This window comes from Pinus tabuliformis, chromosome 2_1 (genome assembly GCF_031772625.1).
Source record: "Pinus tabuliformis cultivar Carrire ecotype Pingquan chromosome 2_1, CPIR1, whole genome shotgun sequence".
In the NCBI taxonomy this organism is placed as follows: domain Eukaryota; kingdom Viridiplantae; phylum Streptophyta; class Pinopsida; order Pinales; family Pinaceae; genus Pinus; species Pinus tabuliformis.
The window spans coordinates 380,334,549-380,406,637 of NC_142299.1; positions in this window are offsets into that span (position 1 = coordinate 380,334,549).

Genomic DNA, 72,089 nt, shown 5'->3' on the forward strand with positions numbered 1-72,089 from the left:
TTTGTAAGAAGAATGCACATCTAATTTCAGTGGATTAACACGAACATACCTTGCCAAGATCTCTCCATAAATGACCGAAGCTCAATTACCCCAAAAGGAAGGCACCATGAAAGTACAAAATGGCAGAATGTAAAGGATGTAAATATGATATTGAGAAGCTAGATGGTGGAATTTTGTCTCAGGATTTTAATTCTTTCCCTAGTATCAGTTGAATAGGCACCAACAAGAAATGATGACAAAGCATCGTGTGATTCTACCATACACCAACGACAAAGGATAGGAATTCCATAGAATTAATGAAATCTAGCCATTAATTTAAGTTTCTCTCAGAAGTCTGATTTAGCACTTGGAAAGTGAGTAATTGGTCCCTCCAAATGTAGTGGTTACAAGATTGAAGAAAAGGATATGAGATCCCATCCTTCTGTAGTTATTCTACTTCAAAGGAAGCTTGGACCTGGTTGAGCAAAATTTGTGGAAAACCATGCCTTTAGATATGGTATATACTAAGTCACTTTGGAAAGATGAAATATTAAAGAAAGTATGGTATATGTCTCACCGAGTCACCAGGTTTTGTCTTTTGGTTTCTATAGAAAGCAAGGAATAGCCATGCCTTTAGGTTGGTTTTGTAGATGTTTTTAGAAAATATACTAAGCCACTTTGGAAAGATGAAACATTAAAGAAGATATGGTATATCTCACCAGATTATTTTTTGTTTTTTATGGAGAGCAAGGAATAACAAGATTTTGACAAAAATCATGCCACTACAGAGAAGATTTGGGGAAATATGTGAACAAGCCAACCTAGAGATGGATAAATCTAGATGTAAATAGAAAAGGTTCAGTCATAAATCATTCAGAAAAGGTTGTCATCCTTTAAATGGGTTGCCCCTTTGATTCCTCTTCAAGATAAAGGGGGTTCAGAAAGTTTTCTTGCACTCAGACTTGGGACCCAACTCCTAGGACTCGATCAAATACAACTTTGACAGAACCTCGAAAGGTAATCCAGGCCTAGTTCGAGCTGGAAGGGGTTTTACAAATGACTGAAAGCACAACCTAGGGATCCTCATGAACTTCCTAAACACCAACACTAATAACCAAGATGAAGGTGATGCCCTGAGGATGGAAATAGCAGAATCTCTTGATAAAAGTACCAAAAATATGAATTTTGAAGAGGATTCCAAACTTGTTCGGATGATTGCTAATGGAAACATATATTGTCAATTTGGGACCTGAACAAAAAAATGTATTGCTTGATTCAGGAAAAGGATTGTTTTGAAGTGTGGGACTTCATTTATGTAAGAACATCTACAAATAAGATAGTTGACCAATTAGCCAATCAAGTTGTCCACCAGGCAACAAATCTTTCACATTCCCCTTCATTCCTAACCAAAGAAAGTTTTCTTTATCTGATGAGCCAAGGGTAGGATGAGCCTTTTCCCACCATTCCTCCATCATAATGAGAATCTCATGTAGAAAAGGAAGGATGATGAGAAAGCATCTCCTATTTATGAAGAGGAAATGGTACAACCGACACCTAGGTTCTCCTGGTGGAGTACTATGCAATACATCTTAAATTAAATGATCACAGAGAAATCAACATCCTCCTACCAACTCCAAATTCCATCTAGTTAGTGACATGAGTGTCAGTGTAGAAAATAGCATACAAAATTCTGTCATAAACTAGGTTTCCTTTTTACAGTTTGAGACTCACAAATGGCAGAAGGCAGTTGTATCTACTCAAGAGCTAGGTTATGAGTACTTATATGCCTGTTATCTGATTATGCTCCCTACAATTTGGTCTTATTTTTCAGAATTTTTCTTTACAGGCTGCACAATCTTATGCATATGGTTTAAGGAACATAGTCTTTGGATGGATTTGTAGTAACAATAGTATGAGGCTCTGAACCATTTCACTATCTTGACAAATAAAGGCAGTCCTAAAGTAGGCTCATGAAGTTTATCATGGTTCCAAGATGCATAATCTATAATTGTGTGGATGTATTTGACTACTCTTACTTTGGGAATAAAGCTTTATATACAATAAACACAGTTTTCCATAAAAAATGAATTATACACTATAATTTGTAACATGTTTGTTGGAAGACCTAATCAAGGTGTGCAACAAGGTCACTGCTTCCTTGCTCTAGAGCCACTAATTGAGTATCTAATGGGATGGTTAATATTGGGATTTCCAATTGTTCATTTTTTATCAATCCTAATTTATGACTTCCAATACTAGGCCTTTTGTTGGTTAAAAATTACTACCTTCTAAGTTAATGTCATTCACAATGCTTTCATAATTTTGAATATATATACATTGTTGACAACTATATTGTCTCAAACAACGATTAATATAGGGATATATAAAAGGTATCTTGGTAAAATATTAACATCCATAGAAAGGAATGTAGATACAATATAGATAACAATAACTATCCATTAACGAGCCAATCATAGAAATTTCATATTGTTATCCTCCATTCTTATTGCAAACTTTAGAACATCCATTTCACCCTCATCATCCATCAAAACAAATTCAACCCTTTATTATCTTTGAGACAGATATGGAATAAATTGTATGTCTATAACATGACCTTGGTCTCTTTTATTTGAACAACAACATACCAAATATGATCCAGTAAGACATTTTACAAGTTATATAGCTACATAGAATTGTCAAACCTAAATTTAGATGATTTTCTCCAAAGAAGAAAAACTGAAAACAATAAAACAACTAATGCTCAATGAAAGAGAATCATGCCCAGGCTCAGTCAATTTTATCAATCTTTCTAACATAACTTTTATAAGAAAGAGCACTGCTTAAACAATCATGACAATGAACTGACAATATTCAAAGAACACAAACTAGCCACTAATCGACAACTTTTTGTTCTCTACATATAACAAGAAGATGTGATATACCCTGTTGTATCTACTACAAGAATATGATATCAAAATACTCACACCAATAATCTAAGTTTAGAAAGTATTTAGTAACTTCATCTTAGACCAATTTGTTCTTATGTTATAACGTGATGATAGCAACACCAACAATAGAAACTATTACATTATACATGACAAAAGAACCAATGGGTTTCTTATAGTAGTAACAGTGCTAATTTCCTATCAGAGGATAGAATTTCAAATTCCAAGGAGTTATTCCACCATAAGAGACAACAAAGGCACTTCACGTGTTTTTTCTAAGGCATAAAATTGTTAATCAGATATGTCATTTCTAGAGAGTTTTTACTCTCAACAAGGGAACTTGTAATGATTAAGACCTCAAAATAACAATCACGAAAGGAAATATAGAGGTGTAACTGAATTGTGCTCTTTACACACCAAACATCAGGCTTGAGAACTACAATTTGGGAGTCATATGGATGTGACGACCACAACTATTGCCTTATAACCTCTATGCTACCATTGTGTTTTGATAACAATACACAACATCTATTTCTCTAGTAGACCTATCAGTCTTCCCATTACAATACGTGAGTCTCCTAGGTTGGAAACATAAAGTTTCTTCTCGTACACAAGACCAACTAAACAACAAGAACCAACTGCTGCAAGTTGTGGTTTTGTGGGCCAAGTATTTGTCATAAGGGACATAAATCCATTCTTATCAGACATTCCCCACTGCTCTAATGCAAATTATGTGAAAACACAATGGCTCCTTAGTTGGAAAGCCTACAATTAATTTGATCTATGAGATATTGGAGTACTTCAAAGTTCATACTTCCAATTAGTAGAAACTCCTAACAAACATTTTTATCCAATGGCAACAACATATAATAGAAGCCTTAGGAGTTACCCCCTACAATGGTAGATGTATGAGCAAAACAAATTAGCAATTAAATGAGTGCTAAATTTGAGCTACCATGTTTTTAATGATTGCATGATGCCAACTACTTTCTCTAATGTGGACGAAGAAAGAGAAAATAAGGGACCCAAATAATCAAATATCTAGGTTTGATATAATGCCCACCTACCTCAAAGCACTTAAGGAGTGCATACTGTAGCATCCAGTAGGGCAGCTGCAACTACCATGGGTAGGGAAATTCACATGATTTCACTGCTCATGGATGTCATTTTTTCTGGAGCAACTGAGGTGATTCACATCATTTCACATCATTTCACTACATATGGTTTGTTTATCATACATATTGGAATTTAATCCAACGCTTACTAGGTTTACATTAAAAAGAATACAAGAGAAGTTTATCAACATGATCGTTACACAGGTTAATATTTTTTGTTTGTTTTTAATTAATGTCAGAAAATGAAGAGACAAAGCAAAGATTACAACAGAGTTAATTTTCAAAGCTTGGCCTATGTGCAGATATAAAAGGAAGAAAAATACATAACATTCCACATACCTTGTACTGATCATTCAACATTTGGAGATTATATTGCTAATCAGAACAAAGCTCCTAAAAAAGTGATGTATTATGTAGAAAACTAATTAGTGGTGTAGTCATTTCTTCCAAAGACTTCAGCGTTGCAACTACTTCAAGAATCAACATGCATGTCTATCATTTCTGCAAAATATGAAAAAGTAAGCAATGGATGTAAGTGAGAACCATAGTAGAAACATTAAGATACACATGAAATTTAATGGAAATAAATCATAACCCCAAAACACTACAGATTGAGTAAAGAAATAAACAATATAATGATGAAAAAAGAAAGTGGTAGAGAACATCTGAAAATATCAGTTTAAAAATAGGCAGTAATTGCAATTGCTTCATGACACTCAACCTGTTAATTTTCATCAAGTGAGAATTTCCAGTCTCACTTGGCATGTTAGCTAGGTGGGAGTAAAATTGGCCATTTCGAGGCCCATTTCTCTTTAATTTTTTCATTAGTTCACCCATGAAGGTTGTCCATGTGTTCTCTTCCCTCCCTAACTTTTATCTCTGCTGTAAGAGATAAATCTCCCTTACAGGACAAAAAAAGGAAGAAGAGGGAGGCGTACCTAATATTGGGCATGTAACTTGTTATAGATATGACCTGAAAATATATGATAAATAACAAATATACCCAAGAAATAACCAAATCTAAATATAGATAGAATTGCTTCTTTATTAATATCAAACCCTTAAGGTAGGGAAACACAATACATTCACTCCTTAAGGAAGGAGAACACTCTACAAGCCATATGCTTTTTCATACAATATTCCTTGACATCTCTCAATGGGGAGTCTCTAGCCTCTATATAGGCCTCATACATATAATACCATGGGTCATTACCATGGTTCCCTCAATACCATCTATATAATACCATGGGCTTATTACATTATTGCTAACTACTTGTGGTCCCTTACATGATACAGGTTAACCACCTTATTTATTACTATGGCTCATCCCATTATTACATTATTCCCTTGCGTACCTCCCTCTGTACCCAATATTATCCCCCCATTATACTACATTCCATCCCCCTTAACATGTTTCGTCCCAGAAACACACGAAGAATAAAAATAATAATATCTACTCAAAAGACTAGTCCATTGGTACCATGCACGTGCATCTAGCCATCCAAGAGAAAGGTGAACCCTCGATCTAGCTGGTGCCTCGCTCGCTTGAGATGGAAGTTGACCTTGGTGGCTCTTTTGTATTGATGTGTAGTAGGTGGATCGTCGCTCCTCTCTATCTGTCATGCGGGGGTTGTTGTCCTTCTGGCTAATTCGTTGCCATCTTATTGGTTGTTTTCTTGCGGGATGATGTGGGTGGTGATATGCTGAAGTGTTAACCAAAGGTGTATCTTTCTTTGATTCACCACCTAATCGAGGCTGATTGGTATTTGGTAGATGTTGTGGTGCCTGCTATTGTTTCTTATCTTCCAATATTACTTCAACCGCTAAGTCTCATCTGATGTATTAGTACCTGTAACCTTTTCTGCTTTAGCCTCCTTGGACACTACCTGTTTTTCTGGTACCTGGTTTGATGTTTGTGTTTGATTGTCGACCATCAAAGGCTCATCATTTGATGTGTAAGTGTCAATAGAGCTTTGTGCTTCTACCTCCATAGTCTCTGCGTGGGTCTTAATAGAAATATCCTGCAATGTTATTTTCTTCTTTTTATACCAGAGTTTCATGAATTTCTTCTACACATTAATATTGACAGTACCCACAGATTCCATCCAAGGATATCCCAAAACAACATCCATGTTATCCATATCTGAAATATAAAAATCACAATGCAACACATACTTATCCATAGAAAGCTTCAAATCCTTATAAATTTGAACATCCTCATCATCAACCTGTGTGTTTTCAATGTGTTTTGCTGGAACTTGCAATTTTTTTGCCAAATTAACATTGATAAAATTATGCTTGCAGCTAGGATTTATAGACACAATGATCTTCTCCTTCTGAATACATCCATGAACCTGCAATAAGGAGATACCAGCAGAAAATAACCCTTTAGGTTTCTTGGTTTCCTTCTTTCCTGTAAAAATAAAATCTTTGCTAGGTTGTGTGCCTGTCTGTCTGAGCTTAGTAAGAGGACCCAAAATATTAGATTTAGGGACAAAGCAGTCACAAATGGATTTTGCTAACATCTGCCAATTAATTGTCCTTGGATAACATTTTTGGTGACACTGCCACCATTGCCATCTTTCTTAGTCAAAGTAAATGGCTGCCACACTTAGTTTAGTTTCATCATCTATGATGTGATTCAAAGTGAAATATTGTTCCATTTGTGCTACCCATATTGCTGGTTCAGAGCCATCAAATTTGTACATCTTCATCAAATTCTGATCTAGGCACTGGAATTTCAGATTCACGCTTCAGATGTCCCACTGTCACAAAAATTTCTGAAAAATGAGCTGATTTTAAATCAGCTAGATCTCCCTCATCCGGACTCTGATTCGATTGATTTTTTTTTGAAATTGGGTATTTTTTTGTAAAGAACCCAGATCTACAATTAGATTCTACAAATGTTGCCACCAAACATACAGATCTGATCTGCAAACTCAGCGCCCCAAAAAATCTCTGCAACACAGTTGATTTTTAAATCAACAATATCTCCTTCATCCAGACTCTGATTCGGCCGATTTTTTTTTGCAAATTGAGTATTTTTTTGCGAAGAACCTAGATCTACAATTGGATTCTGTAAATGTTGCCCCAAAATGTATAGATCTGATCTGCAAACTCGTCGTCCTGAAAAATGTCTTTAACACAGCTGATTTTTAAATCAACGATATCTCCTTCATTCGGACTCCGATTTGGACGATTTTTTTCTTTTCAAATTGGGTATTTTTTCATAAGAAACCCAGATATGCAATTAGATTCTACATATTTTTCACTAGAATGTACAGATCTGATCTGAAAACTCTCCGCTCCAAAAAGTTCCTTCAAAAAAAAAATAAAAAATTCTCCACTTTGCCCAAGAAAGTGCTCTGATAGCACTTGTTATAGATCTGACCGGAAAATATATGATAAATAACAAATATACCCAAGAAATAACCAGATCTGAATATAGATAGAATTTCTTCTTTATTAATATCAAACCCTTAAGGTAGGGCAACACCATACATTCACTCCTTAAGGAAGGAGAACACTCCACAAGCCATATGCTTGTTCATACAATATTCCTTGACATCTCTCAATGGGGAGTCTCTAGCCTCTATATAGGCCTCATACATACAATACCATGGATCATTACCATGGTTCCCTCAATACCATCTATCTAATACCATGGGCTTATTACATTATTGCTAACTACTTGTGGTCCCTTACATGATACGAGTTAACCACCTTATTTATTACTATGGCCTATCCCATTATTACATTATTCCCTTGGGTACCTCCCTCTGTACCCGATATTATCCCCCCTAGGTATACTACATAACTATTCTTTTATATCACTTCAATGCCCACCAATGCCATTTCCCTATTATGTTCAGATATTATTTCAACATTGATGCCTACATTGCAAATTGTAGATAGTTGTCTGAAATCACTATTAGTTTTGGAGGCAACAACGCTAGTGCTTATATCAAGACAATGATTTATGCAATTTTATGACAATGAGAAATGCTCTAGCAAGACTATCATAAAACTTTCCCTTTTACATGACTCTTTTTCATCATACTAGAATCATTTTTACAAAATCCCGCAACGATGCAAAATCTAGAATATAAAATGATGAGGAGAAGAAGAATAATGATGATGAAGTCTGGAACTTTGATTGATCTGATGATGTTGGAATGCTCTGAATTGTACTTTGACCATGGAGTCTCTGACAAGTCTTCAAGTGCAACTTGAGTGGTTAACACATCTTAAAGAGGAGTTGAATTGGTTGAGGTTGATGGAAAACAGATAGGATGATAGGTCATTTGACAAAAGTTAAAAGACTTGGTAAAGGCCTTTCTAGTATCAACTTCTGCACAAAGTTGATATTGTTTCTTGATTGCAGACAATGCTAAATATATTTACAACTTCAATTGAGAGTGGTGAAGGCTTGTTTATGCCTAGATCTCCATCTAATAATGGACCAAAAAGTGTTTTCCAAGCTTCTAGATGATAGACACAATCTTCCTTTTTAGAGAGGGTCTAGAGATATCCATTATACCCATAAAGGCTACTTGTTTTAGAACCTTTACAACAGGAAATAGAGAATCATTCTAACTTTGCATATAGAAAATTATCAACCAAAAGAGAATCATTTGCCTGCAATTTTAAGGAAATGATTTAGCTTAAGTCTATAAGGTTGAGGAAACATTATAAAAGAGTGCATTCGAACTGAAGATTTATATTTTTTTTCCAAGGGAGGATTTATATTTTTTGTATTTCAAATTTCAAGCAGAAATTTAAATACATTAATATTCATCTCTAGGGCATATTCAAAAATCTTATCAAACCTGCCTATCAAAAAGCTACTAAGGCATCATTGCCTACTTCACAGGACATCCAAAAAGAAACACTCCATCAGATATGTTTACCTTATGATGGTTATAGGGCCAAAGAGTGCTTTTGTCTCATTCCAGACTGCTCTGGTGAAAGGACTACAAACCAAAAGGTTGTTGATGGTCTTTTCTACAGGTTTGCACAAAACACATCTGCCTGGGCCCTGCCAGGTTCTTTGTTGCAATGTGTCCCAAGTTAATAATTTTTTTCCTCAGGTCTAATTAGTGGAATAATTTTGATTTGAGATGTGCTTTGATTTTCCATACACTTTTCCACCATGAGCTGGTTCCCCTTGCACATATTTAGTAAACATTGCTCATCTTTGGTTTTGTACCTCAATTTTTGGACAGAATTTTGTGTCGTCATCTCTGATTTTGTTGAACTTAGATTGTACTCTTCTGACATAGTCATTCCATCTATCCTTTGAAGGCTAATAATGATCTTGTTGTTTTTTCCAACACTGTTTACAAATGGTGGTTGTTGGGATTTGCAACATCTGAAAGAGGGAAAATACCATTGTTGTGAAGAAATTCAGTAGTTGGATCAGACATCCTATGGATTCCTTCAGACCTTACTCGGGAGTCCTCACCTATCCTAAGTTTCTCATCATTTTCTATCCTTTACGTAAAGTCAATTACCCAGAAGAGAGAAAGATGAAGAAGAGCATTTCACATGACAATTGAAATAGGGTTAACTGGGAGACTAATCCATATCTCAAATGATAGAGGATCCATACAGACCATCACCTTTTATTACTCTCTACAAACTCTTGGTAGCTAGGGCCTTCCCAAAGGAATGTATATTAACCCCCAGCCTCCATCTTCATTTGGTTTGGCAATTCCTTTCCACTTTATGAAAGGGAACCCCCCTTTTTCTTTGTTGTCAGAGAATAGAAATTTAATCCATTCAAAAAGCTTAAATTTCTAAACTTGTAATTTAAGCCATTCTTTCAAGCATGCCTTTAGGAATGTGTGCCAGAGTATGCCAACAGACAGGGATAGTAATTAATATTGATTTCACCATAATCAACCTACCCCCTTAGGTCAGCTATTGATAATTAGTGCTATGAATTAGAGTTGAATGCCCCCAACATCTTCCTTGAAACTCTTAACTCTTCTACCACTAAGATTAATCATTAAATATAATCCTATAAAATATTCTATACTCCAACCATCAGAGCCTGGGTTTTTGTTAATTTGGAATGAATACAATACGATTTTAGCTCCTTTTTTAATACCTCTACCATTATTTTCATTGGCTTCATCATTTATGAACATGGTGAAGAAGGAAGTCATTCTGGTTATCTCTTCTATGTGGGTTGTTGGGAACTCTTGTAAAGTTTTTGGAGATGTACAACACTTAGATCCGTCAGGCCTTGTATTTTATCATTTGGCTTCCATCTTCCTTGTTTATTTCCATATTCTTTCAGTTCTTTGCATATGCATGAAAAAAATAGTATTTGTATCTCCTTCATTCATCTAGGTTTCCTTGCTTTTATTTTACCATTAATTTCTTCCCATCCCAACAAGTTCTTCTTTCTTGCCTTTGAATTGATAAGTTTGTTTTTATTCATCTTTGTAAATACCTCAGTAAATTTCTAGTGTAACAATAAGGATATTTTTGTTCTTAGTCAAAGTGTCTTGCCAAGAGTTCTTGAATTTGTGGTTAGCTCAATTTACAGTTTCCATTTTGAATTTTTTGAGATTCTCATAGAATTGAAACATGATGGAGCCTTTAGTATCAACATTGTAAGGTCTCCAGTCTTCTGTGATTAGAGATATAAACTCATCTTCTAACCACTCATGATTGAATTTAAAAGGGCCAGGAGGTCTATTTCACCCTTTTCCATTTGTAGAAGGATTGGGAGGTGGTTAGAAGCTTTAAGTTTGAAATTCACTAATTTTCAGGTTTGTCTGAACATGTTTGTCGAATCTCAAGAAATATTTCAGCTTGAACTTCAAGATGCACCGATTCAGCAATCAAATTCATTTGAGTTCATATGAAGTTGAATAGATTTAGGTGAAGTTTGTGGGGTTCTTCTTAAAAAATAGTTGAAAATCTTAAAATAATCGCAATGTTTTCTTTCCTATCTTGTGTTCCCTTCCAATAATTATATTCTCTTGATTTAGTAAACATTGATTGAAGAAGCCTTCCCAGATGGAGTGTCTATTCTTATATGAATTATGTAGGTTTATGACTGAAATATCTTTACCTATTTCCAAGGAATTTGTATCTGCATCAAGCTCAAAGGAAGCAACTAGATTGAAGGAATGGTTCCAGCCTGGAACATGTCTCCTTGATTTTCCATTTGAATCCAGTGACAAGATAATTTCCACTTTTAATTCATCCCCAAAGTTTCTTGAAATAAAATTAATTCTTGCTTGTAGATATGAATTATCTACCAACCATATTTAATTTATGGCTTGCCCTACTTGAATGACCCTTTTAATTGATTTGTTTTATTGTAATATAACCTCTTACTTTTCTTTTGTTTGTGCCTTTTTTATAGGAAGGATTTCCTTCTAAAAGTATTAGTGCTTCCTATATGTCTAGGATCTAAACATCCACCAAATAACATGGGGGCTCCTTCTTTCTAGAACAAAGAAAATATCTAGTAGGTTTGGTGTGATCCAGGCAGTCCTCGAAAGAGTGTAGAGGAGAGCTATCTTTCAATCTAGACTCAAGACTCCTACCTAGAACTTCTTAAACCCATGGTATAAGCCCCCTTTGCTTGGGGGAATGGAGTTGAGCTTAGTGGATTTTGCACTTTTAGATTCCAAACTAATGAAACAAGTGGGAGACGATAGCCTACCAATTTCATGATGCATCGCCATGTGGACAATTCTTCCATATTGTTTTCTAGGTTGGATTTTCCATATTAAACATTGTTGAATTTTTCTGTGGAAGTTTTTCTCCTCTGATGTATTGGAGAGGCTCTCCATAATTTATGTAGCTGCCTTTCGAATGTCCACAACTGAGAGGTTGATCACTTCCATTATGATCCAACATTATGTCAAACAATAATGAATATGGTTTTTACCTCCCGTCATCATTTCTTGATGGATTTGCTTAATACACAATCTCCCTTTGATTAGGATTTCTTTGATCCACTTTGTGCCATTCAAAATTCCTCTATTTAGTCATACATTTGGCCTTTGGATGCTCCTAAATATGGAACTTGGACCATCAAAATGGAAGTCTAACTTAGCCTAGGATTTGACTATGGAACATGGATTTGCAATTCTAACATAGTCCAAGGTTTGACTATAATTCCATTGGCCTACTTTAGTTTCAACCATTCTCAGAAGCTTTTCTCTTGGATCCATATCAACTAGGATTTTGGCCATCGCTTGCTAAGTTTGGTTTTTTGCCTTATTATCAAATCTAAGATGTCACTTATTGCCACAAGAGTTCAATCATTCCACAATTCAAGTCACAATGCATATAATTTCACCCATATGGGTTGCATTGATGCTTCCTCAAATTGAGGTTTAAAACATAGTTTTAAGCCTTTAATTGAAAACCCCATCACTAATGACCAACTTTGATCTCTTTTTCATCCATATTATGCTGCAAACAAAATCTCACCACCCTTTTGTTAAATTTCCATGAAACTCTACAACTACATAGATGAATAAATGAAAATTGAAACTAGTAACTTATGTCATTAAGAGAGGTACGCATGCCTTAGTTAAGGAGAGTGTAACATATGCATTAAAGAGAGTGTAAGAGGAATATTTTATGACATGCTTTTAATGAGTGTAAGAGGAACATGCCATGTCTTTAATGAGAGCGTAAGGGAGAGTGTAACATATCATTAAGAGAGGGAGAGAGTTAGGTAGTGCCATGAGAGTCATCAAGGAGAGAGGTGTGAAGTGATTGAGGCGATGAAGGTAAGGAGACTTGTAATTCCTTTTAATAATAATATCATCGTGTCATAAAGGATAATAATAATAATAATAATAGCATTGATGATTAAGTCAAGATTGAACTATTACAATTGATTAATGATAATTTAAGTGATTTTCTTTCAACTATACTTGATTACCAATAGATGCAAGATGATTTACTATTTTTGGAAAGTCATACTTGAGATGCTAGACATGACTTTCTAATTTTAGAAAGTCATCCCAGAATTGTCAAAAATGAGATTTTATTTAAGCAAATTCATCCATGAGATGTCAATTTTCAACAGGTTTTGGTTATGGCCCAAGGAGCCCTGGAGTCGAAGCCCCATATCGGGGGTGAGCGACTACTGAAATACAATGAACAATACTGTCTATGGCTGGGTGGAATGTTAGAGGTCTACAACCAACCAAAAAAATTCGAATATAAATATTTAATAACTTGATATTGTTCATTCCGCTAGATTTACATATGGTTTTGCAATCTTCTGGTTGATTGTGCTCAATATCGTATATTATGGTTAAGTTAAGCATAAATTTTTGGTTATACTTGGGAACAATGTAATCGGTTAAATGAATATGGTCAATTCACATAGATGTATATTTCTGGTTTAATTTTTCCTAGGGTTGTGTAGTTATGGTCTACCTGTGTCTGCGAAAGCCAATTCAGTCACTATTTCCAGTGATCTCGCTTCATGTGCAGAATTGGAAGCGCCGCAACAATTAAAAAAATGGATGATGCATATGAAATGTTTGTCAATATGCCAAAGAGGGATTTGATCTCATGGAATGCAATAATTTCTTGTTATGCATTGAATCGATATCATGATGAGGTATTGGGATCCTTTTATTAACTTCAAAATGACAGGAATCAACCCAGATGTAATTAATGTGGTCATTATGAGATATACTCAATTTGGTCATAGTATTGAATCCTTGAAACACTTCAGTTGAATGCAAGTTGTAGAGGTGAAGCCTAACTCTATTACCATATCAATTATTTTTCCTTCATGTGCTAACTTAGTGTCTTTGCAGTTTGCGTATTGAATGCATGGGCATGAGGAAGATGCCATAACACTTTTATGAAAAAAAGAAGTACGCATTAAGGTAGGCCATATCAGAGTCATTGTTATTTTAGCTGCCTACATACTATTTTGAATTAATAGAAAGTTTGAGGTGAAGTATAGAGTGGAGCGTCATGCATGCATGGTTGACCTCCTCAGCGACTAGAGACACTTGAATGGAGCATATGTGATATTGTCAAACATCTATGCTACTTCTATGGGATGATGTAGTAAATGTGAGAAAGATAATGCTAGATAAGGGAATTAGACAAAAGGAATCAACATCTCATTTTCATAGACAGTTCTAGTTGATGCTAACTTAGGATGTCTTGAAATATATTATGGAAAATCTTCGAGAGTGTTCTCGAGTTTCAATGATAATACACCCTCTTCATTTGAATGTAGCCTCTTTGAAAACATGGAGAGGAGGGACATGGAGGAGTTACAACTGTGCATACTTCCTCAAAAACGCTCAAGGTGGCTGGAAATAGATAATCATGATAATCTGCAAGCGTTGTACAAGTCTTGGTTGAAGCTTTATGTTGTAAAATACGAAACCATCAGGCAAGTCCTGGGCCAAGTTTGGGACTTCGTTGAGGATTTTTAGCGAATTCTGAAATTAGCTCAAGTTTTTCTACAATGTTTGGTTATATAAAATCAGTGGATTAAAAAAATGAAGAAATTTATAGGGAAGCATGCTAGCCTAACGGAGGAAAAAAGTTGGGTTACTAGTTTGAAAACAAGAATTTCATTGTCAAGAAAATTGGATGGAGGGTCCAGCAAGGGAACATGACAAGTTGTTGCCTCATGCTTGCATATTTTTGTGGGTTTTCTTGTCTGTATTTAAGGTGGTTTTGTGGTCAAAGAACCCTATATTTGGTCCTGTAGCACATTTTGGGAGGCACTATAATTGTTTTTGGCAGGATTTTTTCTTATTCAATTGAGAACTATGTCATGACAAGACTCAATTGAGAAGGTGATGAATTCCATGGATGTTATAGGGATTTGACAAGAGGCTACAAGTTCTGGGAGATTATAGAAGTGAATATATGCTTTTAATTGATGCTTCAAATGTGACCAAGTTTAAAAATCAAGATGGTTATGGTGCAGAAGGACAAAAAAAACAGCAACAAAAGAAACAAGAAAAAATGGAGACCTTGTGCACCTCTTGAAAGGAGTTCTACGTTGCCTCACATCTATTGTAGCTATTGAAAAACTCTCATATATGCTTGAACATGGGAGGAAAATGAACACAACATTATTTTCTTTCCCTTTATTCTCTTCATCTATGAATTTCATGGCAAGTAAAATCATCATTTTCTTCTTTTATTTGAGCATTATATGGAAGGGTTCATGTAACTGTTTCACAAGGTGCCTGAATTTATTTTCAAGAGAAATTTGTTCAAAAAGCCTTGATTAATAAGTCCTACCAGATCCTATTACAACTAATACTTTAATATATCATTCTAGAAATTCTCCTCCTTCCATATTGTAAATCATCACATCTTTTCCCAGGACAAGAACTGGTGAGTGATTTTATAAGAAATATATTTGAGATTCTAGTTAGAGCATCTAGAAAGCTTCAAGTAATGGAAAGGTGCTTCCACAATTGAAACAAGGTCGAAAGGGATGCTTGATATACTTGAAGACTTCTTGAAATTCTTATAATTTATATATTATTGAATGGATGGGAGCACTTCAACATTAGAAACGCAGCATTGAATAACGAACTTCAGTGGCTCATTTAGTTATTTATGAGCTCAATCATGATCTCATAGAATAGGCCAAGACAAACTGATGATTGTATATTAGTTGATAAGAAAGTGTTCTGTTGAGGAGAGAATATTGTAGTGGTCAGGAACAAATATGGATTTGGAGAATCTAGTGATGAATCCTTGTAAAAATGAAAGTTCAAAGAATTATCTAAATAAAAAAGAACCTTTGTGTTTGTCGAGATTGCCACAATACCACCAAGTTCATCTCCAAAATTGTTAAGTGAAAAATTATTGTGAGGGATTATGTTCTTGTGCAATTACCAATAATGGCAGACCATGTATAAATGTTGTTTACGATGTGAGTAGAGTTCATTGTACAAAGAGAAATGGTTCAATATTTATGGTAATACAAGACCCCAACCAGGTTTCATTAGTTTACTTTGTTAACAAAACCAAGTTTCATTAGTTTAGTATGTTAACCAAACTAGGTTTCAACAGTCTATGAAGTACATATGACATTCTAATAACTCACTATGGGTGTTTGTACTACCTATTTCTTCTACTCAAGGGAAAAGTTCTAGCAAAGATAAATATGATACTAGTTCAATGAAGAAGGTGGTAGACCCTCTAAGAAGTGAGGATTCTTTAGGAATAGACACTCATTTACATTAAAAAAGCTCCAGGAGTTCGTTTCCAAAAAATGGAAATAATGATTTGGAAGGTGCATTGGCTAGAATGTTTGTAAGTATTGCTACATCATTTATTTATACTCCTACTGAGTGTGTTAAACAACATATGAAAATTTGTTTACAATATTGAACGATTGATATGTCTACTCGAAGTGGAGTTTCCATTTCCAGAGATAGATCTTCAATAGCAAGAAAGTAATGTCAAGACAACATATACCACCTAGGTAGAATAGACTGGACAAGAAATGAATAAAATTCAATGCCAAGTTCCAGAAATTGTTAAGTGGTAAGCAATAGAATAGGAAGGAATGTTTTTAGCTACTTGAAATAAATATCATGATGTTGTGTTAGATGAATATTTCCATTACATGATCAACTGGGCAAGAGTTGGCACATGTATCAATTTTTGTAGAAGTAGATTGTTGAGAGGCTGGCCTATTGGAAACTATAAAAAAGTTACAATGCTTGAATCTGGTAATTGTAGAGGTCCCAAAATTGTGGACTCCAATCAATTTAGCTCATTGAATTGTCCTAGTTGGATAACCATTCAAATAAAATATGTTATTGGATCTACTGACAATTTGCTCAGATGCACATGTACGGAGAAAATTTCTACTTTTCCTAATATAGATTTTGTTCAGCTAGCCATAAATGAATAATGTTGGAATTGAACTAACCTTATCTGTATGTACACGGTGAGTGTCATTAAAGATGCCAGTGGATGGTTCTCAATACGTTTTAGATGGATACATATGGTGTATGGAAAGTACAGCCTCATAGCATTCTACTTCTACTCAACAAAATTTGTACCTTGCCACTAGTGTTTCTTGAAGGCAGAAATGATTTTGAAGAGGCTGCATATGAATTTTATCTGGTCAAATGCATATGAATATGCTCAGTATAGAACAAATAGCTATGGTTAAATGTAATCTTAACATTGATGGACAGACTTTTGTGTTTGAAAGACATGAATGTCAACAAGGGTGTTCTGGCTTAAGTATTGTTTAGGGGTTGTTAGTTCTAAAATTCTGGATGCACATCAATCTCTCAATGTGCAGCCATCACGGTCATCAATTATTTTGACCAATCTAACTGAATGGTGGCCACAAATGCATATAGAACTTCCTAACTTGTTTCATCTACCTGAGATGCCAAGTGGTATTACATCTTACAATTTTTTGAAAGGATCAACCACCCACATAAAATTCTACCATGAACGGTGATTCATCAATCTACAGGTTGCACACAAGGCATGTTCATGAAAGGTGCTACGACCTGGTTGGAAGCCTGTTGAATCTTTTGAATAGGTGGGTAATATCACCACTAACAATAGAAATTTTTGGCATAAACAATAACATATACAAACAAAAATAAATGAAAATTATTCCTATTTAACAAATGCATTCATATACTATCACTCTCTCTAAGACAACCTGACAATAAACACACCCTCAAGCTTATAATCAGAAACAACTATAGATATGCCAAAGAATGGTAGTAAAAATATTTGCATGGAGCACTTCACTTTCCTATACTCCATATATTACTAGATCCAGGAAGATTTCACCACTTAGATAGAGACTTTAGTAGGTTCCTTGCTACCTTCTTTTGTTACCCACACCATATATGCCTAGCCTTGTATATTTGGAGATGACTACTTTTAGACAAAGAGCCTTACATGGAATTCAAGGTCAACTAGGTTGATTTCCTCCTCCTTTCAGGTCCTCTCAACCACCTGATGAATTAATCATATGGCTAATATTGGTATCAAAGACGTGGATAATAATAGATCTATGGCACGATGCCTCCCAACACAACAGATCATGGGGCCATATCTTCTTACCATCCCTGCACCCAGTGTAGAGGAACTACTACATTTCCTCATTCTCAACATGGCTCATGGAAACAAATGCTAATCACCAGGTTTCTCCCCCTTCCTAGCACATTCATCAAATTTGGATGTTATAAGAGGAACAAGTTTCCTGACTTTTCCCTCATCGAATAACATAGCCCAATCCTTTTAGGCTACTCTCCAGAGGATATTTTCAGGCTCAACATTTGCATGTTTGTGATGGTGGGCTGGGATAATGAGTACTCTTCTGATCCTAGGGTGCTACTCCTCAACATCTGTAGTCATACCTACTTTCTGAAGGACCTTTTCTGGTGCAACATCACTATGGGGGTACTTCCTTTAAATGTACTATCTACTTCTCTATTTAGTGTTTTCTCACCCTCCCTTTTCAAGTTTATTATTTTGGCTACCTCCTTTTCAGGTTCACCCCCTTTTTATCTTAATGCATACTGTTTCTTTTTTCTCCTTTAACCTGGGTTTTAGACTGTTTTAAAGATGCTTTAGGCACTCTTTATTGTTGTTGCCAAACATTTTTCTTCCTAGTCCTATGGACAGATTTTGGCCATTGGTGGACATTAATATAATTTCTTCAATTATTTCTTCCTCTTTAGACATGTCTCCAAAGATTTTGCATTAAAACTTATGTTGCCAACACCATATTTCAATCTATATTTTACTCTTGATAGGTGGTGATGTGATAACTAAAGAAGAATTTCAATCTATATTTTGCATATTGAAATATATATGCTTCAATATGCAAGTAAACTTTGGTAAAATGGTAAAGTTAGAAATAGAGATTGGGAATTGTCTATCAGTAATAGAATGTTATGAAACCAGCTCAAGAAAAGATAGAAAAGATAGATCAACGCCTTAGAATTCAGCCTCTTCGAGGGGGCAACCTCCTTTACATTACATAAATGAACAATTCTTGGATGATTCAAATGAAAAAACCTCCTTTCTATATGTAGGAGTCTAAGGAGTCACAATATAATCCAGCCGACCTAACAATAATAATATAAATCCACAAAAATAACAATAGAGGGATTCTATGGGGCAAAGAAATAACAATATGGGGGTAATAGGGGCACAACAATATAAATAAGGGGTATAACTACAATATTAATGGGGTAATCACTAGTATTATAGGGACCCAACATGCCCCTCTCCTTCAAAAAAGTGTTGTCCTCAATGCTTGAGTAGTTCTAGATACTTCTGCGTAAAATTCTCATCCTCCCATGTGGAATCTTCAGCGGATAAGTTCTTCCACTTGATAAGATACTCTGAAATTGATCGATTTCGTAGCTGTCGAGTTCTTGTTTTTATGACTGCTTCCGGTTCCAATATAATTTTTCCTTCCTCGTCAAGTTCTGGCAATATTGTTTGAATTGGGAGCTTTTCGCCTATAACCTTCTTTAAACATGAAACATGGAAAACATGGTGTAATCGAGAAGCTGCAGGAAGCTCCAATTTGTATGCCATAGTACCAATCTTTTGCAACACCTTGTACGGACCATAATACTTTGGTGATAATTTATTATCCTTCTTAGCTTGCTTTAGGGACATTTGCTTATATGGTTGTAGCCGTAGGAATACCCAATCACCTACATCAAAACTTCTTTCACTGTGATGTTGATCTGCCTGTTGTTTCATTCTATTTTGTGCCAACACGAGGTTATCCTTTAAGAGTTGGAGGACTTGTTGTTGATGTTCGATGTGATGTTCCACTGCCTGAACCTTAGAATTTTCTCTTAAATATGATGTGATGGATGGTGGTTGATACCCATAAAGTGCCATAAATGGGGTCATTTTTGTTGCTGTATGGAAGGAAGTGTTATACCACCATTCAGCCAGAGGCAACCATTTGACCCATTGTGTCTGTTTATCAGATACAAAGCAACGAAGATATCCTTCCAAACATTTGTTTACTATCTCAGTTTGCCCATCAGATTGAGGATGATAAGATGAGCTATGAGCTAACTGAGTACCAAGACAAGAAAATAATTCTGTCCAAAAATTTCCAGTGAAAATGGGATCTCTGTCACTTACAATAATCTTTGGGTTTCCATGTAGCTTTTGAACTGTTTCCATAAATGCAGTAGAAACTGTACTGGCTTTAAATGGATGTGATAATGCACAAAAGTGTGCATACTTGGTAAGTCTGTCAACTACCACCATGATGACACTCTTTCCCTCAGACTTGGGTAAACCTGTGATAAAATCCATTGAAACCTCCTCCCAACGTTGGCTTGGAATGGATAAAGGTTGTAATAGACCCGGTGTCTTAATTGTTTCAACTTTATTTTGTTGGCAAACCAAACATTCCGCCACAAACTTTTGAATATCTGATTTAAGGCCATCCCAAAAAAAATCCTTCTTAACCCTGTGGTAAGTTTTTAAAAATCCTGAGTGCCCTCCTAAGGGAGAAGTGTGCAATTCCATAAGAATCTTTTGTTTTAGCTGGGAATTCTTACAGAGGTATAAGCGATCTTTGTACCATAACGAATCATTTTGCCAGCTAAATGTATCAGAAGTACTGGAATCTTGTTGTAGCTTTTGAATAAGTGCCCACACTTCATCATTCTTCCATTCCTCCCTTGCTTCATTTATCCAATCTGGTTGGATAATAGAAATGGCACACAACAATGCTTCCACATCCTCATCCTTTCTTGAGAGTGCATCTGCCACCACATTTTGCTTCCCTTTTTTGTAGATGATTTCAAAGTCATAACCCAACATCTTTGTGACCCACTTTTGTTGCTCTTCAGAGGATAATCTTTGTTCTAAAAAGTATTTAAGGCTATCATGATCCTGTTTTTACCTTGAAGTGTCTTCCCATTAGGTAGGGTCGCCATTTCTTAAGTGCATGGAGTATTGCCAACATTTCCTTCTCATAAATAGCTTTGCTTAAAAACTTTCCCTTGATTGGACGACTTTCAAAAGCAATGGGTCTTTCATCTTGCATTAGAACAGCACCAATTCCATTTCCTGAAGCATCACATTCCACAATAAAGGTTTTTGTGAAGTCCGGTGTAGCTAAGACCGGTGCTTGGCACATTGCCTCTTTAAGATGTTCAAAGGCCTTTGTTGCTTCCGGAGTCCATGAAAATGAATCTTTCTTCAATAATGTTGTTAGAGGTGCTGCTATTCTCCCATAATTCTTAACAAACTTGCGATAATACCCTGTCAACCCAAGAAATCCTCGCAGATGCTTTATGGATGTGGGGATTTTCCATTCCTTAATGGCTTTAATTTTGCTAGGGTCTACCTTAACTCCTTCATGAGATACAATATGACCCAAATATTCCACCTCCTGGACTCCAAAGAAACATTTGGATCTTTTTGCATATAATTGTTTCTCCTCCAATAGTTGTAGCACCCTGTCAACATGTTCAACATGATCCTTCCAAGACTTGTTGTAGATTAGTATATCATCAAAAAATACTAACACAAATTTTCTAAGGAATGGTTTGAAAATTGAATTCATCAAACCTTGAAATGTTGAAGGTGCATTGGTAAGGCCAAAAGGCATGACCAAAAATTCATAATGACCCTCATGAGTTCTAAATGCCGTTTTCGGAATGTCTTCAATCTTCATTCTGATTTGATGATATCCCGAACGAAGATCCAACTTGGTGAAGTAAATTGATCCATGCAATTCATCCAGTAATTCATCAATGACAGGAATGGGGAACTTATCTTTAATAGTGAGCTTGTTGAGCTCCCTATAATCCGGACACATGCGCCATGATCCATCCTTCTTGTGCACCAATACTACTGGAGCTGAGAAAGAACTTTGACTCGGTTGAATTATACCAGCCTCTAGCATTTCTGCAACCATACGTTCAATTTCACTTTTTTGGACATAGGGATATCTGTACGGCCTGATGTTTGGAGGAACACTTCCTGGAATCAGATGAATAGCATGATCATGATCACGCATAGGTGGGAGACCTTTGGGAGTCTCAAATACCTTGGAATGATTGTCCAGGACTTTTTGGAGATCTGGAGAAATAGATGATTCCAATGTGGAAACATCTAGCGAACATAATTGTGCAATTACACCTCTTTGCTCCTTTTTTAGAAGCTTTGTCATGCCATTAGAGCTGATTATCTTTCCTGGTTTCCCTGCAATACCCCTTAATTCAACTTCCTTTCCTTCCGTAGAAAATTTGATGAAAAGTTCTTGAAAATTAAAAGCTATTGTACCCAAGGATTGTAGCCATTGGACTCCTAGTACAACATCAGCACCTCCCATTGGAATGGAAAGCATTGGGCTAGTCAATACATATTCTCCCATGGATAGCTTGATATTATGGCACTTTCCAGAGCAATTTATTGTTCCTCCATTTGCAATCATCACTTGACACTCTGGTGCTGGATATAGGAAGCAATTCAATTCTTTTGCTACCCTACAATGAATAAAATTGTGGGTGCTTCCTGAATCAATCAACACTATTACCTTTTTCTTCTTGATTTGTCCTTCTATCTTGATGGTTTGAGGAGTGGTAATTCCCGCCAATGCATTACAAGATATGGTCGGATTTATTTGTTCTTCATCTAGGCTTTGTTCCTGGAGTATATCCTCTTCTTTTGACCTTTCTTGCTCCTTTTCTTCTTCCTCTTCACAATCTATGTAGAATAATTTCTTCTCAGCACACTTATGACCTTTTGTGTATTTGCTATCACAACTGTAACAAAGCCCTTTTTCTCTTTTTCTTCCAATTTTTGTGGTGTCAACCTTGTAGGTTGTGGAAGACTAGGGGAAACAACACTTCCGTCTTTATAGTTGTGAGTGTTATGCTTCCTAGTTGCCATAATTTTGCTTTCCATTTTTCTTGCTAACCTGAATGCCTTCTCTAATGAATCAGGTTCCCAAAGGCGAACATCATGTTGGATATTATCCTTTAAAGACCCTATGAACACATCAATCCTATGCTCCTCTGGAATATCTTTTACCCTTATGTTCAATTTTTGGAACTCCTCAATGTGCTCCATTATTGAACCCTTTTGTTTGAGACTTATCAATTGGCTAAAAAAGTGTTGCTTTTTGTATCCTCATAATGTGCTATCAATTCTTCCGTAAAAATTGCCCAAGTGATAAATTGTTTACGAGAACAAAGCCATTGATACCATACAAACTGATTTGGTTCCAAATATACAGTTGCCATACGTACCTTTTGTGCATTTTGCACATTATTGAGATCGAAGAATTGCTCCATCTGTAATATCCATGTGGCGGGATCCTTGCCATCAAACTTCCACATATCGATTTTTGGAACATGGTGAGTCTTTGATCCAACATTAGAGTCTATGGAATCATGATTAACATTTCTTTTGTTCTCATCATGAGTTTCCTTTAGTACCCTTTCACCCTTAGTGACCATTTCTTGTAGCAACTTATTCATATTTATCTTCAATTCTTCCATCTTATCATCCATGCCATCAATTTTAGCATCCATGCCATTCACCTTAGCTTCCATGCCATCCATCTTAGATTCTACACCTTTCTTTAAACCATCCATCTTAGCTTCTACATCTTTCCTTAAACCATCCATTTTAGATTCTGTTGCTTTTTGTGCAAGTGACACTTGTTGCACTTGTTCTTGTAATTTTGATATATCATATAGCATTTCTTCTTCTTCTTCATGAGTCATGCTAGAGCTTTCAGGTTCCTTACTAGGTGTTTGCATTTTCTTTCCTCGGGGCATCAGTTACCGATAATAATGCTCTATTATGCCCTTTGAATTCCTTCAAAATAAATTTTCAAACCAAGCTTAAGCAAAAATTTAAGAAAATCTACACACCTTTTTTCACTTTGTAGCAGCTCAATATTGCCTCTGATGTATCTCTATACGTTTCAATAATCTAGTTCTCAAAATGCAACCTATAGTAGCCCTCTGTTTCCTCTTTCCAATGCCACCAGTCTGATCCAAATTGGATTCTCTAAGAAAGAGTTATGCACAATCTCCCAAAATGACCTGATTATAGACCTTTCCAGAAGAGGGAACTTGTATGAAGTGCCACGTGTCACTGTTTCGACCTTTGACTCTAAAATATATATACAAGAAAACTACAGTCCGTCCTCTTTCTGCACCTTCTTATGAAATTTCAATCCGATGCTCAGAAAGAAAGTTATGATGATTTTCCCCAGGTCACCTGTTTTGAATGTAATTCAGGAGTCTGCAAAAAGACCAACTTCCTCAGATCATATCTCCGCAAATATCTCGCAAAAAGCTCTGAAATTTGGACCCAAGGTTCAACACGATTTCTTCTCAAATGGGTTTTTTTTGTGACTTCTGAAACATCACAGAAAAAAAGTTATAGAGAAAATTCCACGATGACCTGTTTGGAGCAGCGAAACCCTAGAATCCAAAGCTCTGATACCAAATGTTATGAAACCAGCTCAAGAAAAGATAGAAAAGATAGATCAACGCCTTAGAATTCAGCCTCTTCGAGGGGGAAAACTCCTTTACATTACATAAATAAACAATTCTTGGATGATTCAAATGACAAAACCTCCTTTCTATATATAGGAGTCTAAGGAGTCACAATATAATCCAGCCGACCTAACAATAATAATATAAAGCCACAAAAATAACAATAGAGGGACTCTATGGGGCACAAAAATAACAATATGGGGGTAATAGGGGCACAACAATATAAATAAGGGGTATAACTACAATAGTAATGGGGTAATCACTAGTATTATAGGGACCCAACATAGAATATTTTGATAGTTGTTAAACTCAAATGCGTCCAACTATTTCAACACAAGTATTAAAGCCATCATTCCTTGCCTATGCTTAGATAAAATATGGGTTTGAAACTTCATGCGTCTTTGTTTTGTCATATGTTAAACCTTTATTTGACACTCACCATGTCCATTTCAAAGATATTGCCAAGATTGAGGCCCTAGGGCATGGAGATAAGTTCCAAAACATTCATCACATCTGGTTTTATTTCCTTATTTTCTATAACAAGATGTTCCTAGCATAAACACACGATAACTCGCTGATAAGAATCTCCCTTAGGGAAAATAAAATTCCACATAATAAATCAATGCATAAGCATACACAACAATAAAATCATTCATATTCTCTTTAAATTAGTTAAATTTACTTATTTCTGAGTCATTGAAGTCAACACGTTTCACACGTTTTTCTCTTTTACATGTTTACTTTCTCCTGGAGCATGGATACTGAGTTTGACCCTATGTCATTTTGGTGAAAAGTGCTTCAAATCATGGATAGACTGCATTTTCATTCCTGTTTATATATGCGACATTTCAGGTCTTAATTGGTGCAACCATTATTGCCCAAGCCTTCGACTTCATATTCCTCTATGGAATCCTGAACATACAGCCTCTTGAGTGCCTCATTCCACTTGTATAGAAGTATTTTGAAGTTGCAAAGAGATATGGATGGTCCATCGCCCAGGGGTATCGGGAATCTTGTGGATATCCTTCTTTGGAATGATGAAATCACCAAGATCCAATTTCTTGACTTCAACTAAATGTATCAGATCATACCTGCCACAACATGGTCGCACCCTCCATCCTCCTACATTGGACGAACCCAATCAAATTTACCAAATCAAGCCTTCCACAACATGGCCACATATTTCCTCCTCCCGCCCTGGACAAACCCAACCAAATGTACCAGATCAGACCTGCTACAACATGGCCACACCCTTTCTCCTCCTACTCTGGACAAATGCTGCAATGCGAGGGAAATGAAAAATTTTGATCTTTGAAAAAAATGATATTTTGATATGAAATATGTGTGTTTTTCAAGGCGACTTTTAAAGATAGGTCATAAAAGGATGAATCATAGAAGCAACTTAGGGGTGAGTTGGAAGGCATGGTGGAGGCACTAAGTTTTAGCATAGAGAAAAGTTTAACGAAATTTGAAAAAATATAAATTTGTAGAAGAAGTAAATATGTAGAAGGTTGAATATGTTGATCCATGGAAGGCTAAGTACTTTATATTCTTTGCACTTGTGTATTTATCTAAAAAAATATATTATTTTGTATGTTATTTGTGTGTTGAGTGGCTTATAATTGGTATATTCTATATTATAATTTTAAGTCTTTTTTGAAGCCATTCTAGTTTCCTATATATGTAAGGTCTGTAAGTTATTTAAATAGATTAAATACCAGGGAGAAGTTGTAAGAGGGATTGCATTTGTTATCAACTTTTGGTGTTCACTATACATTAGAGTTATGTAATATCATGCATGTTATTAGTATAATGGATTATTGTTCTACATAGTGTTTGTATTTGTACTATATTTGGGTGATCTATTCTTTCTTTTATTCACCTGAATAAAGTAGGGAGTCCCAAGAGTTGCAGCATCATTGTTGCAATACTGGAGCTCACCATCTTTTTGGCGCCGTTGCCGAGGAAGCATCAGAGTATTTTGTGATTACTTCTTTTCTTCTATTTTCTACTGCAAACATTCTGCTAAGTAGTTCATTTCAACAAGAGTAGAGTAGTTGTTTCATTTCAATTCTGCAATTTCAATTTAGCAAGCATAGATTAGACATTTCCTACTTTCATTTCAATTCTGCAATTTCATTTCAGGAAAACTAGATTAGGCCATTTCCTGCTTTCATTTCAATTCTGCAATTTCATTTCAGAAAAATAGATTAGTCCTTTCCTGCTTTCATTTCAATTCTGCAATTTCATTTCAGCAAAATATATTAGTGCTTTCTTGCTTCCATTTCATTTCTGCATTTTCATTTCCACAAGATAGATTTTAGTTAGTTGCAGTTCAATCTATTTCAGTTTTTGCAGGTACAAGTAGAAAAAAAACAACAAAAATCACCCAAAAAAGAGATTTCATTTCATGCCTTGTAGGAACAAAGACAATTTAGGAAAATTCCTACCCAACAACCCCACCACATCACTGAGTCACCCTTCTCTCTTCCTTTGTGGCAGTGATCCTGAAGAACATATAGGTGAACCTCCAGAGATATACGAAGATCCTATAACAGAAGAAGAGCAAGAAACCATTCCTCCTGAGACCATCGCTGAAAATTGAAACAGTAGAGGAAATGGGGAGAGAGTAGAAGGTACCTTTCCCATCCGAGAGACCAATGGGGACACAAAAATGAAAAACATCAGTCCCTCAGCCTTACCTCACTTCCATGGATTAACTACTAAAGACCCTGATACCTTCTTGTTTGAGTTTGCTGTCCTTTGTCAAACTTATGACTATGCAGAAGATGAGAAAAAGTTGAAACTCTTTCCTTCTACCCTCAAGGATGCAGCACTCCGCTAGTTCATGGGGCTACCTGGAAATAGTATCACAACTTGGGCTCAAATGCAACAAGCCTTTAACAACAAATACCAAGACTACTGTAGGTCAAAGGATACAAAAGAAGAAATCTTTCGAATGACCATGGGAAGTGATGAATCTTTAGAAGACTATGAAGAGAGGTTTCAACTCAGTTATAAAAGGGCCAGGTGCACACTTGACCCTGAATCTCTGAAGTTGGTTCTGCTTAGAGGAGTCCCTAAATACCTTCTAGATACCCTCCATTTGCTGGCCGGCGGAGACATCTACTAAACACCTTATGATGACATAAAGACTGTATTTAGAAACCATTCTAGGGCAGACAGAAAGAGAGGTAGGGGAAGTCAACTCTTAGCCAGTACCCCTTTATCTAGTTCATTCCTTAAAAACGAGTTTGTAAATCAGATGGAAGATTTCAAGAGTGAGATGAGACAGACCATTGCCATGCAAATGGATACCTTGCGGATCCAAAAGAAGCAAGAGGAATCCGAGAGGGCTTTGGCCATCTTTTGTTCCAGGTGCACCAGAAAACATCCTAGGAATGAATGTCCATTGCACTCTGTAGAAGTGTGTTTTGTCTGTGAAGAAGACCATCCTACAAATCAATACCCTTCCTTGCACGGATTTAAAGCTATGTACCAAGGGGCTGAAGGAGCCACTGAACCACTCTACTTGATGAACCAAAGGAGGCCACATGGACCCAGACCTTACCAGCAGGGAATGCAAGGGACATCCCAGATTTATTACAACCCCAATCAAGCCACTTCCATGCCTTCTTGGGGTCCCCTTGCTCATCCTTCCTAGTCCACACCGCCTCCTTGGTCATATCCTCGTAATACCATACTCAACTAGCTGATCACTCGTTTCATTCTCACACTCAACCACAACCTCAGTGGAATGCACCTCATCAGGGGTGGAGGCCCCAATACAACTCTCATCCTGCTCTTTTTCCTCCACCACCTGCTCAACCATAACCATTACCTCCTACTCCTATAAGACAACCCCAGATACCTGCTCAACTAAACCCGAACCCCAATAACGGACATGCCCAGTAGGTTTATACTGGAGAAACCACATGCCCTACCTATGCTGTGGAGATTCAGGAGATCAGCCTACGATCTGGGAAGGTTCTCCCAGATAGCCAACCTCCTCTTAAGGAGGACGAGGAAGAGAAACAGGAAGGTGAACCCAAAGCCATTCCACCCTTTCCTTAGAGACTAACTGGAACCACGCAACCAAACCTAGAAGAAACTGAACATCTGGGATAACTTAAACAGTTATGTGTGAAAATACCACTTCTCCAGGCCATAAAAGATGTACCAATCTACAATAAGTTGATAAAAGAGAAGTGTTTCAGGCACCTAGGTAGGCACAAAAGAGATGGCCCAGCTATCAATGTCATAGGACAACTGTCTGACCTGATGTTGGGACAGATAATTTGTCCAAAATATTTGGACCCTGGGAGTCCTGTAGTCGATGTCCACATAAATGGCACCATAATCCCCCACACTTTGATTGATCTAGGGGCTACCATTAAAGTAATGACTAGGGACACTATGCTCAAACTCAACCTTCAGAGTTCCCCTAAGAAAGAGCTCAACAATATTGCAGTTGGCAGACTGCTCCACTGTGACTCCTAAGGGGATTATGGAAGATGTCATGGTCTCCATTGATTCCTAGGAGTACCCTGCTGACTTCTTGGTCCTTCAGCCAAAGGAAAAACTCACTGGGTATCCCCTCATCTTGGGAAGGCCTTGGTTAACTACTGCATATGCTTACATTAGTTGTCGAGCTGGGAACATGACCATCAAGAATGGGCATATGTCCAAACAGCTAGTCCTATATCCTCCTGCCCAACCTCTGCTAGAACATGACTTACCTCTCTGGTTGGAGGAGGAAGATGAAGGTGAAGTCTACTTTGCCCCATTGTGCACAGTGGAAGCCACCAGGGGAGGTCCTCAAACCAAAGATGATCTTATTGAGAATTTGATTCAAAATCCACCCCCCAGTGTGCTGCCATTAGAAGAGTTGGTGGAGGAAACCCAAGCCAGTGCTTTAGTTGATCTCTATGTGGCTGATTCGACCTCTCTTCGAGTTAAGAATGTGGAATTTGGCCCTGAAAGAACCTTAAAGATCAACTCATCCCTATCCACCTCTCAGGAGGAAGAGCTGTGTAACTTATTGAACAACCATTTGGATGCTTTTGCTTGGAGCTATAAGGAGATGAAAGGAGTCCATCCTTCAGTCTATACCCATCACATCTATATTAAAGAGGATTGCAAACCAGTCAAGCAACCTCAAAGGAGGATGAATCCAACCCTTAAGGATATTGTCAAAGAAGAACTGCAAAAGTTGTTGGATGCAAGATTCATCTACCCCATCTCTAATAGTGAGTGGGTTTCTCCTTTGGTGCTTGTGCCCAAGAAAAACAGGAAGTGGAGAATCTGTGTAGATTATTGAGAACTTAACAAAGCCACCAAGAAGGACCATTTCCCTTTGTCTTTCATAGATCAAGTGTTAGATGGCCTGGCAGGGAAGAAGTTCTTTTCCTTCCTAGATGGGTTTAGTAGGTACAATCAGATCCAAATCAGCCCGGAAGACCAAGATAAGACCACTTTCACTTGTCCATGGGGTACCTTTGCCTACCGGGTCTTTCCCTTTGGGTTATGCAATGCTCCTTCCACTTTCCAAAGAGTAGTATTGAGTATATTCATTGTGCTGGTTCATGATTTAGTGGAAATCTATATGGATTACTTTACCCATTATGGTTCTAACTTCCAAGAAGCTCTAACTAACCTGAGGAAATTTTTAGCCAAGTGTATTGAGATGAACCTATCCCTCAGTCCTGATAAATGTGAATTCTTAATCATTGAAGGGACCGTGCTAGGTCATAAAATTTCTCAGCAAGGTTTACAGGTGGATCCCAACAAGATTGCTATCATCCAAAGGGTCCCACCTCCTCAAAAGGTAAGAGATGTTCAGAGATTTCTAGGCTTAGCAGGATATTATAGAAGATTCATTAAAGATTTCAGTAAGCTAGCTTCTCCATTATTTGGTATTTTGGGAAAAGATGATGAACTCATATGGACTGACAACTGTCAAGTGGCTCTAGATGCTTTGAAAGGTAAGTTGATAACTGGCCCAATCTTGAGAGGTCCAAACTGGGCCCTACCTTTCCACATTCACATAGATGCCAGAAACAAAACCATAGGAGCAGCCTTAGGACAAGTTGAGGAGAAGCTACCGTATGCTATATATTTTATTAGTAAAAACTTGTCCAAGGCAGAGTTAAACTATACTGTAACCGAGAAAGAGCTCCTGGCTGTAGTCCATTCCCTAAACAAGTTCAGACACTACATCACTAGCTATCAAACATTTGTGCATACTGATCATGTTGCAATTAGGTATTTGATGAACAAACCTGATGTAAATGCTCATATCATTAGATGGTTACTTTTATTGCAGCAATTTGATTTGACCATTGTTGATAAGCCAGGTAAGGAAAATGTTGTTGCTGATTTTCTGTCTAGACTAGATTTTCTTGCAGGAGAAGAAGGGATGGTGGATGATCAAATGCCAGATGAACACCTGTTTGTTATTTCAGTACTCTCTCCATGGTTTGCTGGTATAGAAAATTATTTGGTTTCAGAACAATTTCCGCCATACCTATCCTCAAAAGAGAAGAGAAATATTGTGAGGGAAAGTGCCCAATTCACTTGGATTGGGGGAAATATTTTTAAGATTGGCCCAAATCAGATTTTGAGGTGATGTGTCAGGGAGGAGGAAGTTTTTGACATCCTCCTAACCTATCATGATGGGCCCTGTGGAGGCCACTTTGCAGCAAAGAGAACCGCCTTCAAAATTCTATAGGCAGGATACTATTGGCCCACTCTTCATCAAGATGTCAGGAGATACATCAGCCAATGTGACAGATGTCAAAGGATGGGGAAACCTACTCCAAAGGATGGGATTCCCTTGCAACCTCAGGTGACTTTCGAGCCATTTGAGAAGTGGGGCATGGACCTTGTGGGTCCTATCAGCCCTCCTTCAAAACAGAGGTCCTACATCATTGTGTGCATAGATTACCTGACAAAGCGGGAAGAAACAAAGACAATCAAAGCAGCAACAGAAGAAAAGTTAGCTGAGTTTTTGAGGGAAAATATCTTCTACAAGTTTGGCTACCCAAGAGAATTAGTCACAGATCAAGGAAGTCAATTTACCTCTAACCTGATTGAAGATCTGCTCACTCATCACAAGATTAAGCACAAAACTTCCACCCCTTATCATCCGCAAGCAAATGGACAGGTGGAAGTTACTAATAGAGCTTTAGAAGGGATTTTGACTAAGGTTGTGAGTAGTAGCAGAAAAGATTGGCCAAATCGCTTGGTTGAGGTCACTTGGGCCTATAACACTACTTGGAAAACTACAACAGGGTTTACACCCTATGAGCTGGTCTACGGGAAGAAGGCTTTGCTTTCCATAGAATTTGAATATAACACATTGAGGTTGGCAGCTCAGTTGGACCTAGATCTCAGGCATGCACAACAGGAAAGATTGCTTCAGCTGAAAGGGCTAGATGAACAGAGGATGCAAGCCCTTCTCCACTCAGAGGTAATCCAACTTCAGAGAAATATATGACATGACCAGCACCTCAAAGAAAAGTAATTTCAGCTAGGGGATTGTGCACTATTATATGATTCAAGGTACAAGGATTTCAAGGGCAAGCTGAGGACAAGATGGCTGGGACCATATATAGTGGAAACATGCAATGACAATGGTTCAGTCCTTATTCAGACCATTGATGAAGAAGCCATCCCCATGCTTGTCAATGGGCATAGATTGAAAATCTACAAGAAGCCCCTCTCCAAGCAGGAGTTGATTGAGACTATTGGCAAATCAGTATTGGTAATGGAGCAGGTCCCTGTCTCGACTATGCCTACATCATGAAGAAAAGAAAGAAAAAAAAAAGAAAGAAAGAAAAAAGAAAAAACACAAAAAAGACAAAAAAAAGAGAAAAGAATAAAATATCCTTGGGTGAAAACATCTTAGAGGTGCCTAGGGCAGACATTGAGGGTGAAAACCTCCTGGAGGCACCCCAGCTGTCTCAAAAAAAAGGAGAAAAAATAAAAAATAAAAAAGAAAAATAAATCTAATTTTTGTGGAATAAATTGCAGGTTGCAGGAAGGTCATTACAAGTTTTGGGAGATCACGCTAGTCAAAGACAGAGGACATGACCAGGATACATGCATCCTTCACAATCCATTCCTCCATCATCACCACCTTTTCCCAAGATTTGGTCTCATTTGGTATGAAATTCCACATCCTACAGGAAGCTTTGTATCTTCTACAGGAGGATCCTGTAGAAACTACAAACAAGTCAAAACCGATCTCAGAAGAGGACCCGAGGGTTTGAAACCTGTCTATGAGGCCTATAAACCTCCCTGCCTCCATCCCTCACCATATGTCACCCATTTTCCATCTCTATACACCTCCATTCCACTCGTTTTCGTGTCCCTGCACAGTCACATAGAAAAATCTTGTTTTTTATGCTGCAAACAAAATTTTAATGACAAATCAAAATAGCAGTTTTTTTCACTCACCATACCGAATACCATCCATATGAGATTCCTTGTCAACCAAGACCCTCGTTAGTAGTGGTAACCTTACTCATTTTAGCTTGAATCTTAGGAGGAGAAGCAGCTACAGGAAATCCTACAGGATTCCTGTAGCAGCTGATCCCCCTGAAAAACATACTACAGAGTCAGGGACAACAAAGTATAGCCTATGAAACATGCATGAGCTCTGTTTGAACGTGTAAACATCAGCAACAGTCCGAGGTTGAGCATGCAGAACGCAAGCAGCCACAACAATGAAGAAATGGCTCCCAGAATCCGAAATGTGCATAACATGGCTGCGACTGCACAAGTAAGTGCCTAAACCTATTCTGCAATTACATGAATCATATTTTGAGGCTGCGTGACTATGGGAATGGTTTGGTTTGAATGGAATCAGTGGCCAGTTAACTAGCCACCCTCAATCAGTTACATGTCCTCATGGAATCCAAATGAGCCCCGTTAAATTCAAAACCACTGATAAGATACACATCCAGCACGTGTGGAATGTCCATTCACGAAGAAATAATCAGGACTGGTAGTGGTGGCGGTAGATAATGGGAGTAAGGGAGGTGATGGCGGTCATACGACATGCAAAAACATTATGGCCATGACGTAGGATCAACGGTCCGATCCGGCCACCTCATCACCTCACCACAAATCACGCTCGCAAATAAAACACAGCTTAGTTAAGCCATTCATTACCTTTTGTTCATTCTGAAATCACGACGTTTTTGACTGGAGTACACATCTACCACTTCCAGAGCAACTAACCAGTTGTCCTTCGCCAGATTTCTGCCTATTTTTCGAAAATCTCCTGCCTATCGGACTCTACAGGAAGCACAGTTTCATTATATAGGACCTGGGTGACTTCTACAAGAAGGGTTCTACAGGAAATGCAGAGAACAACTCTGCAGAAAGAAAACCTGGGACTTTCATCGAATTTCAAGCTCAAATTGAGGTAGGCTCGGGAAAACTTCTCTATGCATGATTTGTTGGTGCAAGATGGTGAATTGAACACAGCATTAGATTGAAAAATGAGAGTAAAAAGTCTGCCTGTGCATTGAGAAAGAGTGAAAGTCTGCCTGCATATTTCACTGAGTTTACCCAGTTTTTTCCTCTGCATCCAAAATCTCCCCTTCATTTTTTTAAATTCTCCTGTAAGGAAGATACATGTAGCAGTAGAGGCCAACCTATGTGTGTGAAAAAAAACCCGAATTAACATATCTATCTATGTGCTGAAAAAAACCTGTGTCCTTATTCTATTTTTTGTAAAATAATTTTTCTTTCATAAACAGATAGACCAATTCTGGGTGACAGTAGTTTTAAAATAGGGGAATTATTGCCATTTGATATTGTAAGGAGCACACGAGAAATTCCTTCTTTGATCAAAGAAAAAAATAGAATTTAACTATCCTCTATCTCAGTGATTGACTGTGTTTTTTTCCCACCTGAGCATTTTATTTTCTGGTTAAAGCCCAAACTCAACACCATTCCAGGAGGATTCATGAGGAAAGAACCATTAAACTCTAGCAAATTGTACGAGAAACCTACGATGGTGGACCTTTTCACCAGGGAAAATTGGATATACTTCTTTGACAAAATTTAGGGTTATGATGAGGAGGTGACTGAAGAGTTTTTGATATCCCTGAGACCACATTCGAAGACACATGCCACAGTTAATTTTAGGGGTTTGACCCTAGAACTTACCCCTAATTTCATCAGTAGAATTACCAGTTTACCATTGGGGCTCCCTTGGAGCAAAGAGGAGAAGTCATTGGGACAAGTGGCTAAGAAAACATTTTTTCTGCCTGAGGAGCATCCTGTAGAAGACAAAAACGAGGTCAGAAGGACAAGCTTGCCTCCTCTTTGGAGTGAAGTCAGTTATCAAATAATGAAGTATATCACATGTGAAGGGAGGTTTAGCATCATTTATGGCTATCATTTCAGGCTGCTACATGAATTGAGGTATGGGATGGACTTGCCTCCAGCTAAGAAGCTGAGCATCCCATATTTCCTCCTTCAGTCTTTAATTGAATGTGGTACAAAACTAAATGCAGGAGTCCCAGATCAGTTAGCCCACCATGGACTCATCAAACTGTTGGTGGAAGATGCTTTACACACCTATACTATCCCCATAGCTTGGGAAATCTTCAGAAATATGTCTAGGGATGATAACATCAGAACTTTGGCTGAAAACAACAGCCCATCTAGTAGTAATGAGGGGGAGAAAACTGAAGAAAGTGAGAAGAACATTGATGAGGGAGCATAGGACATCCTAGCAGAGGGAAAAACAGAGGAAGAACAGAAGGAAAAATAGGAATTTGACAAGACTACTGAACCTAAGACAACAAAGGAGAAAACAACAAAAACAGAGAAAGGAAAAAAGACAAAGATTGGAAAGAAAAAGGCCAAGAAGGCCCAAAAGAAGGCTGCCACAGCCAAGGCAGGCACCCAGCAAGAGAAAGAAGAGACACACCCTGAGATATCAGGGACACAAGCAGAAACAGGGGGCATAGATATTTCTACAGGAAGTGAAGTAACAGCAGGAAGAGAAATCCCCTGAAATGTTGGCAAGAGAGGGAGCAGCTGTGCTTGCTGCATTAAGCACACCTACAAGGAAAAATAAAAAAGGACCTCCATGCACTTTAAAGCCAGAAAAAGCACAAGGATCAAAGTGGGCAAACCTCAGCCACCATCCAAGGAACCAATTGTCATTGAAGATTCACCCACTAAAAAGAAGGAAGAATCTCCTTCCAGGATATCTATCACTTATGAAAGAGGAAGCCCAAAAACCTCCACATGGAAAGAGAGAATTAAGTTGATGGACTCAAAGCCAGTTCTATAGGACGCTGAAACATCTCTACAGGAAACTCTAGCCAAGTTAAAAGAGACTGAGGAATTGGAGGAGAGGGCAATTAAATAGACACAGGGGGAAAGCAAGGCTGAAGCAATACCTGAACCTACCCCTCAACTTGATTTGGGATCATATTACAATCTATTAGAGGGTGAGAAGATTATCCCACAGAAATTTGCTGTACCATTATTTTTTGAATTAGAGAAAGAGAGGATTAGAACACACACATGGATGAAAATCACCAAATCTAAGGGAGTTGAGGACATAGGCCACATGGAGGATAAGTTAAAAGAATTAAGGGGAGAATTTGCCATGGTGAGGCATGTAGAAAGCTGCAAAAGAGCCCAACTATAGGAGGAGAATGAGCTGTTGAAAAGGCAGTTGCATCTACAGGAAGTCCATAAGGAAGATAGGCTGTCCATTTTGGGAGGGCAACAACAGCAAGAAGGACCTCCGGCAAACAAGGAAACAACTAAGAAACAACAGAAGGAGGGAGAGTTACGAGCCAATGTGGAGATGCTAACAAAGCTGCTGCAAGAACAGGAATCTCAGGCAGTAAAAGAAATATAAGTTCTAAAATAGCAGTTGCAAGAAAAAGAAGCCCAAATGGCCTGCATGGCCAGTTGGGCAATAAAAGCCTTACAATGTAGGAAACCTGCTAAATCTTATGCATTATACCTTAAAGACCAATGGTTGCAATTTCAAATTAACACATTGGCCCAAAGGGGCACCACTCCATTTCAGAATTACAATCAGTTTTTGCAATTGTGTAACAGTATCTCAGCTGAAGACAAGGCCAAGTTAGTAGAATTCTATTTACACAACTTGGCACTTTCTAACATGAATCTATGGGACCCAAACATGGTATTAGGAGATCTGCAACTTATGGCCATGGCTTCTTGGTTAAGTCATGAGGAAAAGAGGGGAGTAGAGATTCAGAAGATTATGGCTAGGGAACTAAACGAGCCACTTATGATCAAGGCAGAACTAGAAGATCCCTCAACTCTTATATATTCCCATCGGTACCTTGCAGAAAACCCTCACATCGTGCCTGACTATGTTGAAAGACAAGCTCAGGCCATTGCTCACTTTGAGGACATGGAAAGACTGTTTGGTGATAATTGCATTCATGCTTGCACAAGGAGATGGAACACCTTGTCCCATAGTCTGAAAATAAGAGAGTACCACTCCCCAACCAGGATGAGGGAGGCTATGAGAAGAGTACCCCTATACAAACAATCAATGCAGAACTTGAAAGCCAATTGGATTGGCCTTAAGTTCAACCCTCCACTACTGCTAGGGCTGTTAGAAGGGGTCAAGGAAGAAGAGGAGCAAAGACAATGGGAGGAGGTAGATAGAAAGGCAGGATTTCATGATAGGGAAGAGGACATCACCTCAGAGGCCTGGGATGTCAGAGAGGCAGTCAAAGCAATCAAAGATGATGAACTGGATTAGTTTCTTAGAGGATGAGCAACACATTTAGCAGGGGGTGATGATGAGCCCCGGAAATGGGTAACTATATGGGCTCATTTTGCCTATTATTTTCATTTAATCCACCATTCTCCATAGTTTTATGCATGCTTTTGAATATATTTATGTTAATTGTGTGAATGGGAATAATCACTTTACCACAAGGTCTAATACGTGCTTATTGCAGATTTTTGGACATTTTTAGACCAAGATCAGGCATTTATGGGTAGTGTTAGTGTCAGTCTTTCCAGCCTTCCTACAGTGATCAAATGTGCTCTTACAAAGTGGTCTCAGAGTGTCAAGGTCAAATTTTGTCATTTCAGTGAGTCTTCAAGCAAAATTTGGTCACTAGGCATTAGGTCTAGGATTTGCCCAAATGTTAGTCCATGTCATCATTCAGCTGAGCCTATCATCATTCAGAAGGTTTTCATTATCATGTCAGTGTCAAATGAGTCATTTTACACCTTATTCATGCTTCAGTTGTGCCTAGGCAAGGTCATTTCCCTCTCCTAGGGTTTTGAAGCTAATTTATCTTGGACGGTCAAATCATTAGCAAAACTTGTATCCAGATGTTCATACACCTTCCCCTATCCTTCATATACCTTATCAAATGCTTCCCATCACTGATATTCCCCAAATTCCTCATTTTTGCACAAACCCTAGTTTCTAGCTACAATCTGGCAATTTTCTAGGTTTGGCCTGTGTTTTGCCCTTTTGGACCCCTTCCCCTCACTCAATCTCTGAGATTCCATTTTCCCCTGCTTCCTAACATCCCTCCCCACTCCCAAAAATTTCCCCAAGAATTTAGAAGCCCCCTATCCCCTTCATTTCGCTCCATTTCGACAAAATCCCTTGTTTCACACATCCGGACAAGTTGCACTCAAATGATGTTTCAGAGAAATGAAAGATGAATTTTGGGAAAATGAGAGAGGTTATTATCCAAAACATGCAAAGGAAGACAAACCTCCTTCACTTTTTACACAGGTTTCAAGGTTTGAGAGAAATGTCAAGAATTCCGTCGCCTCAGGAGAATCAAAGACACCTCTGAAGTGACCTTGGGGAAAATCAAGTTTTCTCCTAGCTAGGTTGGCCAAATTATTTTCTTTATGGATAAAATGATAACTAGACACAAAGATATTTCCAATGAGCTATCATGAGCTCAATTTGGGGTTGAGGAAGGCATTCAAAAGTTGACTGCAACAGTACTCTTCTTTTAGGCAGCCTCATTTGGCACTTTTTTACCAGTCTTGGGAGATTTGATTTTGGACAGGTCAACTGACCTCCAAATCCAAAAATTCCAGTTGGGTTGGAAAGTAGACTCAGAGATCTTTCCAACGAGCTATCCTGCACCTCATTCTGACACAGGGAAGGCCTCCAAACAGGGCTCCAAATTGCGCGACCCGTTGAGGAGGATGTGCGCGACCCGTTGAGGAATTTGTGCCAGATTTGACCAGTTCAGCCCAAAATTTGCAGTTTAGCTCCAGTTTGACTTGCTGAGGTCGATGGTGGTCCTTTTGACTGTACTTGTGATAATTTTTGGATACTTTTACCCTTGTTTTACTCTTGTAGAAGTTTCTCTCATGTAAAAGGGTAAAATTGACTGTATGAACTGGTTTCCAAGTTTTTAGAGGCAAGTTGTTTTGACTGCCTATTTTGTAGTGCTTAGTTTAGAAGTTGTTCAAACAGCCCCTAGGATGGTGAGCTCGACCCATGGAGGCAGGGAAAGAGGTTAGATCATCTATATTATGTACTTTCATGCTCATTTTCATGGTTGGACTCTTGAGGGAGAAGCTATCATTGTATATTTTGCTTGTATCTCTGCAATTTTTGGCTAAGGAAGACCAGGGTTTTGCAGTCATCTTTGGGATTCATGTGGACTCAGGTGTTGATGGTGTGTTTCTTCATGTTATTGTAAGATTTTTTATGTGATTCATTTCCTTTCTATACTGCTGCATATTAAACAAATGAAGTGATAAAGTCAGAATTCATGCTTGCCATGCTCTACTTTTAAATTTGTTTAATTTCTATGTTTTTTGCTGTCTGAAGACAATTCAAATCCATTGTTTGCTCTCTTTAGCCTTCTTTTCTTTCTTCCTAATCATCCGCCTCAGCTAAAGACATCAATACAGGTTCCTACATTGCCCCAAAGACCCCCCTGCAGAAACTGTGTCCAATCCCCGCACCCTAAATTGCAGTTCCTCAAATTACCACCAAAAAACCCCAAAAACCCCCAAATCAACCTTTATAATCAGTTTACTAGCCTAATATCAGTGTTACCTTTGTTGGTCATCTCATCCCATTGAAGATTTGCCGAGATTTGACCGGAGAGAGCCTTCTCCTGCCCCGTAGGGCTAGCTACGAGGCTGAATGGTTTGATGTAGCTTTGAGATTTGCCTTTTCAGCCTGAGGTGAAATTTCAAGTGCTAACATACTGGCGACCATACTGGGGAGAACAACTGATTGTTTGCTCATTGACGTGTTATTTCATAAGTCTTAGACGGAGCCTGAAGTTATGCCAGGTAGCCTTCGAAAACGCTCTTGTTTTACATCAGCGTTAGTAGATAAACGCTGCTTCAGTAAATCTCCGTGAGCTTGTGAAAACAACACTTCGATTGCACTTTACCCCAGTACATATACCAAGTTCAGATCTGATTGTTGATGGTGAACAACGATCAGACACTTGACAGGCTGAAATCATTCACTTGGCGACTCTAAATCAGTTTTGAGATCAGATCCAAAGACTCCACTGGAGGATGATCCCGACCAGCAGAAACATGAAAGGAGAATATGGACAGATCAGGTATTCAAGTTGGAATTTTATCCAAGACATTTTGTTCTTTGTCATAAATTATTTCTTCTCTTTTCCCAAGAATGTCAAGAAGGCTTTGCAAAGTATATTATGCTTGAGAAAATATCCTCGGCCTGCCGTTGATTCTTTCCCTTTGAAGATTGTGAATACCAAAGATTTGCATACTTTTGAGCTTGATCAAGATCCTTTTTCCGAATTTTGTGATGAACCTATACCTGCTGTACATACCCTTATAGCTTGTAAAATTCCAGATAGGTATAAACCTCTTGTTTTACCTTCTGTTCTTCATGCTTTTCCCAAAAACTATGATCTATACTTGCCGATGTTTGATGGTGAAAGTAAGAATGTCAACGTTGAGCAACATGTCCAGAATTTTGAGAATTTTCTTGATCTTTTTGAAGTTGATGATGAAGATGTCAGTATAAGGCTTTTTGCTCTTTCTTTGCAAGCCAAAGTGAAGAGTTGGTTCAAAACCCTGCCTGATGCAAGCATCTCAGATTTCCAGCAGTTCGTCAAAGTTTTTCTCGATAGGTGGATGATCGGGCAGAACCTTTTCTTGATTGTATAAGAGTATAACCAGCTGAAAAGATTGCCAGGTGAGACAGTACAATAGTTTTCGGCCAGATTTAATCAAGTTTATTATTCGATGCCAGTTGATATAAGACCTTCTCCTAGATCTGCTCTCTTGCACTATCCGGGTGCCTTTGATCCGGAGATGGAGTTTCAGCTGAGAGAAAGGGACATTGCAACACTTCACGAGATGCAAAACAATGCAGTAAATGTAGAGGCTCATCTGTTGATCCGAAGGGCAAGGTTGAAGGAAGAAGAAATGAACAACATAGATCCGGAAAAATCAACATCTCTAGAGGTGAAGCTTGATATTTTGGTAAGTGCAGTGGAAAAGATGATTGACAAGATCAACGTGAGAAATGCTTATGATGTTCAAGCTCATGGCTCGCTGATTGAAGAAGAACAAGTTGCTGATTCAAATCATTTTCTTTTTGATGCCAATTGTTATGGATCTGATAATGATTGTCTTATTAATCATCTTGAAGAAGAAAGAACTGTTGATATGACCTGCATGCTTGATGATGTGTTTTACAGTGATGATTTGCCTCGTTTTGATCAGTATGATGATGATTATGTTCTCCAAACAGAGGCTAATTTTGCAATCAAACAAGCAGCTAGTTTGTGGAAGGAAGAAGTTCATTTTCAGCAGCTTGAATACAATGTCCAGCCATCACATATTAGCTATGACATCGATGAGGAAAGTGCAGAAAATTGGGAAGTAAGTGAAAGATCTTTGCCTCTTTGTTTTGATTCATTTCAGTTCATCAGAGACAACTTCCATGAAATTAGGAATCAGCTGTCAACAAGTCTTGATCTAGACCATCTTGAAGGCAATAAAAACCTTGTTCAAGACTTCTCATATTCAGATTTGCAGCCCCCAAATGCCATTGGTTGTCAAATTGCAGATGAAGGCATGGAAGTTGGCATATTTGATCAAATGATACAAGAAGGTTCCCTACCTTTTTGTTTCGAATCATTTCAGTTTTTGAAGGGTAGGTTGTATAGTAAATCTTTAAATGGACAACCTATAACAAATCAACAATCTCTCAGTGTAAATGTTGAGGATGAGATAGATAACAAAATTCTTGAGCAGCCTGTAGCATTAGATTTGCAGCCACCAAATGAAATTGAAAGGCAGATTATAGATGAAGGTGTGGCAGCCGATATACCTGATTTGATGATACAGGAAGATTCTATACCCTTTTGTTTTGAAGCATTTCAGTTTATAAGGCAGAATTCTCATAAAATCTCTCAAGAATAAGATGAACAGCTAGAAGGATGTCATACATTTTCAATGGATACATTGCAACAGTCTTTTCAAGTTTTTCATGATCCAATAGCTGATGTTTTGGATGAGGTTTGCAGTCAAAGTCTTTCTCCATTGACTACATGTGAGCTTGAAACATGTGCTGATACAAATTTGATCCGGCAGTCAGTTTCTTTATCATTTTCAGCAGAGGTCTCATCACAAGGCTCAGATCAAAGTTTGCATTCATGGTATGAGGAGAAGAAAAGTAATCCATTGGATGAGCTAAGTTCCAATGTGCATGTACTTCAAGATCCTTATGCAGTGTTTTTGGAGGCAGATAGAGAATTCATATCATTCAACGGATCTGTTTCTAAGTTGTCATGGGAGTTTCCTTTCAGTAGTTCTATCTTGTTGTTCATAAGTGAGCACTTGTGGAGAATTCAACCAGCAGACGTGATACTTACTTGGTTGCATTGGTTGTTTCATTTCATTTGATCAGGTGATGAATGAAACTGTTAGAGTAGGTTGTGATGAATAAGCTCCACTTTGAGCATCATTTTCAGTTTGTCGGTTGTGTTTAAGTATTGAGTCAGTTTTTAGTTGAGTGAGAGTCAATTTGTGTTGTAAAGTCATTAGTTTTCAGTCATGCATTTCAGCTTGAGTTTTTGACTCCATTGCCCAATGATTGTGAGGCACTGGTCTGCTCTCCCAGAGGTCTAAAGTTCTTGGCACCTCCAAGGAGCTACCATCCCCATTGGAGCCAATGTTAGTGTCAGTCTTTCCAGCCTTCCTACAGTGATCAAATGTGCTCTTACAAAGTGGTCTCAGAGTGTCAAGGTCAAATTTTGTCATTTCAGTGAGTCTTCAAGCAAAATTTGGTCACTAGGCATTAGGTCTAGGCTTTGCCCAAATGTTAGTCCATGTCATCATTCAGCTGAGCCTATCATCATTCAAAAGTTTTTCATTATCATGTCAGTGTCAAATGAGTCATTTTACACCTTATTCATGCTTCAGTTGTGCCTAGGCAAGGTCATTTCCCTCTCCTAGGGTTTTGAAGCTAATTTCTCTTGGACGGTCAAATAATTAGCAAAACTTGTATCCAGATGTTCATACACCTTCCCCTATCCTTCATATACCTTATCAAATGCTTCCCATCACTGAGATTCCCCAAATTCCTCATTTTTGCACAAACCCTAGTTTCTAGCTACAATCTGGCAATTTTCTAGGTTTGGCCTGTGTTTTGCCCTTTTGGACCCCTTCCCCTCACTCAATCTCTAAGATTCCATTTTCCCCTACTTCCTAACATCCCTCCCCACTCCCAAAAATTTCCCCAAGAATTTAGAAGCCCCCTATCCCCTTCATTTCACTCCATTTCGACAAAATCCCTTGTTTCACACATCGGGACAAGTTGCACTCAAATGATATTTCAGAGCAATGAAAGATGAATTTTTGGAAATCGAGAGAGGTTATTGTCCAAAACATGCCAAGGAAGAAAAAAATCCTTCACTTTTTACACAGGTTTCAAGGTTTGAGAGAAATGTCAAGAATTCCGTTGCCTCAGGAAAATCAAAGACACCTCTGAAGTGACCTTGGGGAAAATCAAGTTTCCTCCTAGCTGGGTTAGCCAAATGATTTTCATGATGGATAAAATGATAACTAGACACAAATATCTTTCCAATGAGCTATCATGAGCTCAATTTGGGGTTGAGGAAGGCATTCAAAATTTGACTGCAACAGTACTCTTCTTTCAGGCAGCCTCATTTGGCACTTTTTGACCAGTCTTGGGAGATTTGATTTTTGACAGGTCAAATGACCTCCAAATCCAAAAATTCCAATTGGTTTGGAAATTAGACTCAGATCCCTTTCCAACGAGCTATCCTGCACCTCATTCTGACACGGGAAGGCCTCCAAACAGGGCTCCAAAGTGCGCGACCCGTTGAGGAGGATGTGCGCGACCCATTGAGGAATTTGTGCCAGATTTGACCAGTTCAGCCCAAAATTTGCAGTTTAGCTCCAGTTTGACTTGCTGAGGTCGATGGTGGTCCTTTTGACTGTACTTGTGACACTTTTTGGATACTTTTACCCTTGTTTTACTCTTGTAGAAGTTTCTCTCATGTAAAAGGGTAAAATTGACTGTATGAACTGGTTTCCAAGTTTTTAGAGGCAAGTTGTTTTGACTACCTATTTTGTAGTGCTTAGTTTAGAAGTTGTTCAAACAGCCCCTAGGATGGTGAGCTCGACCCATGGAGGCATGGAAAGAGGTTAGATCATCTATATTATGTACTTTCATGCTCATTTTCATGGTTGGACTCTTGAGGGAGAAACTATCATTATATATTTTGCTTGTATCTCTGCAATTTTTGGCTAAGGAAGACCAGGGTTTTGCAGTCATCTTTGGGATTCATGTGGACTCAGGTGTTGATGGTGTGTTTCTTCATGTTATTGTAAGCTTTGTTATGTGATTCATTTCCTTTCTATACTGCTGCATATTAAACAAATGAAGTGATAAAGTCAGAATTCATGCTTGCCATGCTCTACTTTTAAATTTGTTTAATTTCTATGTTTTCTGCTGTCTGAAGAGAATTCAAATCCATTGTTTGCTCTCTTTAGCCTTATTTTCTTTCTTCCTAATCATCTGCCTCAGCTAAAGACATCAATACAGGTTCCTACCTTGCCCCAAAGACCCCCCTGCAGAAACTGTGTCCAATCCCCGCACCCTAAATTGCAGTTCCTCAAATTACCACCAAAAAACCCCAAAAACCCCCAAATCAACCTTTATAATCAGTTTACTAGCCTAATATCAGTGTTACCTTTGTTGGTCATCTCATCCCATTGAAGATTTGCCGAGATTTGACCGGAGAGAGCCTTCTCCTGCCCCGTAGGGCTAGCTACGAGGCTGAATGGTTTGATGTAGCTTTGAGATTTGCCTTTTCAACCTGAGGTGAAATTTCAAGTGCTAACAGGTAGATTGGCAGCCAAATATAAGAAGACAAAGCTGAGGATTTGTAGGAGGGGTGTCTATTGCACTAAATGACTCATTCCTCGAGTTTTCCACCATCAGCTCGGAGTTCTACAACCCACCAAAGATGATTTCAAGGGGCAGCTGAGCAGGTCTAGTGAAGTGGCTGATTAACAGTAGTTTTGGGCAGCCAAGCTCCTAAAGTTAAGGAGGATTATTGGGGGTCCTTGTATGCATAAGTAGGAGGGCTTCAAGCCTTGGTATTTTAGTCATTTTGTTAGTCTATTTTCGCACATTAGTGCAGCTCTATATCAACACATTTTCGAGCTTCTTCTTGCAGACAGTTTTTGGATGTAGCTATTATTTTCTGATCAATGAAGATGAATCTTGCTTTGCACTAGCTCTGATCTTTCTTAGGAGGATGTAGCTCTTGAGGTTGGGCCCAACCCAAGTGCCAGTACCTCCTTTGTCTACTTTTATGTGTTTTTCTTGCATTCATAGACTAATTTCTGTTATTTAGGTTAAAATCTTGCTTCATTTCTTAGGTTGTTTTTGATGATTTAGATAGTTGTTCATGCTTAAGGTTAATTTGATAGTTTGGTAACAGAAGGGACCCACAAAAAGGCTACCAAGCAGTCCTTGATCTCATTTCTCCCTCCTTGGGATCATGAATTGAGACCAAGGTACACTTGTTGCCATGAAAACACTGTTTTTGCCTTCTAATGCAATTGCTAGTGCTATATTTTGAATTGGAGAAGTTGATATCAGTCGTGTTTCCATGTTTAGATCCATTCTTTCTTAGTTTCCATAAGTTCTCTTGCATGATTTTCTGTCTATAAACTGCTGTTCATCATATTTCTGGTTTTTAAGAACAGATTAGGTCAAAGTAGATAAATCTCTGGTTTTTAGTCTTTGTTTGGATCAGTTTTTGGAAAGTAATGTGCAGAACACCTGTAATACATCCCTACCTACCCTTCTTCCATCTTAAAACCTTCTCCAATCCCTCACTCAAGATTTTTTCCCTTCATTCGCCACACTTTCCCAACTAGCCCTAATTTCTACATTTTTGTGCAACATTGATTTCTTCATCCTTGAACAAATCCAACCATCTTCATCACTCCTTAGCTTGATTTACCAGGCCCTACACCTCTTGAAATACTTATCCATTCTTCATTTCCACTTCCCCATCATTTTTCCTCCATCAATCCTCTAAAAATCACTTTCGACCTATTCCTGTAGAACTTCCTGTAGAATTTCCTATAGATCCCCTGCAGCCTTCTGTAGAAGATAACGCAAGCAATTTTTTGAGATCTGAGCACGGTGGAAATCTCCAAAAAGGTGCTAGGGACCCCTTAGGTCCTCTCCACACCTTCCTAACCCCTTGCAAACACCCACTCCATTTTCTTTTGTCAACAAACCTCTGCACAGTAAAAAATAGTTAAAACACATGCATAATAATTTTGCATAAAATTGCTCAAAAATACAAAAAGATGACTTTTCCATATTTTTCCTCAGAAATAGCTTAAACACATGTATCGTACCTTTGCAATAGTCCATGGCATCCATTTTAGTAGTTCTACATCTCTTTTCTTGCACAAGTAGGGTTAGTCAATAAAACTAGGGTTTGCTAGGGTTTGCACTTCCTTTCAGCTTTCATCTTCTTTCTGCAAGTAGACTAGCCTCTCTTGAGTTAGATTTCATCCATCATAGTTAAAAGCTTCTTCTAAGAACTCATAGAAGTTGTCTTAAGTTCCTAGCGAACTTGTTCTAGCTGATCAAGTGACAGTCCGCGGCAAGAGCTAGTACTTGTCCATATAGCACCGTCACTTCCAAGTTTGTTACGAACTACCGGGTTGATAAAAGTGAAGTAGGGAGTCCCAGGAGTTGCGACGTCATTGATGCAATACTGGAGCTCACCACAATGTCTATTAGGGAGTGTTACACATGTTATGGAGTGGCAGGGCATGTCAAAGGGTGCTAACGTGTGCCTGAGAGTGCTAATGCATGTTGAGGACTATTAGGGAGTACTAGGGAAACACAAATGAGAACAAGATCAAAATGCATGGAAATGAATGAATATGAGGGTGTGCTAGAGACCGTTAACAAGTGTTATGCATGAAAGGAGGGAGTGACAAGGTATGCTAGGAAATGGTAATGCATGTTAGGAAATACCAGAGCATGCTAGGGAGTTCTAGAGTGTGCTAACATGTGTCAAATAGTGTTAAGGCATGTTAGGATAGGCCAGGTGCTAAGGCTTGCTAAGATTTTAGGGTGCCAAGGCATGCCAACATGTGTCAAGGAGAATCAAGGAAAAAAAGCGAGAACGAAGCTAAAATGCAAGAAAATGAACACATTAGAGGGTTAATAATTTATGACTTTACTTTTTCCAAGAGGTCCATGTTCGGCACACTAATAACAGGTTCTAATACATGGCAAGTTCCAAGTCCAACAATGGACGTAAAAACGGATACAAAAGTGGATGCAAAAATAGATGCAATAGTCAATACAAACTTGGACACAAAATATGATGCAAACGCGGATGCAAAAGTGATAGCAAACATGGGTGCAATAGTAGGTGCAAAAATTGATGCAAATTGTGGCGAAACAAAAGTGGATGAAACAACTGATGAAGAAAAGGACACAAACTTGGATGCAAAATAAGATGAAAAAAATGATGTAAACATGGACGCAAACATGGGTGAAACAATGGACACAATATTATATGCAAAAGTGGATGCAATATAAGTAGGTGCAAAAGTATATGCAAAATTAGACACAAAACCTAATGCAAAACCTGATGTAAAAGTGGAAGTAAAAGGCGAAGCAAAAACATACACAATATTTGATGCAAACTTGGACACAAAAGAGGATGAAAATGTGGATGAAACCATAGAACTGAATGTGGGTGCAATGGTAGGTGCAAAACATGGCACAAATTGTGGCACAACAAAATTGGATGAAAAAGTAGATGCAATAGTAGACAAAAAAAGGATGCAAACTTGGATGCAAAACAAGATGCCAAAAATGAATCAAAAGTGGACGCAAATATGGGTGCAAATGTGGACACAAAATTGGATGCAAAAATAGATGCAATGAAAGTAGATGCAAAAGTAGATACAAAACAAGACGCAAAACTTGATGCATAAACCTAACACAAAAGTGGATGCAAAAAAGGATGTAATATTTGATGCAAATTTGGATGTAAAAGACGATGTAAATGTGGATGCAAAAGTAGAAACACATGTGGGTACAATAGTAGGTGCAAAACATGGTGCAAATTGTGGCATAAAAAGAGTGGATGTAAAAGTGGATGCAATGATAGAAGCAAAAAAGGAAGAAAATTTTGATGCAAAATAAGAGGTGAAAAGGGATGCAAAAATGGATGTAAACATAGGTGCAATAGTGGATGCAATAGAAGTTGATGCAAAATTATATGCAACATGAGACATAAAACTTGATGAAAAACCTGATGCAAAATTGGATACAAAAAAGGATGCAAAAAAAGATGCAAAAGTAAATGCAAACTGAGATGCAAATGAGGACACAAATGTGGATGAAAAATTAGAAGAAAAAGTGGGTGGAAAGGTAGGCGCCAAACTAGGCATTAATTCTGGCACAACAAAAGTGGATGCAATAGTGGACACAATAATGGATGCAATAGAGGATGAAAATGTGGATGCAAAACAAGATGAAAGAGTGGATGCAACAAAAGTAGATGCAAAACTATGCACAAACCTCGATGCAAAACTTGGCACAAAGGGGGATGCAAAAAAAGATGCAAAAGATGATGCAAAAAATTATTCAAAAGTTGATGCAAGTGTAGGTGCAGAAAGGTGGATGCAATAGAGGATGAAAAAGTAGGTGAAACAAAATAAGGTGCCAAATTTGACGCAAAATCTGGCACAAAAAATGGTGCAAAGGATGGCGCAAAACTTGGTGCAAAAATTCATGAAAAACCTTATGCAACACTTGGTGCAAAAATCGGTACAAATTTTGCATCACTTTTTGCACCATATTTGATAAATGGATGCAAATAGGACAAAAAATGGGCTCTATATGCAAAAAGGAAGCAAACGGGGATGCTAATCATAGGGTTTTGTGTTAGTGGTTTGCTCAAAGACTCATCACTAATGGGAACCTTTGCGCTCCCTCCACCTAACTTTCCTTCTAATTTTGTCGAGGTTAACATGATTATATCAAGCACTATGGAATCATCTGATCCCTGGATAGTGCCTTTAGAGTCTGAACTGACCTCCTATGGAAATGAGATGCCTTTGAGCCCTCTTGAATTAGCTTATCAAGTAGTTCAATCATTTTCTGACCCATCATCTTCTGAGATTGATCGAGTGGATATGATCAATGATGATTATTCTCCTTTACCTTGGTTAGAACCAATTTCACTTCTCAATCATTTTGACTGTATGTTTCCAACTAACAAAAGTATTATGGAGGTAATGACTTCAGATGAGATTCCATGGAACGATTATCATCATCGTCCATGTTTTCCACCTGACCATGATAAAATCGAGAGTTATTTTTCAACTATATTTTCACCTAAGATTGTAGATAGTCTGGAATGGCCCATTTCAATTCTTAAAATTGAATTTGAAAGGAATTTGGGTAATATATCTACAACGATTTCCATTGACATATTAGTCGAAATAGGAATTATTGAAAATATTCACATAGGCGCTTCGTGCTCATTTGGAGAGATTCAAACATATAAACCCCTATTTCAAGAATTCCATGAAATTTTTTCCTGGTCCTATGAGGAAATTCCAGGAATTCATCTGAGAATATTTGTGCACAAGATCAAAACTTACTCAGATGCAAAACCTATCAGACAACGATTGCGTCCTATGCATCCATGAAAGGCTACTGTGATTAAAGTTGAGGTCGAGAAACTACTAAAAGAAGGTTTCATCTACCCAGTTCCCTTGATTGATTGGGTGTCCAATATTGTACCTGTTAATAAGAAGCAGGGAACCATTAGATTATGTGTTGATTATATGGATATAAATAAGGCTTTCCAAAAGGAAAATTACCCTACCCCCTTTATCGATCAAATTATTGATGATTGTGCTGGAAATGAAATGTTTTCATTTATGGACAGATTCTTTGGCTACAACCAAATCAACATACTCCCAGCTGATCAACATTAAACTATGTTCATCTGTCCATGGGGGACCTTTTCCTATCGAAAACTCCTATTTGGTTTGAAGAATGCTGGTGCAACTTTCCAATGGGCTGTGCCTTACACATTTCACAATATCAAGCATATTGTGCAACCTTATTTGGAGGACTTGCCAGCTCATTCATTGAGATGGGAAGACCATCCAAAGAATTTGAGAGATATCTTTATCATATGCCATCACTACAATGTACGCTTGAATCCATACAAGTGTGTTTTTTGTGTGTAATCCAGTCAATTTCTAGGATTCATCATTTCAAAGGAAGGAATTCATTTCGATCTGATCAAGGTTGAGGCTATTCTGAACTTACTTCCTCCTTCCAATATTCATCAACTCCAAAGTTTGCAAGGGAAGGAAAACTTTCTCTATCGATTCATTCGGAACTATTGATGAGCCCAAAAAATGGGTAACTTATTGGGCTCAATTTTCCTATTGTTCTTCATCAATCCACCATTTTTCATAGTTTATGCATGTTTTTTGAGTATATTTATGTTAGTTGAATGAATGAGGATAGTGACTTGACCAAGAAGGCTAACACGTGGTTATTGCAGATTTTTGGACAAATTTTGGACCAAGGCCAAGCATTTATGAGCCAGATGGCAGCCAAGCATGAACAAGGGTGAGGATTCGTAGGAAGGGTGTCTCTTGCACTAAATGGCCCCTTCCTCGAATTCTCCACCCTCAGCTCGGAGTTCAGCAGGCCACCAAGAAGGATTCCAAAAGGCAGAAGAGCAGTTTTGTGTAAAGTGTCTGATCACTGGCAGTTCAAGCAGCTGAGCCCCTCGAGTTAAGGAGGGATGTTGGAGACCCTCATGGTGCATAAATAGGAAGGGTTCCAGCCTTCGTAGGTTACATTTGGAACAGTTGTATTCTGCACTATAGTGCTGCTAGTTTCTCAGCTCACTTTGTAGCTTCTGCTATACAACTTTCTTTGTGACATGGTTATTTTTGAATAATGAAAAGCAGTTTCATTTGGCATCAGTTCTGAGCTTTTATTAGGAGCCTGCAGCTCTTGGGGTTGGGCCCAACCCAAGTGCCAAGGCCTCCTTCATGTACTGTTATATGTTTTTAATGTTTTTGCAAAATAATTTTTGTTAAGTAGATTACAGTCTTGCTTGGTTACCTAGATCATTGTTGATGATTAGAAAGGATTTTCATGTTTATATTGACTTGATAGGTTAATAACAGAGAATATCTTCATAAAAAGGCCATCAAGCACCCCTGATCTCACCTCTCCCTCTGTGGAACCATGAGCTGAGACCAAGGTGTCCTTGTTGCCCCCAAAAACACTGTCTTTGCTTCATCATGCAATTGTTAGTGTTAAATTATCATTTGTAGAAGTTGATACCAGTTTTGGTTACATGTTCAGGTCCATGATTGCTTAGTTTGCATAGTTATTTCACATGATTGCGTTGCAATAAACATCTGCTCATTTTCTTTGCTGATATTTAGGCCAGATTAGGTTAAAGTAGCTAGGTCTTTGGTTTTTCCGAGTCTTTGTTTGAATAGTTTGGAAAATAACTTGTAGAGCACCTGTAATACCTCTTTGCCTATCCCTACTCCCCCAATACCACTTGCTCTATCCTCCAACTCTGATTCTTGTCTCGCATTTGCCACGTTCCCTCACGTTGACCTAATTTCCATATTTTTGTGCAACATTGCTCTAATCCTCTTTGAACAAATCCAGCCATCCTTATCACTCACCCGCTTCATTCGCCAAGTCCTAGACCTCATCACAACCTCATCTCACCTCCATACCCACTTCTCCACCTTTTTTCACCATCGACCCTTCAAAAATCCCTTTCGGAACATCCTATAGAAGCCATAGAACATCCTGTAGAACCCCTGCAGACTTCCTGTAGAAGCTCATGAAAGAGATTTCTTGAGATCCGAGCACTATGAAACTCTCTGGAAGGGTGCTAGGGACCCCTTAGGCCCTCTTCTAGCCTTCCCAACCTCCTACAAATGTCGACTCCATTTCCTTTCACCAATCAACCTCTGCACAGTCAAAAACAGTTAAAGCACATGCAAAATAATTATGATAAATTACTCAAAAATGCAAAAAGATGTTTTCTTCATATTTCTCTTTAGAATTAGCTTAGTCACATGCATTTTACCTTTTTAGAAGTCAATGGAATCCATTTCTGTAGCTTTCATCCTTTTACTTGCATCAGTAGGGTTAGTCGGTAGAACTAGGGTTTGCTAGGGTTTGCGTTCCTTTTTCACTTTCAGCTTCTTTCTGCAAGTAGACTAGCTTCCTTTGAGTTAGCTTTCATCCATCACTATTAAAAGCTTCTTCTGAGAGCTCATAGAAGTTGGCTTAAGTTCCTAGCGGACTTGTGCTAGCTGATCCAGTGACAGCTGCGACAAGAGCTAGTACTTGTGCATATAGCACTGTCGCTTCCAAGTTTGCTATGAACTACCGGGTTGATAAAAGTAAAGAAGAGAGTCCTAGGAGTTGCAACATTATTGCTGCAATACTGGAGCTCACCATTCTTTTTAGCACCGTTGCCGGGGAAGCGTCAGAGTATTGATGATTGCTGCTTTTCTTCTATTTTCTACTACAACCTTCTGCTAAGTAGTTTATTTCATTTCCATTCTGCAATTTCATTCCTGCAAAAGTAGATTAGACATTTCCTGCTTTCATAGATTAGCATTTCAATTCTGCAAGCGTAAATTAGCATTTCAATTCTGCAAGCGTACATTAGCATTTCAATTCGCAATTTCAATTCTGCAAGCGTAGATTAGCATTTCAATTCCGCAATTTCATTTCAGCAAAATAGATTAGTCATTTCCTGCTTTCATCTCAATTCCGCATTTTCATTTCAACAAGATAGATTTTAGCTAGTTGCAATTCAATCTCTTTCAGTTTTGTAGGTACAAGCGAAAAAAGCACAAAAGAAACCAAAAATATTCCATTTTCATGCCTCGTAGGAACAAAGACAATACCGAAAATTCCTACCCAACACCCCCACCACATCATTGAGTCACCCTTCTCTCTTCTTTGGTGGCAGTGATCCAGAAGAACCTATAGGTGAACCTCCTGAGATATACGAAGATCCTATAACAGAATAAGAGCAAGAAAACATTTCTTTTGAGACCATGGCTGAAAACAGAAACGGTAGAGAAGATGAAGAGAGAATCGAAGGTGCCTTTCCCATCTGAGAGACCAATGGGGATATGAAGATGAAAAACATAAGTCCCTCAGCCTTACCTCATTTCCATGGATTGACCACTGAAGACCCTGATACCTTCCTGTTTGAGTTTGTTGTCCTTTGTCGAACTTATGACTATGCAGAAGACGAGCAAAAGTTGAAACTCTTTCACTCTACTCTCAAGGATGCAACACTATGCTTGTTCATGGGGCTACTTGGAAACAATATCACAACTTGGGCTCAGATGCAGCAAGCCTTTAACAACAAATATCAGGACTACTGTAGGTCAAAGGAAACAAAGGGAGAGATCTTTTGGATGACCATGGGAAGTGATGAGTCTTTAGAAGACTACGAGGAAAGGTTCCAACTTAGCTATAAACGGGTTAGGTGCATGCTTGACCCTGAATCTCTGAAGCTGGTTCTGCTCCAAGGAGTCCCCGAAGACCTTCTAGATACCCTCCATCTGCTAGCTGGAGGAGACATCTACCAACTACCTTATGAGGACATAAAGACTGTGTTTAGAAACCACTCTAGGGCAGCCTGGAAACGAGGTAGGAGGAATTCACTCTTAGCTAGTACCACCTTCTCTAAGCATGAGTTTGCTAATCAGATGGAATATCTCAAAAGTGAGATGAGACAGACCATTGCTATGCAACTAGATACCTTCCGAATCCAACAAAAGAAAGAGGAAGATGAGAGTGCTTTGGCCATTTTTTGTCCCTGATGTACCAGGAAGCATCCTAAGAAGGAGTGTCCATTGCACTCAGTGGAGGTATGTTTCGTTTGTGAGGAAGACCACCCCACGAACCAGTGCCCAACCTTACCTGGACTTAAAGCCATGTACCAAGGGGCTGAAGGGGCCACTGAGCCACTCTACTTCCTCAACCAAAGGAGGCCGCATGGGTCCAGACCTTACCAGTAGGGGATGCAAGGAACATCCCAAACTTATTACAACCCCAACCAATCCGCTCACATGCCTTCTTGGGGCCCCCCTGCTCATCCTTCCTGGTCCACACCTCCTCCTTGGTCTTATCCATCTCAATACCATACTCAACTTGCTGCTCATTCGTTTCACTCTCATGTCCACACGCTTAGTGGAATGCATCTCAACCAGGGTGGAGGCCCCAATACAACTCTCCTCCCACTATTTTTCCTCCACCTCCTACTCAACCACAACCATTACCTCCTGCTCCTCCAAGACAACCCTAGATGCCTGCTCAATTGAACCCGAACCCCAACAATAGACAGGCCCAGTAGGTATAAAATGGAGAGACAACATGCCCTATCTATGCTGTGGAGATTCAGGAGATCAACCTATGATCTGGAAAGGTCCTTCCAGATCGCCAGCCTCCTCTCCTGGAGGAAGAAGAAGAGAAACAGGAAAGTGAACCCAAAGCCATTCCACCCTTTCCTGAGAGACTAACAGTAGCCACGCAACCAAACCTAGAGGAGACTAAACTTCTGGGAGAACTTAAACAGTTGTGTGTGAAAATCCCACTTCTCCAAGCCATAAAAGATGTACCAATTTACAACAAATTGATCAAGGAGAAGTGTTTCAGGCACCCAGGCAGGTGCAAGAGAGATGCCCCGACTATCAATGTCATAGGACAACTGTCCGATCTGATGTTGGGACAAGTAATCTGTCCAAAATATTTGGACCCTGGGAGTCCTGTAGTTGATGTCCACATCAATGGCACCATAATCCCCCACACCTTGATTGATCTAGGGGCTACCATTAATGTGATGACCAGGGACACTATGCTTAAACTTAACCTTCAGAGTTCCTTAAGAAAGACCTCGAATGTATTGCAGTTGGCAGATCGCTCCACTGTGAGTCTCGAAGGGATTGTGGAGGATGTCTTGGTCTCTGTTGATTATTGGGAGTACCCTGCAAACTTCTTGGTCTTTCAACCAAAGGCAAAACTCACTGGATAACCCCTCATTTTGGGAAGGCCTTGGTTAGCTACTGCGGATGCTTACATCAGTTGTCGAGTTGGAAGCATGACCATCAAGAATGGGCCTATGTCCAAATAGCTAGTCCTATACCCTCCTACCCAACCTCTGTTAGAACACGACTTACTGCTCTGGTTAGAGGAGGAAGATGAGGGTGAAGTCTACCTTGCACCATTGTGCACAATAGAGGCCACCAGGGGAGGTCCTCTGACCGAGGATGACTTGATCGAGAATTTGATTCAAAATCCACCTTCCAGTGCACTATCATTAGAGGAGTTAGTGGAAGGTACCCAAGCCAGCGCTTTAGTGGACCTCTGTGTGGCCAATCTGACCCCACCCAGAGTTAAAAATGTGGAATTTGGCCCTGAAAGAACCTTAAAGATCAGCTCATCCCTATCTTCCTTTCAGGAGAAGGAGCTCTGTAGCTTATTGAGCCACCATTTGGATGCTTTTGCCGGGAGCTATAAGGAAATGAAAGGAGTCCATCCATTGGTCTATACCCATCACATTTACATTAAAGAGGATTGTAAACCAGTCAGGCAGCCCCAAAGGAGAATGAATCCAGCCCTTAAAGACATCGTTAAAGAAGAATTGCAAAAGTTGTTGGATGTAGGATTCATCTACCCCATCTCGGACAGCGAATGGGTTTCTCCTCTGGTGCGTGTACCTAAGAAAAATGGGAAGTGGAGAATCTATGTAGATTATCGAGAGCTTAACAAAGCCACCAAGAAGTACCATTTCCATTTATCGTTCATAGATCAAGTGCTAGATGGGCTGGCAGGGAAGAAGTTATTTTCTTTCCTAGATGGGTTCAACGGGTATAATCAAATCCAAATCAGCCCGGAAGACCAAGATAAGACCACCTTCACTTGCCCTTGGGGAACCTTTGCCTACCGGGTCCTTCCCTTTGGGCTATGCAACGCTCTTGCCACTTTCTAGAGAGCAGTATTGAGCATATTTGCTGAGCTGGTTCGCGATTCGGTGGAAATCTATATGGATGACTTTACTCCTTATGGGTCTAACTTCCAAGAAGCATTGTCTAACCTGGGAAAAGTTATAACCAAGTGCATTGAAATGAACCTGTCCCTTAGTGCTAAAAAATGTGAATTCCTGATGACTGAAGGGACTGTGTTAGGTCATACCATTTCTCAGCAAGGATTACAGGTGGATCCTAACAAAATTGCTATCATCCAAAAGGTTCAACCTCCTCAAAATGTAAGGGATGTTCGGAGTTTTCTAGGCTTAGCAGGATACTATATAAGATTCATTAAAGATTTCAGTAAGCTAGCCTCACCATTGTTTGGCCTCTTAGGGAAAGATGTTGAGTTTAAATGGACTAACGATTGTCAAGGGGCTTTGGATGAGTTGAAGGATAAGCTGGTGTCCGCCCTGATCTTGAGAGGTCCAAACTAGGCCCTACCTTTCCACATCCACACCGATGCCTCGAACAGAGCTATAGGGGTAGCCTTAGGACAATTTGAGGAGAAACTACCATATGCCATATACTTTGTTAGCAAAAACCTGTCCAAGGCAGAGATGAACTATACTGTAATCGAAAAAGAGTTCCTGGCTGTAGTCCATTCCCTAAACAAGTTTAGACACTACATCACTAGTTATCAAACATTCGTACACACTGATCATGCTGCGATTAGATATTTAATGAATAAGCCTGATGTAAATGCTCGTATCATTAGATGGTTACTTTTGTTGCAGCAATTTGATTTGACCATTGTGGACAAGCCAGGAAAGGAAAATTTTGTTGCTGACTTTCTTTCTAGATTGGATTTGCCTGCAGGTGAAGAAGGGACAGTGGATGACCAGATGCCAGATGAACAGATGTTTGCTATTTCAGTACTCTCTCCATGGTTTGCTGATATAGAAAATTACTTGGTCTTAGCACAGTTCCCTCCACACCTATCCTCAAGAGAGAAGAGCAAAATTGTGAGGAAAAGTGACCCATTCTCTTGGATCGGGGGAAACCATTTAAACTTGGCCCAGATCAGATCTTGAGGCGTTGTGTTAGGGAGGAGGAAGTTTTTGACATCCTCCTGACCTGTCATGATGGGCCCTGTGGAGGTCACTTTGCAGCGAAAAGGACTGCCTTCAAAATTCTACAGGCAGGCTACTATTGGCCCACTCTTCATCAAGATGTCAGAAGATACATCAGCCAATGTGACCGACGTCAAAGGATGGGGAAACCAACTCCAAGGGATGAAATGCCCCTCCAACCTCAAATGACCTTCGAGTCATTTGAGAAGTGGGGCATGGATTTTGTGGGTCCTATCAACCCTCCTTCAAAGCAAAGGTATTACATCATAGTCTGCACAGACTACTTGACAAAGTGGGCAGAAACCAAGGCAATCAAGGAAGTGACAGAAGGAAAAGTGGCTGAGTTCTTAAGGGAAAATATCTTCTACAAATTTGTCTACCCAAGAGAGCTGGTCACCGATCAAGGAAGCCAGTTCACCTCTAACCTGATTGAAGACCTGCTCGCTCATCACAAGATCAAGCACAGAACTTCCACCCCTTATCATCCACAAGCTAATGGGCAGGTGGAAGTTACTAATAAATCATTGGAAGAGCTTTTGACTAAAGTGGTAAGCAGCAGCAGGAAGGATTGGGCAGATTGCTTGGTTGAGGCCACCTGGGCCTACAACACCACTTGGAAAACTACAACAAGTTTCACACCTTATGAGCTGGTCTACGGGAAGAAGGCTCTGCTGTCCATAGAATTTGAGTACAACACATTGAGGATGACAACTCAGTTGGACCTAGATCTCAGCCATGCACAATGGGAAAGATTACTGCAGTTGAATGGATTAGATGAACAGATAATGCAAGCCCTCCACTCAGAAGTAGTTCAACTCTAGAGGAAGATATGGCATGATCGACACCTTAATGAAAAGCAATTCCAGCGAGGAGATTGGGCATTGCTGTATGACTCCAGATACAAGGATTTCAAAGAGAAACTGAGGACAAGGTGGTTAGGACCATATACAGTGGAGAAATGCAACGACAGTGGTTCAGTCCTCATCAGGACCATTGATGAAGAAGCCATCCCCATGCTTGTCAATGGGCATCGATTGAAAATCTACAGGAAACCCCTTTTGAGGTAGGAGTTCATTGAAGCTTTGGACAAATCAGTGCTGGTAATGGAGCAGGGCCCTGTCTCTACTCCACCCACACCTTGAGCATCATAAAAAAAAAAAAACAGAGAAATGAAATAAAAAGATCCCTGGGTGAAAACTTCTTAGAAGCGCCCGGGCAGACAGTGAGGGTGAAAACCTCATGGAGGCGCCCCAGCTGTCTCTCTCTCTCAAAAAAAAAAAGAAGAGAAAAAAACAGGCCTAATCTCTGTGGAATAATTGCAGGTTGCAGGGAATATATTGCAGGTTAGGAAGGTTACGCAAAACAAGGACAGGGGTCCACACTAGGCTACAGGACACCCTCACAGACACTTCCTCCATGACCACTTGCCTCTCCTAGGATTTGATCACATTCGGGGGCAGATTTCACCTTCTACAGGATGTTCTACCTATTCTACAGGCAGTTTATGTCTTCTACAGGAAACATCCTGTAGAACCTTGGGGCAAGCCAAAATCGATCTGGGAGGGGAATCTGAAGGCTGGAATCTCTTTGTTAGGCCTGCAGACTCCCCTATTTCCACCCATCACCATATGGCACCCTGTTCCATCTCTTTACACCTCCGTCACCCAGCTGGTTATGTGTTCCTGCACAGTCATACAAGAAACCTTGTTTTCCTTAGATTGACAGCAAGAATTTTTAGTGACACGTCAAGTAACAAAGTCTCACTCACCCTGCCTGTCCAAATTCCATCTAGATCCATCGTCCGCAATATATCCCTGCTCTTTTAGCCTGCATTCCAGGAGGAGAAGCAGCTACAGGACATCCTACAGGAATCCTGTAGCAGCTGATCCCTCTGGAAGACATGCTCTGGAAGCAGGGACAACCGAGATCAACAAAGGGAACATGAAAAAGGCTCCTCTTGGACATGAAAACATCCTCGGTAGCCAAAACTCAGCAGAACCTGTGCATGCAGCGTTGATAACCGAAGGATCGGGTTCCAAAACCCGTGCATATAGCATCAACAAACAAAGGAATGGGTTCTAACACCCTTGCATGAGGTAGCAACAAGTGAAGCAATAGTTCCAAGGCCCGAAGTCTTCATAACGCATCCACGGATGTGCAGGTAAGTGTCTAACCTCATTCGTCAATTGCATAAACTATATTTCAAAAACTGCATCACTGTGAAAATGGTTCGAATTGGACGGGATCTGTGGCCAGTCAATTGGCCACCCTCAGCCAGTTGAAAAGCTTTGTGGGATCCGAACAAGCTTAGTTACGTTCAAATTTGCCGTCGAGACATGCAGTCGACATGTGTGGAGTGTCCAGTCGAGGAAAATCAGCGGAAATGGTAGTGGTGGCGGCAGTTAATGGCATAGGGGAGGTGATGGCGGTCAGAGACACGTAGAAAAATGATGGTTGTGACGTTGGATCAACGGTTTGGTCCAGCCACCTCATTCCCTCGCCACGAATTGCACCGCGGATTAAATATACTCGGCTGAAGACTCTCACCACTCATTGTTCATTTGCACTTGCAACGTCCTCGGCCAAAGTACCCGTCCTCTGCCTCTGAAATCTGTTAACCCGTCGTCCTCCACCGAGTTTTTCGGCTTGTTCAGAAAATCTCCCGCGTACCGGGCTCGTTCAGAGGCGCAGTGACATCATACAGAAGCCGGCAAGAGTTCTACAGGAAGTCCAGCGCAGCTTTCCGGAGCAGAGAAGCCTGTATTTTTCTTTGTCGAATCTGGAGTTCCGAGAGAGGTAGGCTCGACAACACTCTTCCATGCATGGTATGTTTCGAAAAGGTGGTGAATTGAACTATTTCAATTTGGGAGACCGAGAAAAATCCACCTGTGAGTTGAAAATAGCAGAATGCCTGTGTGTTGAACGATATTCCTCAGTTTTTCTGCATCGAAAGTCTTCTCCACGTTTCCTGTTGATAAAATTCTCTTATAAGGAAGGCATATGCAGCTGCGAGAGCTAGCCTGTGGATGAAAATTTTAAAATTTGCATATCTGAATGTGTCCCGAGAAGAAAACTTGGTCTCTACCCTCTGTCTGTAGAAGCAAAAACTCTTCCTTTCATAACCAGATAGCTGAGAGCCGAGTCACAGCAGGCTTGAAACCAGAGAATTGTTGCTCATTAATATTAAATAGTCGAAGAATTCTTCCTTGAGTCCGGGGGGAAACCATAAACAACATCTCATTTTCTGACCAAAGCATAAAAAAGGGAGCACTCTCACCATGTCACGAGGGTTTATCAGGAAAGAACCTTCAGATCCCAGCAAGCTGCGTGAGCATCCAGAGGTGATAGACCTCTTCACCCGTGCAAATTGGATGACCTTTTGTGATAAAATTCAGGGTCATGATGTTGAAATAATGGAGGAATTCTTAATGTCCCTAAAACCTGAATCAAAGACATAGGCCACAGTGAATTTTAGGGGTTTGACCCTAGAAGTTACCCCTGAGCTCAGCAGTCATGTTACTGGCCTCCCATTAGGGCTCCCTTGGAGCAAAGAAGAAAGGTCATTGGGTTAGGCAACCAAGAAAGCATTCTTCCTGCTTGAAGAACATCCTGTAGAAGACAAAAACGGAGTTCGAAGAACCAACTTACCTCCTCTTTGGAGTGAAGTTAGCTTCCAAATCATGAAATACATTACCTGGGAAGGGAGGTTCAACATTGTATATGGCTATCATTGTAGGTTGCTGAATGAACTAAGACATGGAATGGATTTACCTCCGGAAGAGAAGTTGAGTATCCCCTATTTTATTCTACAGTCATTAAGTGAATGTGGCACAAAATTGAAAGAAGGGACACCAGATCAGTTAGCCCATCATGGGCTCATCAAACTTTTAGTGGAAGATGCCCTCCACACCTACACTATTCCCCTCTCTTGGGAAATTTTCCAAAACATGACCAAAGATGACAATATTAGAATTCTGGCCGAGGAGCTCACCTCATCCAGTAGTGAAGAAGGGGAACACACTGAAGCAGGAGAGAAAACCAGTGGTAAAGAAACACAGGATAAACAAGCACAAGTAGGACAAAAAGAGAAAGAGGGGGAGGGCCAAATTGCTGAGCCTAAAACAGAGCAAGGAACAACAACACAAACACCAAGGGAAAAGAGACTGCAGAGGAGAGCAGAGAAGGCAGAAACATCCCAAATAAAGGCTGGCATAGCCACAGCAGTCACACCAAAACAAAAGGCAAAGACAAATCTGAAAATGACCTCAATACAGGCATAAATAGTTGACACAGAGGCTTCTACAGGAAGCATGGAAACAGAACAGCCAAGAGGGAAATCACCGGAAATATTGGCAAGAGAGGCAGCAGCGGTGCTAGCCACCTTAAAAACACCTCCAAAACAAAAAGGGAAGCGAAAGAGGCAGACCTACATGTACTTTAAAGCAAGAAGGAGCACACGGATAAAAGTAAGCAGACCCCAGCCGCAGTCAAAGGAGCCAATTATTATTGAGGACACAACCCTTAAACCAAAGGAAGGGTCTCCCTCAAAGATTTCCGTCACCTATGAGCGAGGGAGCCTAGAAACTTCCACCTGGAGAGAAAGACTGAAGACAATGGACACAAACACTATTCTACAGGAAGCTGATAAAGCTCTACAGGAAACTCGGGCTAAGCTAAAGGAGACCGATAAATTGGAGGAAAAGGCGGCCAAACAACCATAGGAAAAAGAAAGGACAAAGGAAATATTGGAACCAAGTCCTCAACCCAGTTTGGGCACATACTATAACTTGTTAGAAGGTGGGAAAATAATTCCCCAGAAATTTGCAGTGCCACTATTTTTTGCACTGGAGGAAGAAAGGATTAGGACTCATACTTGGATGAGGATCGCCAAGTCCAAGGGTGTGGCAGACATAGGCCCCCTAGAAGAACAACTCAGAGAGTCAAGGAAAGAATTGGCCATGGTAAAGCATGTAGAGAGCATTCAGAGGGCTAGACTACAGGAAGAGAACGAGCTGCTAAAACAGTAGCTACAGCTACAGGGAATCCATAAGGAAGACATGCCCTCCATTCTAGGAGAACAACAGCAGCGGGAAAAGCCTCCAACAGACAAAGAAACCTTGGATGAACAACAAAGAAAGGATGGGTTGCAGGTTGAGATTGAGGCACTAACAAAATAGCTACAGGAAAAGGAGTTGCAGGTAGCAGAAGAGATACAGTCTCTAAGGCAATAGGTACATGAGAAGGAAGCCCAAGTAGCCTACATGGGCAGATGGGCAATAGAGGCCGTATAGTGTAGGCATCCTGCCAAGTCATACGCTTTGTACCTTAAAGATCAATGGTTGCAGTTCCAAATCAACACCTTGGCCCAAAGGGGCACTACTCCATTTCAAAACTATCATCAATTCCTGACTTTATGTGACAGTAGCTCATCAGAGGACAAGGCTAAATTATCAGAGTTTTATTTGGACAACTTGGCCCTTCCAAATATGAATTCATGGGACCCCAACACTGTGGTAGGAGATGTCAAACTTATGGCCATGGCCTCTTGGTTGAATCATGAGGAAAAAAGGGCAGCAGAGGTCCGAGATATTATGAACATGGAACTCAGTGAACCACTAATGATCAGAGTAGAGCCGGAGGATCCCTCAGCATTGATAAGCGCCCACCAGCACTTGGCCAACAACCCTCAGGAGTTACTAGATTACATTGAGCGACAAGCTCAAGCTATTGCCCACTTTGAGGACATGGAGAAACTGTTGGGTGATAACTGCCTCCATGCTTGCACAAGGAGGTGGAACACACTGCCCCACAGTTTGAAGATAAGGGAATACCACTCTCCAACTAGGATGAGGGAGGCCTTGGCAAGGGTACCCCTCTATAAACAGTCAATGCAAAATCTGCAGGCCAATTGGATCGGCCTAAAGTTCAGTCCTACCTTGCTTTTGAGATTGCTGGAAGGAGTTAAGGAAGAATAGGAAAACAGGCAGTGGGAGGAAGTGGAAAGAAAAGCAAGATTTCATGACCAAGAATAAGACATCACCTCGGAGGCCTGGGACGTGAGAGGGGCAGTGAAAGCTATCAAGGATGATGAGCTAGATTAGTTGCTCAGAGGATGAGCAACCCATTTAGCAGGGGGTGATGATGAGCCCCAAAAATGGGTAACTTATTGGGCTCATTTTGCCTATTTTTCTTCATCAATCCACCATTTTTCATAGTTTATGCATGTTTTTTGAGTATATTTATGTTAGTTGAACGAATGAGGATAGTCACTTGACCAAGAGGGCTAACACGTGGTTATTGCAGATTTTTGGACAAATTTTGGACCAAGGCCAAGCATTTATGAGCCAGATGATAGCCAAGCATGAAGGAACAAGGGTGAGGATTCGTAGGAAGGGTGTCTCCTGCACTAAATGGCCCCTTCCTCGAATTCTCCACCCTCAGCTCGGAGTTCAGCAGGCCACCGAGAAGGATTCCCAAAGGTAGCCGAGTAGTTTTGTGTAAAGTGTCTGATCACTGTCAGTTCAAGCAGCCGAGCCCCTCGAGTTAAGGAGGGATGTTGGAGACCCTCGTGGTGCATAAATAGGAAGGCTTCTAGCCTTCATAGGTTACTTTTGGAACAGTTGTATTCTGCACTATAGTGCTGCTAGTTTCTCAGCTCACTTTGTAGCTTCTGTTGTACAACTTTCTTTGTGACATGGTTATTTCTGAATAATGAAAAGTAGTTTCATTTGGCATCAGTTCTGAGATTTTCTTAGGAGCCTGCAGCTCTTAGGGTTGGGCCCAACCCAAGTGCCAAGGCCTCCTTCATGTACTTTTATATGTTTCTAATGCTTTTGCAAAATAATTTTTGTTAAGTAGATTACAGTCTTGCTTGGTTACCTAGATCATTGTTGATGATTAGAAAGGATATTCATGTTAAAATTGACTTGATAGGTTAATAATAGAGAAGATCTTCAGAAAAATGCCATCAAGCACCCCTGATCTCACCTCTCCCTCTGTGGAACCATGAGCTGAGACCAAGGTGTCATTGCTGCCCCAAAAACATTGTCTTTGCTTCATCATGCAATTGTTAGTGTTAAATTCTCATTTGCAGAAGTTTCTACCAGTTGTGGTTACATGTTCAGGTCCATGATTGCTTAGTTTGCATAGCTATTTCACATTATTGTGTTGCAATAAACATCTGCTCATTTTCTTTGCTGATATTTAGGCCAGATTAGGTTAAAATAGCTAGGTCTTTGGTTTTTTCGAGTCTTTGTTTGAATAGTTTGGAAAATAACTTGTAGAGCACCTGTAATACCTCTTTGCCTAACCCTACTCCCCCAATACCGCCTGCTCCCTCCTCCGACTTTGATTCTTGCCTCGCATTTTCCATGTTCCCTCACGTTGACCTTATTTCCATATTTTTGTGCAACATTGCTCTAACCCTCCTTGAACAAATCTAGCCATCCTTATCACTCACCCGCTTTGTTCGCCAAGTCCTAGACCTCATCACACCCTCATCTCACCTCCATGCCCACTTCTCCACCTTTTTTCACCATCAGCCCTTCAAAACTCCCTTTCGGAACATCTTGTAGAAACATCCCGTAGAAACCACAGAACATCCTGTAGAACCCTGCAGACTTCCTGTAGAAGCTCATGAAAGCGGTTTCTTGAGATCCAAGCACTGTGAAACTCTCTGGAAGGGTGCTAGGGACCCCTTAGGCCCTCTTCTAGCATTCCTAACCTCCTGCAAGCAGCTAATCCATTTCCTTTCACCAATCAACCTCTGTAGAGTCAAAAACAGTTAAAGCATATGCAAAATAATTATGATAAATTACTCAAAAATGAAAAAAGATGTTTTCTTTGTATTTCTCTTCAGAAGTAGCTTATTCACATGCATTTTACCTTTTTAGAAGTCAATGGCATCCATTTCTGTAGCTTTTATCCTTTTACTTGCATCAGTAGGGTTAGTCGATAGAACTAGGGTTTGCTAGGGTTTGCGTTCCTTTTTCACTTTCAGCTTCTTTCTGCAAGTAGACTAGCTTCCTTTGAGTTAGATTTCATCCATCACTATTAAAAGCTTCTTCTGAGAGCTCATAGAAGGTGGCTTAAGTTCCTATCGGACTTGTGCCAGCTGATCTAGTGACAGCTGCGGCAAGAGCTAGTACTTGTGCATATAGCACCGTCGCTTCCAAGTTTGCTACGAACTACCGGGTTGATAAAAGTAAAGAAGGGAGTCCCAGGAGTTGCAACATTATTGCTGCAATACTGGAGCCCACTAACTGTGTCGAGTTAACCAAAGGTTTTACTAAACTGTTGAAAAATAGCATCTCATTTACTTGGGATGAAGTGGCTCAAAAGGCCTTTGATTCTCTTGAATATGTGTTGACCCATACACCGTGTCGCATCCTACCGATTATCATCGAGACTACTTTTTAAACTTAGTTGCATCAGATGCCACTATTGGCATGGTTTTATTTAAGGAAGATGAATTGAACGAAGATCATTTGCTATATTACTTAAGCAGAAATATGACCAAAACTTAAAAAAATATGCACATGTGGAGAAATTGGCATTGGCAGGCATTCAAGTTGTCCAATGATCCCGTCACTACGTTCTATTGTGCAAAACTACTATGATTTCTAATTGCAACCCCATGGTTTGTATTCTTACAAGACAATTGTTGGGGGGTAAGTATTCCAAATGGATAGTTATCTTGTAAGAATTCGATTTGAAATTTATAAAATCCAAATCTAAGAAATTGCTAGTATTCGTTGAATTATTGTGTGACTTTCCCCGTACTGAGATGAAAATCGTAGTAGAGGATTCTCTCCCAAATGAAACTCTCTTTATTATCAGTAATTTAGAGCCATGGATGGTGATATCATCATTTATCTTTAGGCCCAAACATTTCACCCAAAACTCAGTCGAACTTATCGTCGTCGTATGCAATACCGATCCTAACAATACAATATTGTTGGCAATACACTTTATCGTCATGGTTCCGATTCCATATTCAGATGATGTTTAACCCATGAGGAAGTTAAAAAGGCATTAAATGACTACCATTTTGGAGCTTGTAGCGTCCATATTTCAGGGTTTTCCACTGCTCAAAAGATACACCATGAAGGGTATTTCTGGCCTTCTATGTTTAAACACTGTATAATTGCCATCCGAAAATGCCATAATTGTCAGATCTATGATCGAAAAATGCATGCACACCCAGATCTTCTTCACCCAATCATTGTTGTTGGTCCTTTCACTAAATGGGGCATTTATTTCCTTACATGTAACCCTCACTTGGTTAGGAGGCATGGCTCCATTATCCTTGTAGTAGATTATTTCACAAAATGGGTCGAGGTGATGCCCACATATAAGTATGACGGAAAAAAAAAACATCCATTTCATATTCAATCATGTGATTTCTAGGTTTGGAGTTCCAAAAGCCATCATCACAGACCATGGTAGCCATTTTTAGAAATTTATGATGACCGATCTTACTATGAAGCTAGGCCTGAATCATGATAGTTCTACTCCATAATTCCCACAGGTGAATGACCAAGTAGAAATCGTTAACAAGGGTTTAACCACCATGATTAAATGAATTATCAGATCCATAAACAAGATTGGCATTTAATGGTTTTTCTATCCTTGTGGGCTTATCGTACCACAAAAAAAATTTCGACGGGTTTTACTCCTTTCCATCTTGTTTACGACGTGGAAGAAGTTTTACTATTGAATTATTACCATCCACTTTTATGGAGGAAGAATGTTTGTTGTACTTAGCACAACTTGATGAGACTCGCCATGATGCTGCATTATCTAGCAAGGCTCAAATGAAACATGTTAAAGCACAATATGATCAAAATGTAAAACCTTGTTCATATGCAGAAGGGGATTTAGTCTTGGTCTATGATCAAGAGAATGATAAGCTAGGTGCTAGTAAAAACGAGCCCATGTGGCATGGCCCTTATGTTGTAAAATGCGCATTGGCAAAAGGGGCCTCTGAACTGGTTGATTATGATATAATTCCTTTGGGAAAGCCCATAAATGACCTTTACCTAAATAAATATTATGCTTAGATTGTTGAGTGAAGAATTTGTACATTGCTATACCATATTTTATGTGTGGCAATTTTGTGTAACTATTTACGATTTTTTCTGCTACGTCTCCTGCTTATCTTGTGTTACACTTGATTTGCAGATGTTGGTAGTCACAATAATAAGAATTTATCTTACTTACATTGGATTTTCTCAAAATTACATTGGATTCGTTGATGGCGCTAGTTGTGGTACTTAGAATTTATCTCCTGCAACCTGGGTCATTTATTCACCCACATATGAGTTAGTTTCTATTCATGGGATATGTCTTGGTCAAACAAGACATAATATTGCAGAGTATAATGCAGTGATTGAACTATTATCTAATGCCATTCCATTTGGAATTCCTCAATTGATCGTTAGGTTAGATTCACAACTCACAGTATTACATTTGAATGGTGTCTATTCAGTTAGAAGTGCCTTGATGTTAAGAATGTTTTTACAGGTTCATCTCTTGGAAATAGAGTTTGATTATATCGAGTATCAACATATCCTGAGAAATTTAAACACATTAACTAATGCATTGGCTAATTATGTATTAAATTGGCATTTGTAAAACATATGTAAAGAAAACAATGCTATATTCATCCATATATTGTACAAGATAGATGGAAATAGAAGTAGTAGCTTTCATTAGATAAATATCTCTAAAAAGTGTGGTTTTTACAAAAACTTTTCATCCAAAGACATGAGGCCCCGCGGCCTTTATTTTCCGATGCATATGAAGTGTTTGTCAATATGCCAAAGAGGGATTTGATCTCATGGAATGCAATAATTTCTTGTTATGCATTGAATCGATATCGGGATGAGGTATTGGGACCCTTTTATTAACTTCAAAATGACAAGAATCAACCCAGATGTAATTAATGTGGTCATTATGAGATATACTCAATTTGGTCATAGTATTGAATCCTTGAAACACTTCAGTTGAATGCACGTTGTAGAGGTGAAGCCTAACTCTGTTACCATATCAATTATTTTTCCTTCATGTGCTAACTTAGTGGCTTTGCAGTTTGCGTATTGAATGCATGGGCATGAGGAAGATGCCATAACACTTTTATGAAAAAAAAGAAGTACGCATTAAGGTATGCCATATCAGAGTCATTGTTTTTTTAGCTGCCTACATACTATTTTGAATTAATAGAAAGTTTGAGGTGAAGTATAGAGTGGAGCGTCATGCATGCATGGTTGACCTCCTCAGCGACTAGAGACACTTGAATGGAGCATATGTGATATTGTCAAACATCTATGCTACTTCTATGGGATGATGTAGTAAATGTGAGAAAGATAATGCTAGATAAGGGAATTAGAAAAAAGGAATCAACATCTCATTTTCATAGACAGTTCTAGTTGATGCTAACTTAGGATGTCTTGAAATACATTATGGAAAATCTTTGAGAGTGTTCTCGAGTTTCAATGATAATACACCCTATTCATTTGAATGTAGCCTCTTTGAAACCATGGAGAGGAGGGACATGGAGGAGTTACAACTGTGCATACTTCCTCAAAAATGCTCAAGGTGGCTGGAAATAGATAATCATGATAATCTCCAAGCGTTGTACAAGTCTTGGTTTAAGCTTTATGTTGTAAAATACGAAACCATCAGGCAAGTCCTAGGCCAAGTTTGGGACTTCGTTGAGGATTTTTAGCGAATTCTGAAATTAGCTCAAGTTTTTCTACAATGTTTGGCTATATAAAATCAGTGGATTAAAAAAATGAAGGAATTTATAGGGAAGCATGCTAGCCTAACGGAGGCAAAAAGTTGGGTTACTAGTTTGAAAACAAGAATTTCATTGTCAAGAAAATTGGATGGAGGGTCCAGCAAGGGAACATGACAAGTTGTTGCCTCATGCTTGCATATTTTTGTGGGTTTCCTTGTCTGTATTTAAGGTGGTTTTGTGGTCAAAGAACCCTATATTTGGTCCTGTAGCACATTTTGGGAGGCACTATAATTGTTTTTGGCAGGATTTTTTCTTATTCAATTGAGAACTATGTCATGAAAAGACTCAATTGAGAAGGTGATGAATTCCATGGATGTTATAGGGATTTGACAAGAGGCTACAAGTTCTGGGAGATTATAGAAGTGAATATATGCTTTTAATTGATACTTCAAATGTGACCAAGTTTAAAAATCAAGATGGTTTTGGTGCAGAAGGACAAAAAAAACAACAACAAAAGAAACAAGAAAAAATGGAGACCTTGTGCACCTCTTGAAAGGAGTTCTACGTTGCCTCACATCTATTTTAGCTATTGAAAAACTCTCATATATGCTTGAACATGGGAGGAAAATGAACACAACATTATTTTCTTTCCCTTTATTCTCTTCATCTATGAATTTCATGGCAAGTAAAATCATCATTTTCTTCTTTTATTTGAGCATTATATGGAAGGCTTCATGTAACTGTTTCACAAGGTGCCTGAATTTATTTTCAAGAGAAATTTGTTCAAAAAACCTTGATTAATAAGTCCTACCAGATCCTATTAGAACTATTACTTGAATATATTGTTTAGTCAATTTAGGGTTCCTAAATTGATGTCATTAATTGTCAACCCGGGGCTCGTAAGCTGATGAAGTGAAGGTGTACTATATGTACTTAAGCAACCTCTTAGAGTTTTTGTCATTTGGGGGTGTTGTTTGTGGTTGATTTATCTTCCTAAAATGGAATGATGATTATAGACAGATGAGTGCAAGTGTGTGAAAAGTGAGTTCTAGATGAGTGAAAGTGTGTGATTGGTGATTTCTAATTACTTGCTGAATTTGTAAAGGAAAAGAACTTGAAAGAAATGAATAACTTGAAATGACTTGAAAGTAAATGACCACGTTCTAATGGCATTAGTCTCTACTCATATTGCTGCAAATAAAAGAAACAAGAAAATCACTTCAAGGACTGATGATAATGGTAATCTCTTCCTAACTCCCTGCTTCTACCACATAGTACTGTGTAAAACACGATTAGGAAGTAGCTGAAGACAAATCCAAGAATTGATAAAAACTCTAAATGACAAATTATAACACTACTAAGCTTTTTCCATCATACTGCTTCCTACATATGTGATTATGTGTAACAAGTGGAAAACGTATTAGTGCCACAAGCCAAGACTACTTAAAAACAAGCTGCAATTAATTAGTGTTCTGTTCTCTGAAAGATAAACCATTCATGATAAAGAGAGCATAAATTAGTTAGCATCCAGCTTGTAAAACTAAGCTAAAAACTAATCTAGAAAACAGAGTAAAAAGGGCAGCATTACGAATAAGACAACTGCAACTACCATTAGATATTAAAGCAAATACAACACACTCAATTCCCGGGTTAAAACCTGCAAAGAAGCAAATTTGATCAGTGAAAATAAAGGCTGCAGCAATGAAAAGAAATTAAGCTGTACATAACTCAAGAAAAGGAAATGCTGTATGTGAAATAAAGAAATTGCAGAAGTATAAACATGAAATACTTATACAAGGGCAGTCATGAACGGGGGCCCTCCATCCATACAACCCACAAAAAACTCAGATGCTTTAAAACTTCAAAACAACACTGTTTCCATTACTTCATATGCAGAAATACATAGTCAAAAGTGCTGGAACAACTCTATAAAAACAGAGTTCAGAAAGGTGCTAAAATTCTCACAAGTTCATAAACTACAACAGCTAAAAAGTTAACATAAGCGTACGCAGACGCAAGTATTTATAGGCATCTGCAAGATGGCCTAATGCGTAAAGCATAAAACAGAAAATAAACTGAATATCATGCGTATTAAAGGTGCAGTGAACACGTCATATGATTCATGGTCGAGCTGGAGGTCCTGGTCGTTATGGGCAATGAATCCAGCATTGGATCATGTTCCCCACGGCTTACAAAACACGGACAAGTCATCTTTTCCACCGACGTGACCAAACAGCTTACGCATCAACGTTAAGCTGCCTTTATTTGACCGTAACTTGACCCCCTTTGACCGGAGGTACAGATGACGTGGCTGGCTGAACTGATGGCACAGGAACCTCGAGCACATATATTCCAACATGCCCACGTGGCTCGTTCTGCAAAATAGCACGTGGAACCTTTAGATCAACAAAATGGCTGCGGAATCATCAGATGGCTGCGGAATCGCTGAATGGCTGCGGAATTGCCAGACAGCTGCGGAATCTCTGCAAATATGTCAAAAACTAAACAAAACAGTCACCCATTAGCAAAGCTCACTTGATCATGTTTAATGACAACTAATGTAATGATCTGGGTGGAAAATGAGGCAAAATAGAGAGGAAAGTGATGAAAACAGTAGGTAATGATGGATGATAAGGTGTAAAGTAGAGGCTCTACATATATCATTCTAGAAATTCTCCTCCTTCCATATTGTAAATCAGCACATCTTTTCCTAGGACAAGAACTGGTGAGTGATTTTATAAGAAATATATTTGAGATTATAGTTAGAGCATCTAGAAAGCTTCAAGTAATGGAAAGGTGCTTCCACAACTGAAAAAAGGTCGAAAGGGATGCTTGATATACTTGAAGACTTCTTGAAATTCTTATAATTTATATATTATTGAATGGATGGGAGCACTTCATTTTAGAAACGCAGCATTGAATAACGAACTTCAGTGGCTCATTTAGTTATTTATGAGCTCAATCATGATCTCATAGGATAGGCCAAGACAAACTGGTGATTGTATATTAGTTGATAAGAAAGCGTCCTGTTGAGGAGA